Source organism: Chlorocebus sabaeus, chromosome 24 (genome assembly GCF_047675955.1).
Source record: "Chlorocebus sabaeus isolate Y175 chromosome 24, mChlSab1.0.hap1, whole genome shotgun sequence".
NCBI classification, from domain to species: domain Eukaryota; kingdom Metazoa; phylum Chordata; class Mammalia; order Primates; family Cercopithecidae; genus Chlorocebus; species Chlorocebus sabaeus.
In genome coordinates, this window is record NC_132927.1 from 30,943,307 (window position 1) to 31,015,395 (window position 72,089).

General features: G+C 40.9%; 1 protein-coding gene across 1 annotated transcript; it reads left to right on the forward strand.

Moving 5' to 3' along the window:
* Positions 1–23,839: 23,839 nt before the first annotated feature.
* CGRRF1 (cell growth regulator with ring finger domain 1) lies at positions 23,840–51,552 on the forward strand. The gene is made up of 6 exons (XM_007986730.3): positions 23,840–24,079; positions 36,342–36,481; positions 43,189–43,366; positions 43,506–43,653; positions 50,496–50,603; positions 50,833–51,552. The coding sequence occupies exons 1-6, from the start codon at positions 23,976–23,978 to the stop codon at positions 51,151–51,153; spliced, it is 999 nt and encodes a 332-aa protein (XP_007984921.1). The 5' UTR covers positions 23,840–23,975; the 3' UTR covers positions 51,154–51,552.
* Positions 51,553–72,089: the final 20,537 nt, after the last annotated feature.

Consider the following 72,089-nt stretch of genomic DNA (forward strand, 5'->3'; position numbering starts at 1 on the left):
GGACATTTTCTGAAGCTGCTGGACAACCAAATGCCTATCAGCCAGCTCTGCAATCAGCCCATGTCACATTCCATACCTTCCAGGTGCACAAGAGCCTGTTTCTCTCATCGAAATGTGCAAAGAAAGGAGTATTACCTTGTAATAATAACTGTTCACTGTAAGCAACTGTCATTAGCCATCCCTAAAAGTGTATTTCCTATTACATACAAAAGTTTTCTCATAAAGCAAAATAATTTTTGATGCCCCCAACAGTAAAACAGATCAGGTAACACAATGCAAAACAGAGCAAAGCCTTCGATATTAAGAGGAACCTGTCTGTTTACAATTCTTGAGGTTCCACGAAGACAAAAAATTTTCTCCCGAAACAGGGTCTGTGGCACCTCCCATGTTTTTCCCAAGGAGTCCCAGGCTGTCAGAAATTACCTTAGGTCCTCTCATGTGGATATACAGGGTGGCAGGAAGACAGAAGTAAATGGAGAAACGATTCAGTCAACTGAGAAGAAAAAATACAGTTTTTTCCAAAAAACAAGACCCAAGAAGAGAAAAAAGCCTAAAAGCCTTATAAAATTAAGCTGACTTTTAACCATAGAACTCTTAAGAACAAAACAAAACAAAAAACTTGGGAGGTGTGGTGGCTGACGACTGTAATCCCAGCACTTTGGGAAGCCCAGACGGGCAGATCACTTGAGCCCAGGAGTTGGAGACCAGCCTGGCCAATGTGGCAACACCCTGTCTCTACTAAAAATACAAAAATTATCTGGACATGGTGGCGTGCACCTTTAGTCCCAGCTACTCAGGAAAATAAGGCAGAAGAATCACTTGAACCCGGGAGACTTAGGTTACAGTGAGCCGAGATCATGCCATTGCATTCCAGCCTGGGTGACAGAGTGAGACTCTGTCTTAAAAAAACAAAACAAAACAAAACAAAAAACGCCAGAGGTGTCAGCTGTTTGTCCTAGATAACAAAAGATTTAAAAATATACTTATATTTTTTGAGAAGGAGTCTCACTCTGTCACCCAGGCTGGAGTGCAGTGGTGTGATCTTGGCCCACTGCAATCTCTGCCGCCTGGGTTCAAGCGATTCTCCTGCCTCAGCCTCCTGAGTAGCTGAGATTACAGGTGCACATCACCACACCCGGCTAAGTTTTTGTATTTTTGTAGAGATGGGGTTTTGCCATGTTGGTCAGGCTGGTCTGGAACTCCTGGCCTCAAGTGATCTACCCGCCTTGGCCTCCCAAAGTGCTGGGATTACAGGCGTGAGCCACTGTGCCCGCTCACCTCTGTCTTTTAAACCTTTTACATATATGTATATGTCTCCCAGCCCCTACTCCCACTTCTCCAGTCCCTGCAAAGGTATTTTCCCTAGTGAAACCAATAAGCCTTAACTAAAGCTATGACTTAACCATGAGTGTATGAGGTGTCTTCAAAGAGATGTCAAGTGGTTTTTTACATGATCTAGAATCACCCCAAAGGTGGCTTAGAGAAAGGAAAATTCAAGACAGAAAGTGAGAAGTTGTTTATGGAGGGGAAAAGAATCAATAAATAGCAAAGATCAGACAAATAACAAACCAGAAAGGACTCATTCTTTGGAATTGAACCCAAGCAGCCCCTGTGAAGGGGGAAAGCCTTAGCTACTGAGCTAACGCATGGGGTAGTTACCATGCTCTTCTCTGAAGGAGCCTAGAGCAGTCATTTTCAAGCCTACATAGGATTTTAACTGCTTGACATGATTTTTTTTTTTTTTTTTTTGAACAGAGTCTTGCTCTGTCCCCCAGGCTGGAGTGCAGTGGCACGATCTCGGCTCACTGCAAGCTCCGCCTCCCTGGTTCATGCCATTCTTCTGCCTCAGCCTCCCCAGTAGCTGGGACTACAGGCACCCGCCACCACGCCCAGCTAATATTTTTGTATTTTTTAGTAGAGATAGGGTTTCACCATGTTAGCCAGGATGGTCTCGATCGCCTGACCTCGCGATCCGTCCCCCTCAGCCTCCCAAAGTGCTGGGATTACAGGCGTGAGTCACCGTGCCCGGCCACTGCTCGACATGATTTTTAAGGTTAATCATGACATTATTATGTATTCTTCTTTTAATTTAAATCTTTTTGAAAAATTGTTAAGAATACGCGATCTCTAAAGTCCTTTTTCTCTGAATGGTGTACTTAGTTCTGATAGAGACTCAATCTAAAAGCCTTTTAGAGCCCAGATGGTAATCTTTCAGTTTTTGTGTTTTTTTTTTTTTAATCATATAAGCAAAAGGTATTTCTAGAGAGATGGTAAAGGAGGCATCTTCATGGTCCCCAACAATTCACTCTCAGAAATGAGCTTAAGATAGCAAAAGATGACAAAAGTCCCATATGGATGGAACATTTTAAGACAAAATTCACCCCAGGGCTTGACACTTTTGGACCAAGAGTGTGCTGACTCATCTCAAACTCCCGATCCTTTCAGACTGGCCTCCTGACATGAACCTGAAAATTCCTGCCTTCTGGATGGAAGAGACCACAAGAGAGTACCCCCAACATGGTCACAAGGTCATGCTCCCAAGGACATAAAACGAGATGAGAGAGAAACTTCATCCACTTTTTGGTTCAGGGATCCACAGCAAAGTTTGTAACTAACCAGTTTGCCAGGGCAGCGGGCTTTTATACGTTCTAAGCTTGCATTCTATGCTGTGGTATCCTTCTCCTTGACAGAATGACATAGAAAGACAAATTCATAGCACAAAGAACACCAGATTCACTACAATCTAAATCTTGTCACACAAATCCCTGTTCCCATTAATTAAAACCTTGCAGAGAAGACAAACGGTGATTTTCACTATTCACTTAACTGGTTTGCACAGAGAGAGAGAGACCAGAGGCCTGGCTAGTCAGGAATCCTTACCCTTTTACTGGCATGCCAGAGGTTTGGGTTATCTTTCTCTGAATGGCTCAGGTGACCCTGCTCTCTGTGCCATACCTGTGGGGGCCAAAGTGCCTATGAAAGAAAATCATCTTTTCTGTTTTATGGAACCATAGGCAAAAGCCTCTTGAATTTAAATTTATGGAGTTAATTTTACTTATCTCTATAGTTGCAGGTTAACCATTTGAGCTCTGAACTTTTCCTATTATGCAGAGAACCAATACTGGCAGTCACACCCAGGCATCCCTGGTGCCTTCCTGAAGGCTAGATGGGTGTCCCCAGCACTGTTTCAGGCAGTGTCCCCAAACCAATAGGACTACACATTTGTACAGGCAGACATTCTAAAAGATAACAGGCCTAGGGAAGTGACATAATGAGGGGTTTCAAATAGTTACAGGATCAAAGTTCAGGATGCCAGAGAGGGAGAGAGGAAAACAGAGAAAGATAATTTTTTTCTTGGGATTTGAACTCACAACAACTTAGGCCAGGGGAGGGGTGTGACCTGTCCCAGTGCCTGCTGAGTTGATCAGACCTGGATAGTCAACTGTTTTCATCCTTCCTGCATGGATGTCTATTCAGGTGACCCAGACCAGTAAAATAGGGAGGCCGTTTCAACCTGTCCCTCACAGATGTTTATTCAAGCAACCCAAACCACTAAGGATTAGGAGAGGAGAAGCAAAGCACCCTGAGTGACAGAAAAGACATGAAGAGGAAAGAAGACAGAGGGAGAAAAGGTAAGGGAGAAAGGCATTGTCTGTGTAGGGAAGGCGAGGAGTTCCAGGAGGCAGGAGAAAGACTCACCTATCGTGGTGACACTGAATCAAAACTTCAGGCCGCCGCTTGTCAGCCATAAGGGGATCTTTTCCAGCAGTCCTGTCACCTCACAAGTCACCCTCTCAGATAGAGAAAGGCTCTCCACATCCTGTGATCTTGGATGAGCCCCCAAAGAATATGTTACTGACCATGAGTTTTGGGGCTCTCAATGCAATAGGAATTGACATGGGGCCAAAATAGTTTCCTCAGACAAGGCTTCATGGATTGTTATATATTCTATGGGATATATATTATGCCTGGGAGTTTATGCCCAGGCATAATAGAGGCAGCACAAGACAGAGAATTCCCTGACTCAACCTCTGAAAAGAGCTGGTAGAGTTTTTTTATTAGGCAATACTAAATATATTTATATAGCCTATCTCCAATTAATTTGCCTTTTGTCAGTTGATTTTTCAGCAAAACTTCAGAGGGCAAAGGGGAAGCTTCCCCTTGGCTCAAACACCCTTTTCCTTCAGTTTTTTGGTTGTTTTTTGTTTTTTGTTTTTTTTAATGTTTTCCAGGCCAGGTGCCGTGGCTCATGCCTGTAATCCCAATACTTTGGGAGGCCAAGGTGGGCGGATCACGAGGTCAGGAGATCAAGACCATCCTGGCTAATACAGTGAAACCCCATCTCTACTAAAAATACAAAAAATTAGCCAGGCGCAGTAGCGGGCGCCTGTAGTCCCAGCTACTCGGGAGGCTGAAGTAGGAGAATGGCATAAACCCAGGAGGTGGAGCTTGCAGTGAGCCGAGATCGCACCACTGCACCCCAGCCTGGGCAACAGAGCAAGACTCCATCTCAAAAAATAAAAAATGTTTTCCTAACAGTATAAGCTATAAAATGTCTGGTCTCATACAGACCCAAAACAGGTTGCAGAGACTGATATACTAACAAGGAGGCCAAATTGATGAAAATGTGATTTAGTGTATGAGGGGTGTGAAATGAATATAGACTATTTGAACTCAGTCTATAGAATATATTTAATCAGAAAAGCAATATTTCTACTTACAATGAAGTTAGGGAATGTCATTCTGGCTTGGGTTATTGTAGGGTAAGGAGCAAGTTCCAGAATGTTTTCCAGCACTTTTCTGCCATGGAAATAGCCCTGGGTCACCTCTGTAACAAACTCAAGAATCCAACAGTATTAAGCTATGTCGAGGTCACCGAAATGTGCTTTATCTACGAAAAGATTTGATGTAAGACAAGATCAGGGTAGAAAGAAAGGAGTATTCTCATTAAAAACTGGGGAAAGATCCGAATTAGATTAATCATTTCTGGCTTGGATTTTTCTAAGTTCTTCATTCTCTGAATTAGCAGCCTTGCTTGTATGTTTGTATTATCAACCTAAAATAATTTGAAAGATCAGGATCCAGTTAAGAGTTTATTCGAGTGCAAGGTATGAGGGTAGCAGGCTGGCCATGGGCACACAGACACCGAAGAATGGTGATTAGTGCTCCTATGTGGGGGAAAGTGAAGATTGTTTGCTTAGGCAAAAAAGGACATGCTGAACAGAATTATAACATGTTCCATAAAAAGGCTAGCATACAGACATAAGATTTGATTGCCTACTACTGATTACTCTCTAAAGGGGTTCCTTAACATTCTATTGGAAAGAGGTAACAATCACAAAGGTGTCTATCTCCAACGTCATTTAGTCTAGGTTTGAATGCAGAATAGGCATTCTGGTTAATATATAACAATCCAACACAAAGGTTAGGAAGCAACAGTCATGCACTAAAGAAGAAAAACAGCATGTTATGTGACTCAGTTTCCAGGTCTGAGTTTTTCCCTTTGGCATAATAAATTTGGAAAGTCCTGAAATTTTCTTTCCTTTTCAGTTTTCTTTACATATTCCCACACATTCATTAGTTCAACAAATAGTTTTTTTGTTTTGTTTTGTTTTTGATTTTGTTTTGTTTTGAGACAAGGTCTGACTTTGTTGCACAGGCTGGAGTGCAGTGGCGTGATCTCAGCTCACTGCAACCTTCGCCTCCTGGACTCAAGTGATCCTCCCACCTCAACCTCCTGAGTAGCTGAGATTATAGGCGTATGCCACCACTCCCGACTAATTTTTTTGTATTTTTAGTAGAGACAGGGTTTCACCATGTTGCTCAGGCTGGTCTCTAACTCGTGAGCTCAAGTGATCAACTTGCCTTGGCCTCCCAAAGTGCTGGGACTGCAGGCATGAGCCACCGCGCCTGGCCAACAAATAGTTTTTGAGGCCCATTATGTATCCATCCTGGATGCTAAGGTCCAAAGTCCTTTTCTCCTGGAAGTAACATTCTAGTGGAAATGAGGAAGTGATAGACAAGAGCATAGTAAACAATATTGTATGTTAGAAGGTGATTAGTGCTTTGGGAGAAAAAATAGGAAAAGGGAGGTTGGGAGTGCAAAGAAGGAGGGATTTGTGATTTTAAATAGGATAGTTGTAGTCCTCACCAGGGAGGTTATGTCTGAGCAAATATTTGAAACTGAGAATAAAAAAGGGGGGACTGGGTGCAATGGTTTATACCTGTAATCCCAGCACTTAGGGAGGCCAAGGCAGCAGGATCCCTTGAGTCCAGGTGTTTGAGATCAGCCTGGGCAACATTGTTAGACTCTGTCCCTACAAAAAAAGAACAAAATTATCTGAGCATGGTGGCGTGTGGCTGTAGTTCCAGCTACTCAGAAGGCTGAGGTGGGAGAACTGCTTTGCCCCAGGAGGTCGAGGCTGCTTGCAGTGAGCCAAGACTGTGCCACTGCACTCCAGCCTGAGTGACAGAGAAAGATCCTGTCTCAAAAATTTTTAAAAAAATTAAAAAAAGAGAGAGATTTTGAAACTAGGGTAATTAGCCATGTGGATATTTGGAGGAACGTCCTATGCAGAGGGAACTGCACTGCAAAGGCCATGAGGCAGAAGCATGTACGTTTTAGGGAATAAGAAGGTAGTCAAATGACTGGAGTGGAATGAGCTGGAGATGAGCTGTAGGACATGAGGTCATACTGGGATTGGAGGGCTGGATCATGTAGGGCCTCCTTAAGTGATCACAAGGACTTTGCCCATCCTACGGTTATGGGGATAGCTGAACACACCCTACCTGACACTGGACAGGTGAGATCAACAGCAGTTTATTGGTCTTATGTACTTCCAGCACAGGGTAAGAGGACACGGCATGGCCCAAGGGTGCTGCACTTGGGAACAGAATGAACAATCAGGAGCTGTGGAAGGCAGGCTTTGTAGTGTGTGGGATACTCAAGAGGGTGGGATACTCCAAAGGAGTTCAGGGAATGCCACTCCCAAATATGATGCCTTGGTATGCTGATTACTTTGAACTGAGGACACGTGGGGAACAAGGGTTGCAGGCAGAGGCTTTCTCTGAGCATCCGCCAATCTGCCTGAAGATGAATCCTCCAAAAGGAATTTGATTGTCATGAATCCCCTTTCTGGGAATCTTATTAACCATATCAATCAGGGAAGATGAACTTGGACTACAGGGGAGGAGACTAGAGGTTTACCCATGCTCAGACAGACAATCACCTATTTTTTTGAAGACTGCTTTAAGACAACTTTTATTACCCAAGGGACTTTTTATCTGTATAACAAGACAACCTTTATTCAGCAAAATTTCCTCCCCTCACTTTTCCATAACTTATATCACCATCACCCCTCAGAAGCCCCAACCCACTATTCCTTTCTGTAACTCAGGATGTTATATAAGCTTCAATCATCTGACTCTTCTTCGAGTCTCATATTTTGTGGGATTCTCATGCATACATCCATTATTAAATATGGCTTTTCTCCTGTTAATCTTTTGCATGTCAATTTAATTTGAGGTCAGCCAAAGAACCTAGAAGGGTAAAGGGAAGCTATTTTTCCCTCCCCTGCAGCTCTTTGGTTCCTGCAGTAGGATGTGATGGGCTTGTTTGAATAATCCCGTGGGCTAGCAGGGAACTGAAACCCACTACTCAGGGATAAGCAGGCACTGTGCCTGGTCCTCCTGATAAGGACGGCTGTTTGGCTAGGGACTTTATCCATGGGAGCAGAGTAGGGAAAGGAACTTGAGGTTAAGCCTTTCCCAATTTCACCAGATGTCAAGATAGCACATAATATTAGATCTTAACTTCAGGACTTGCACCACAGGAAGTCAAAACTTGCAGAATGACTAGAATGACACCCACATTTCCTAGTTATTTTTTTCTCCTTTACTGTCTGATTCTGACCTAAGCAGGCTGAATCAGAGAAGCTGACTCAGCAGAGTACAGACTGAAAACTGTGCTGCCCTTCTGTATCTTGATTGTGATTACAGTTACATGACCTCTATACATCTGTGAAAACTCATAGATCTGTACACCAAACATGGTGAACATTACTGTATATAAATGAAAAATTAAATTCTAAATAAGGTTTTTTTGTTTTTGTTTTTGTTTTTGAGACGGAGTCTTGCTCTGTCACCCAGGCTGGAGTGCAGTGGTGCGATCTCAGCTCACTGCGAGCTCCGCCTCCCAGGTTCAAGCGATTCTCTGGCCTCAGCCTCCTGAGTAGCTGGGATTACAGGCACGCACCACCATGCCCGGCTACTTTTTGTATTTTTAGTAGAGATGGGGTTTCACCATATTGTGCTGGCTGGTCTCGAACTCCTAACCTCACGATCCACCCACCTCGGCCTCCCAAAATGCTGTGATTACAGGCATAAGCCACCGTGCCCGGGCTTAAATAAGTATTTTTTAGAAAGAAAAACAATAGACTGTGGAGAGCAGAGGTGGAAGAGGGACACTATTCAGGAGGCTACTGTGGTAACCCAGGAAAAGACATGGCCTGGACCAAGGTGGAAACAGTGATTTGGTGAGAAGTGCCCAGGGTCAATAGAATTTTCTGTACCAGGGTTTCTCAACCTCAGCAACATTGACGTTGGATAATTGGATAATTTTTTGTTGTGAGTAGGCGGCACTGTGCGTTGTAGAATGTTTAGCAGCATTCCTGGCCTCTACCCACTAGAGGCCAGTAGCAACTTCTTAGTTGTGACAAACAAAAATGTCGCCAGACATTGCCAAATGTTGAAGTGGTAGGGAGGAACACTTCCAGTTGAGAACCACTGTTCTAGACTTTGGGCCATAGACTAAATACCACATTAATCATCAGTGTCAGTTCAGTTGGAGCAGGCTTCAGGTAGCCTCCTACCACTTAGTATGTATAAACAATAGAAGCCCAACATCTGAAACCATGAGAGTTTCAGGAACTTGGAAGTTCAATGGGCTATAAAGAGTTAAGCTGTTAGGTTCTGCCAAAGTACTATAAGATTTTTCACAATTCCTGTTATCTATGACCTCATATCAAAATTGCACGTTCAGTTCCATTTGCCAGTTTCTCAAGTTTGAAACTCAAAGTTAGGACACTTATTATTTGTATTCCTACCTATTTATATTTCCAAATTGAGATAAATCTGACCTTCCAGGAAAGCATGTGGACTATAGAAAGACAATATGAATGAAAGGGTTGGCAGCTCCAAGACAAAGACATAAGGGAGATTATAACTTTCAAAAACATGTTAATATTTTTGCATTTCTTGGCTGGGCATGGTGACTCACACCTGTAATCCCAGCATTTTGGGAGGCCAAGGCGGGTGGATCACCTGAGGTCAGGAGTTTGACACCAGCCTGGCCAACATGGTGAAACCCCACCTCTACAAAAAATACAAAAATTAGCCGGGCATGGTGGCTCGCACCTGTAGCCCCAGCTACTTGGGAAGCTGAGGCAGGAGAATCGCTTGAACCTGGGAGGCAGAAGTTGTGGTGAGCCAAGATCGTACCACTGTACTCCAGCCTGGGTGACAGAGAGAGACTCCATCTTAAAATATATATATATATATATTTTTGCATTTCTCTTATGAGACCTTCTCCTTGGTCAGTGATGTCAGAAATTAAAAAGAAAAAGCTAGGCTGGGCGCGGTGGTTCATGACTGTAATCCCAGCACTTTGGGAGGCTGAGGTGGGCGGATCACAAGGTTAGGAGTTCCAGACCAGCCTGGTCAATATGGTGAAACCCCGTCTCTACTAAAAATACAAAAATTAGCTGGACATGGTGGCGGGCACCTGTAGTCCCAGCTACTTGGGAGGCTGAGGGAGGAGAATCTCTTGAACCCAGGAGGCAGAGATTGCAGTGAGCTGAGATCATGCCACTGTACTCCAGCCTGGGTGACAGAGCAAGACTGTCTCAAAAAAAAAAAAAAAAGCGACTTTTGACTTCTAAAATAAGATGTTTGAATCTCGAGAAACACAGTCATCTTGAAAAAGCCCGACACTACCAAGAAGGAAAGGCTTTATAAACTTTTAAAGTTCAGTTAACATTTCAAAATCGAGACCTTGGCAACAGTAAGAGTGGTATTTAATGTATGCCATATGGCAGGGAAAGTGAGGCTATGACATAAGGAAAGTACCTGCCGGGTGGGAGGGAAGGAAAGTCTTCTGCTTGTGATCTGCTGAGTGTGGGGAGGAGAAAGGGCTAGAGCAAGTGCAGCATCATATCCACCCATTCTGGTTTCTGCCTTGTTCCGTGAAATGGCCGTATAGGTAAAGCAGCTCCCAAAAGCCGAAGGAGCAGAGAAACCAAAGGAGGCAGACAAATTGAGTTTGTTTGTTTTGTGTGATTTATTAGGGAAACTTACAGATAGAAATGTTGTCTTGGGCAGCCGCAAGACAATTAGATCTCTGCACTACAACACCCCAGACCCAGGGCTTATACCTTGGGAAAAGAGCACATGTGCTCTTGAAGGAATGTATAGGTGGCTATGGGTGTCAGAGCAGAGCCTGTGATTTCTGCAACAATGCGGGTTGTTTTGGAGGAAACTTAAAATAAATAGGTGTTCCTATTAGAGAAACCCCTGCTTTTCAGGCCTCTGGTTTAATAAAGCATGAACAGAGGGACTCCATCTTGAGTGAGTAACTAAGCACTCACAAGGCCCCTATAAGGTTAATACTTCTGGTCTGAAAATAGTCACATCCCAAGCGACCACCACTTATAAATGCAGAGTATTTATAACCATACATCTCCCACCAAACCTTCCAAATGTCCAGATGTCCTAAGAGTGCAGCCCACTTTACTTAAAGATACCATTAACTAGGAGCCTTAGGTTGAAGGATTAATGGTCATCTGTAACACCAATAGCTCCTACTTTAGTGAGCATATCTGCATGTTTCAAGTTTATTATTGATCCTTGTAGTTTGGTACAAGTATAGAGGCACTAACAAAGGATGGAATGTTCCTTCTGCTGAAGACTCCTACTTTGTAACAGAGTAGTTTCCAATAAACTTGCTTATTTCACTGTTCTCTCTGACTCACCTCAAAATCTTTCCTACACGAGATCCAAGAACTCGCTCTTGGGGTCTGGATTTTCCAGCAATGTTTCTACATAAAGAGTAATACATCAACGAGACCCATTTGGAAGGCATTCCCGACTCAGAGTTAGTCAGAAGTAACATGGCAGATTAGCATTTAAAATAAAGTCACTTGGCTGGGCGTGGTAATCACCTCTGTAATCCCAGCACTTTGAGAGGCAGTGTCAGGAGAATCACTTGAGCCCAGAAGGTTGAAGCTGCAGTGAGCCATGATCACGCCACTGTATCCAGCCTGGGTGAAAGAGTGAGACCCTGTCTCAAAAATTAAAATAAAATAAAGACAGTTTTGTCCCCACATCCCTCCAAGCTAGAATCTCAGGGAAGCAGGTGGTTGTAGTGGAAGCATCCAAATAGGTGGGGTATTGGGGCCAGGTGCAGTGGCTCACATCTGTAATCCCAGCACTTTGGGAGGCCAAGGCAGGCAGATCACTTGAGGTCAGGAGTTTGAGACTAGCCTGGCCAACGTGGTGAAACCCCGTTTCTACTAAAAATACAAAAATTAGCCGGGCATGATTGTGGGTGCCTGTAGTCCCAGCTACTTGGGAGGCTGAGGCAGGAGAATCACTTGAACCCAGGAGGTGGAGGTTGCAGTGAGCCAAGATTGCCCCACTGCACACCAGCCTGGGTGACAGAACGAGCCTCCATCTCCAAAAAAAGAAAAAAAGAAATAGGTAGGGTACTGGAGAAACTGAAGAGGTTGGAGCTGGTAGTCCACTTTCCCTCTAGGAAAGGAGGAAAGGCCTTGCATTTGGCTTCGCACCACCTTCACCATGGTGCTAGAGCAATGGCCTTCGGTAGAAGAGGTAGCCTGATTGGGCATCCTGAGATCACTGCTTCTCAGTAGCCTGCATGTGACGTATGCGAGAATCTACATGTTTACATGTTGCCCCTGTAAGTAACACTGGAGATGATGAGCAGTCTGGTGAACTAGTAGAGCTAAGGAGCCATAGCTTATGAGGGTTTTACAACCAGAGGTAAATGGCTGGAACCCTGGATCTCTGCAGCGAGAGCTAGCCTGGTACCACAAAAAGCCAGATGAAACCCGCTTCACCTTAGTGAGAACCTACAGGTGTCATGCAGAGCTGAGGTCTCATTTTCCTGACCTCCACCATCAGGTCATATGAACACCTTGTACAATCAGATATTGTCTTGGGAAGAATCATAAGAGAGAGAAGAGACTAAACATTTTCCTAAAGGAGACCAGCTCCCTAAAAGGCACAATTAAACTTGAAGAGTCTAAGATAGTTTTTTTTTTTTTTGAGCTGGAATCTCACTCTATTGGTCAGGCTGGGGAGCAGTTACATAATTTCAGCCCACTGCAATCTCCACCTCCCAGGTTCAAGCAATTCTCCTGCCTCAGCCTCCCAAGTAGCTAGGATTACAGGCGCCCGCCATCATGCTGGGCTAATTTTTGTATTTTTAGTAGAGACAGGGTTTTGCCATGTTGGCCAGGCTGGTCTCGAACTCCTGACCTCAGTTCTCTGCCCGCCTCGGCCTCCCAAAGTGCTGGGATTACAGATGTGAGCCACCATGCCTGGCCTAAGATACTTTTTATTGATAAATTTAAGCTCACATTGTCTTCTCTTTTTACCCCATCTAATAGTAGGGTGGGGTTTCTTTCTTTTACTTCTTTTTTGAGACAGGGTCTTGCTTTGCTTTTTTTTTTTTTTTCTTTTCTTTTTGAGACAGCATCTTGCTGTGTCACTCAGGCTGGAGTGTAGCAGCACAATCATGGCTCACTGCAGCTTCAACCTCCCTTGCTCAAGCAATCCTCCTGCCTCACCCAGTTAACTTTTTAATTTTTTGTAGAGACAGGGTCCCACTATGTTGTCACGCTGATCTCAATTCCTGGGCTCAAGCCATCTCCCTGCCTTGATCTCCCAAAGTGCTGGCATTACAGGCATGAGCCACCATGCTGGGTCTAGAGTGGGGTTTCAAGTTAAATTAGATCAGTTATAGAAAGCAAAGAACAGCCATTCTTCCTGTTCATCTGAGTCAAACTTTTAAAAACAACAACAACAACAAAAAAAAACCTAATATAGATACTTTGTGCTTCCAAGTAATCTCATGGAGAAAAGCTTATTTCATTTATTAATTCAGTAATGTGACTACCCAACATATGCTAGGTACCGGTGGCACAAACATCAATTAGGTGTCATTCCTGTGCTCATAGAGCTGGGTACCTAGCAGGCTAAATACACTAATGAGCAGATGCTCACCCACAAATAAGAGGGCTCCCATACAGTTACATAGTGGGTCCTTTGGGAGAGGCATCTCCCCAAGGTTTTGGAAGCATCCAGGAAGGCTTGCTGGAGAAGGGAGCTTCAGAACTGAGTCCTTAAAGGTAACTAAAAGGTAGCCAGGAGAAGGAAGGGGAGGAAAGAAGAAGGGCTTTCCAGACATGGGAAGAAATATGCATGGCCAATTCTGGGATCCGCAAATGGCTTATTTCACTAAGTTAAAGATTGGTGTCCTCTTCCCATCCCCAACCCCCAAATTTTAACTTCTCTGAAGTCAGGATGCACCTAAAAATCCATCATAAAATGTTTAATCTTGGTGATAAAGTAAAGATGCAGCTTAAAATATCCTAGTGTGAATGAAGTTTATTTAAGTTTTGGGGCCCCTCATTTGCCTGGGGCCTTTCCAAGACTTTATGCTTAATTTTGTAATTGTAATTTTATGTTCACCTTCTTGGAATGGGTCCCCCAAATGGTATGAGTTTCAGGCCTTGAAAATCTACATCTGCAATATCTCTAGTGTTTTAGAAGACTGGTAATTCAGTTGGGCTAAAGTTAGTATTTGTAATAAGGAGGAGAGGATGCAGGAAGGGGAACAAGGATGAATGGTGAGAGACTGGAGATTTAGAATCCAGTTTTAGTGAAAGATAGACATCCATTGGGACATCTTGGGAAAGAAGCCAGAAACCTCAACTCCTGCCTCTATCCCATATGCCATGTCCAATCAAGCATGAAATCTTATATACTTCTATGACGGAGACTCCTATTTCCCTTTTAAATTTTTTCCTCCATCTATCAGTAATAGGACTCTCTAGTGTAGCCAAGCACATGACCATCTTGAACAAAGACTGTGTTTTCCAGCCTCTCTTGCAGTTAAGTGCGGGCAAGATGTGGAGTTCGGATATACGGTGTGTCCCTAGAGTATCATCCTTAAATGGAAATGGTGTCTTATTTTCCCTCCCCTTCCACCTCCCTGCTAACAGGAATATGAACCTGATGGCTGGAGCTGGAGCAGCCATCTTGGATCATGAGGTGATCTTAGGAATGGGAGCTGCGCATGGTAGAGCAAAATAGAAGCCTGGGTCCCTTGCACTGTGGAGCACTATACTGGCCCTGTATTGCCTACTTATGGACTTTCACTTGAGAGAGAAACACACTTTTATCTTCATTAAGATACTATTATTGTTTTCTGTAACTCACAAATAAAACAATTTCTAATTAATAATTCACTTTGCTGCAAGTCCTGATGACTTTGCCAATCAGAGTTAGTAATATTTCTTGCCTGACCTTTTGAAAGAATCTATTAATTGATGTCCCTATATTCACTCATATCTGCCTCAGCCTCTTTCCAATTAGTTTTTTATACAATAGCCAAAGTGATTGCTACAAAATGCAAATAGATTGCCACACATGACCCCTTCAATCTTGTCACTGGATTCTCATTGTTCTTAGTATAAATTTATGTAGTTAAAATGGCATGACTCCTGTATGGTCTGGGCCCTACCTATCTCTCCATCTTCATCACATACCCTGTTCCTTCTCACTCACTATGCTTTAGCCATACTAGTCTTTCAGTTTCTCACCTCAGGACCTTTGCGTGTGCTGCAGCTGTTGCCTTAAATGCTCTTCCTCCCCTCCTGTTCCTTTGCCTCTCTCCATCAGACCTCATCTCAACTATCTGTTCTTCAGGGAAGGTTTCCTTGTTCTACATTACATCCTCCTCATTCTCCCCATTATATGCTCTCAGAGCTCCATATTTCTCTCTCTCTCTCTCTGAGACAGAGTCTCACTCCATCGCCCAGGCTGGAGTGCAGTGGTGCAGCGAGTCTCAGCTCACTCCAACCTCCACCTCCCAGGTTCAAGCAGTTCTTGAGCCTCAGCCACCCAAGTAGTTGTAACTACAGGTGTGCACCACCACACCCAGCTAATTTTTGTATTTTTAGTAGAGACAGGGTTTTGCCATGTTCCCCAGGCTGGTCTCGAACTCCGGCTTCAAGTGATCAGCCTGCCTCAGTGTCGCAAAGTGCTGGGATTACTGGTGTGAGCCATCATGCCTGGCTGCCCATGTTTCTCTTTTAAAAAACACTTGTCATAATTCTGTCTTTATATTTTGTTCACGATTCTTTGGTTAACGTTTATCTCTTCCCTCAGATACTAAGCTCCATAAAAACAGGGATATGTCATTTTCTGATTATTATTGTATCCCTAATTGTATTCTAGAGTGTCTGGCACATATCTGACACTCAAACATTTTCTGAGTAAATGAGGGAAAATTAGAAGTTGAGTCATGAAGAAGCAAGTATACCAAACAAGGACCTTGGGAACTTTGTCCTCAAGGAAATAAAACATGACAATCAGGGGTTTTGGGAATGGAGTAAAGTACATGCTGTGGAAAAATCATTTTTGTGTATCACTGTGAAGAATACATTGGAAAATCTATGCTGGCACTAGAGAGACAAATTTCAGTGGCCATAGCAGATATCCCAGTGGGAAATGATAAAGACTCTTAAGTTTGTATTAGGTCTTGTTCTTTTTGGGAATTATTCAAAGTAAATCAGTTTGGGTCTCAGTTTTCTCCACAGAGGGTTTGGGATTTGGCTTTCATGTATTGGTTAGTGAATTATCCCTATTCATCATCCCAATATGTTGCTATATTTCCTGTTCTTGTTTTTGTAGATTTATGTTTTTAATCTCTTTACTGTAGTTTTAGTGGACTTGAGGAGGAAGAAAAATTAAATGTATGTGTTTAATGCCACTTTAACTTGGAAATTCCTACATTTTCATTTCATTATAAAAACTTTGGGTTTTTTTCTTCATTGTTATCATAAAACTGCCTTTCAGATTGGCCAATATTTTTGTTAAGTGACAATATCAAATGATGGAAAAACTGTGGATGAAAATGTGGAATACAAATTGGTACATTTCTGGAGAGCAGTATCTCTACAAAGTCTTTAAAACACAATTTTTTTTTTTTAACCATAGTTCTGTGTCCAGAATTGGTTCTTTCTGGTGGGTTCTTGGTCTTACTGACTTCAAGAATGAAGCTGCGGACCCTTGTGGTGTTACAGTTCTAAAAGATGGTGTGTCCGGCGTTTGTTCCTTCAGATGTTCAGATGCATCCAGAGTTTCTTCATTCTGATGGGGGTTCATGGTCTTGCTGACTTCAGGAGTGAAGCCACAGACCTTCGCAGTTAGTGTTACAGCTCTTAAAGGTGGCGTGTCTGGAGTTGTTTGTTCCTCCCAGTGGGTTCATGGTCTCACTGACTTCAGGAATGAATCTGCAGACCCTCACTGTGAATGTTACAGCTCATAAAGGTAGTACAGACCCAAAAAGTGAGCAGCTGCAAGATTTACTGTGAGGAGCAAAAGAACAAAGCCTCCACAGTGTGGAAGGGGACAAGAGTGGGTTGTTGCTGCTGGCTTGGGTGGCCAGCTTTTATTCCCTTATTTGGCCCCGCCCACATCCTGCTGGTTGGTCCATTTTACAGAGTGCTGATTGGTATGTTTACAAACCTTTAGCTAGACACAGAGTGCTGATTGGTACGTTTACAATCCTCTAGCTAGACAGCAAAGTTCTCCAAGTCCCCACCCGACCCAGAAGTCCAGCCTGCTTCACCTCTCAATCCCGCCTCTAAACAGGACAACCCAACTGCTGTTAGGAATTGGGCGATGACTGCTCTAGCTACATCCTGCTGGATGGGGTGAAAAAGGGCCACTGCTGTTATAGTGTCCTCCAGAGGGGAACTCTTTAGGCCAGTGAAAGGGCCAGCGGGTGGGTCCAGGGGTCCTCAGTAGAAGTTGTTAGTTGAGCTCATTTGGGGTTCCATTTGTAAGACCATCTGTAGCTTGATGGCCTCGATTCTAGAATAAACAAATTTGACAAGGAGGTTAAAAATACAGGGCCCGAAGGTGAGTAATAGCAAGATGGCTGTCACGGGACTTAGAAAGGGGAGAAGCTATGTTGCCCAACTCCAGAGGTTTGTATAAGAGTTTGAAAGGCGTTGTCTGATTTCAGAAGGCTTTTCCTGTAAATGCTGGGCGGCATCTCGTACTATCCCTGACTGGTTAATGTAAAAGCAACCTTCTTCCCCTAAGAAGGTGCAAAATCCTCCTTTCTCAGCAGTGAGGAGGTCTAGGGCTAGGTGGTTTTGGAGAGTCACTCCTGCCAAAGAGTCTATGTTACTATCCTTACTGGATACATTTTGTTATTTCTTGCAAACTGAGAAACCCTTTAAGAGTCTGTGGTAGTGGGATAATATATGTTACACTGTTAACTTTTAGCAAACTTTACTTTAGTTGAAAACCTTGTAAGTTTGGGATTTTAATTTTTCTTTGCTATTAATAAAACCTCATTCAGTACATATTAACTTAGAATTGGTATAGATGGCTCCTTCCTGATTCTTAAGTACTTTAAGATTTGGCTGAGTGCAAACAACTCCCACGTTTGAGCAGACCAATTATTAGGCAATTTTCCTAACTGCTTCTATAAGTGTTCCCTTATCACTTACTGAATACCCGTTATGTCTTGTTTTTTTTTTCTCCTTAATCGCCAAGGAGGAACCATCTATCGTCCTGTCCTGAAGGGAGTTCCTCCTAGAAGTGGTCAAACTTTTATATGGTAATTAAGATTTAGATCCCCTGTTAGGAAACATGCTGGGTTAAGGATTTTTGATAAGAAGGCTATGGGTTGTCAGTGGCCTCAGTGCTTCTGGGCTATGCCCTTGTTCACACTGACAAGGGGGTATTGGAGTGTTATAGGGTCACGTAGAAGATCTTCAATTATCAATTATAGGTTTTAAATTTACCCTGGCTTTTAAGGGAATAGGGTATACTTTTTTCTTTACTACTTCCATCTCTTTCTCTGACTTCTTTGCCTCCCTCTTTCTGACTCCCTCTTTGTCTCTGTCTCTTTCCTTTCTGCTGGTCTTTCCCTGCCTCTGCTAGCCACTTATGCTGCTGTTCTCCCCTCTCCTTCCCCTTTCTGATGGCTTTGGCAGTGTAAGACTGCCACCTCCTTGGGTTTTTGCACCGAGTGCAATAACTCCATGATTTCCTTGTGGTATTTAGTGGGGGTTCCCCCAGAGGTTAGGAACTCCCTTTCTTTCCATACTGCAGCATGGGCATGTAGGACAAGATAAGCATACTTGCTATCTGTATACACATTTATTCTTTTTCCCTTTCCCAGTTCTAAGGCTTGGGTAAGCACCACTAGTTCTGGTAACTGGGCACTTGGCCCTGGGGAAAGAGGCTTACTTTCAAGTACGGTTACATCACTAACTACGGCATAACCTGCCCTTTGTATCCCATTCTCCACATATCAACTTCCATCGGTAGATAGGTTAAGGTCAGGATTAGCTAAGGGGACTTCTAAGAGATCATCTCAAGCGGCATAAGTCTGCTATAATTTGTTGGCAGACATGCTTGATTGGTTCCCCATCCTCTGGGAGAAAAGTGGCAGGGTTGAGGGCCATGCACATACGTATTTGAAGCACCGGTCCCCAAGGAGTAGTGCCTGGTATCTAAACAGATAGCCATAAACTTCCTTTGGCACCTAGTATGCCATTTACATCATGAGTAGTCCAGAGATTGAGATCATTTCCTTGTACTATTTTGATTGCCTCTGACAGTAAGACGGACACTGTCGCAACTACCCTTAAACAGTGAGGCCAGCCTTTTGCTACCATATCAGTTTCCTTGCTTATGTATGCCACTGGTTGTGGGGTTGTCCTGCGAGTCTGAGTAAGGACTCCAAGAGCTATCCCTGCTCTCTCTGTGACATACAAAGAAAAGTTTCATCCTATGGGAAGGCTTAAGGCCGGAGCTTGAGTTTGTTCCCTCCAGTGCCCAGACTTCAGGGTTGATTCCCTCTTCCAGTAGGGGACAACAAATGGGTAACTTGTTCCCCATATTCATGTAGATAATAGCTCAAGCTTTGGCTAATATGTCCCTCCCTAATAAGGGTGTGGGACTTTCAGGCATAACAAGAAAGGCATGTGGAAAGAGCAAAGTCTCCCAATTACAACTGAGGAGGTGGGAGAAATACCTGGTTACAGGCTGTCCCAGGATTCCTCAGATGGTAACAGATCTTGAGGACAAGATCTGTAACACTGAGAAGGCCGAGCCAGTGTCCAGGAGGAAGTCAATTTCCTGGCCTTCAATGGTTAAACGTACTTGGGGCTCAGTGAGGGTGATGACATGAGCTGGCGCTTGCCCCAGGCACCCTCAGTCCTGTTGTTGGATCATCTGGTTGGGGGTTTCTGACCCAGAGAACCATTGCACTGTAGGGCAGTGCACCTTCCAGTGATTGCCTCGGCATAGCAGACATGGACAAGGGGGCAGCTTGTATCTTGTCTTTTTAAAAGTGTCCTTGCAAACCACACTGATAACAAGCCCAACCCGGTGATTGGCCTGCTCCATTTTCTGTCCTCTCTGAACCACCAAGGTTTGTTCGTCTGAGCGCCATGACTAAGGCTGCGGCCTTTTCCTGATCTTGTCTTTCCTTTTGGGCCTGTTCCTCTTGGTCCCTATTATAGAACACCGAAGTTGCCAGGTTTAATAATGCCTCCAGATTTTGTTCAGGGCCAGGGCTTGCTTTTGGAGCTTTCTCCTGATATCTGCGGCTGCTTGGGTAATAAACTTATCTTTTAGGATCAATTGACCCTCTAGTGAGTTGGGTGACAGGGGAGTATGTTTTCTTAAGGCCTCCCATAGCCGCTCAAGGAAGGCAGAAGGATTTTCTTCCTTTCCCTGAGTTATGGCAGATATGATTGAATAATTCATGGGCTTTTTCCTAATTCTCCTTAGTCCTTCTAGAACACAGGTCAACAGACGTTTACGACTCCAGTCCCCATGATCTGAGTTAAGGTCCCAGTGGGTATCCATACTGGGGACGGCTTGCTGACTGGTAGGGAATTTGTCCCTTTCTTCAACTGTCATTCTATCATTTACTTAAGACACCAGGTATCTCCAAACTCTCGGGCTGCAGCTAAAACCACATTCTTTTCATTAAAGGCCAGGGTTTGACTTAACAATAGCATGACATCTCTCCAAGTGAGATCGAAGGTTTGCCCTAGACCCTGTAGGACATCTATGTACCTATCAGGATCATCTGAAAACTTCCCCAGGTCTGCCTCGATCTGCTTTAAATCAGAGAGGGAGAAAGGGACACGTACCGGGTTGGGCCAAATTCCCCTGCCCCTACAGCTTGAAGGGGACATAACCAATAGCGGGGGGGGGGGGGGGGGTGGGTGGGTTTGTGGTCCTTTGGAGATTTTTTTGCTTATTTCCTTGTGGGTGGGGGAGACTAGAGGAGGCTTATCATTAACAGGAATGAGAGCTATAGGGATGCTAGGATACGGGGGTAAGCTGAGAGGTCCTCCTGTGGGATGTAAATTGTAAGCTGTGCATAGCTGTGTTCTCCTTCAATGAAAAGAAAGTTCGGACATAAGGTATTTCACTCCATTTGCCTTCCTTCTTACAGAAAAGATCAAGCTGCAGGATAGTATTGTAATTTATATTTCCCTCATATGGCCATTTTTCCCCATCAGAGAAAGAACATTGGGGCCAAGCCGTAGTGCAGAAAAAAAAAAATGAGCCGCCTTTTTTTGGGGTTTTCGGGTCATATTGGTCCCAGTGGCTTAGGATGCATTTCAAGGGTGCACCTGTTGATGCCTGAGTGTTTCCCATCTGAAAGACAAAACCGCCTGTGGTTTTGCTTTATTTCTCCCCCTGCCCAAGAACCCTAGACCACAAGGAGGACCAAGAAAAATCGCATTTAGTGGCCCTTACCAACGCATTCTTGAAAACCTGTTAGAGTCCTAAGCATTCTCCTGTTAGTATTGGGACTTTACCCGTGTCCTATAAAGATGTTATGCCCCAAAAATGAAGTGGAGGGCCATACCTGAGGGAGGGAAGGAATCTCCGGTGTTGGAAGAGTGATGCCTTTTGTCCTCACTTATATGAATACGAAGTATACAATTTTTGAGGCTCTCCATATCCTAGCTTTAGAAATAGCTTTTGTTAGGCCTGCTTGTCTGAGGAGGGATCCTAAAATTCCAGATAGTCCCACCTACAATGGGGCTTTGGGCAAAAATTATGTCTTTCTGATTGGCAAGCCTGGGTGCCTAAAGAAGGTAACAGAGTCCTGAAGTTTATACTAGAAATCATTCTTATAGGAGAAACTAGAAAATCACCAGAGACAGGGAATGGTTTTTAGAAGCAGGACTAGCCTTGGAGAAGAGGCAACACGATGTTTGTCTGACAGGCATTAGGACCCACGAAGCAAGGGTCAGGATAGATACGATAGATGGGCCAGTCTGGATTGGGCAACATGACTTTCAGAGTTCTGCTCATGGTCACAGGGGTAGTTAGAGAGCCCTTTCCCATAAAGCCTGATACCCATGTCTTTAGTCCCAAGGCCGCGCTAGTCGCTTTTAACTGGCCGACAGGTGCCCGGTATTTAGCCCCCGAATTCTAAGGAAAAATAGGACAGAACAGCAAGCGAAAGCGGTCCGATGGTGCTCACGACTTGGTGATGGTCGATAGTCCCTTTGTGGTCACCAAAATGTGTCCAGAGTTGGTTCCTTCCAGTGGGTTCTTGGTATCACTGAATTCAAGAATGAAGCCACAGACCCTTGCCATATTACAGCTCTTAAAGATGGTGTGTTCGGTGTTTGTTCCTTCAGATGTTCAGATGTGTCCAGAGTTTCTTCCTTCCGGTGGGTTTGTGGTCTCGCTGACTTCAGGAATGAAGTGGCAGATCTTTGTCGTAAGTGTTACAGCTCTTAAAGGTGGCACATCCAGAGTTGTTTTTTCCTCCTGGTGGGTTCATGGTCTTAATAACTGAAGCCGCAGACCCTTGCGGTGAGTGTTACAGCTCATAAAGGTAATGCAGACCCAAAGACTGAGGAACAGCAAGATTCATTGTGAAGAACGAAAGAACACACCTCCCACAGCACAGAAGAGAACCTAAATGGGTTGCCACTGCTGGCGCCTGTGGCTAGCTTTTAGTCCTTTATTTGGCCCCGCCCACATCCTGCTGATTGGTCCATTTTACAGAGCGCTGATTGGTCCATTTTACAGAGTGCTGATTGGTGCATTTTTACAGAGTGCTGATTGGTGCATTTACAAACCTTTAGCTAGACAAAGAGCCCTGATTGGTGTGTTTAAATTCTCTAGCTAGACAGAAAAGTTCTCCAAGTCCCCACCTGACCTAGAGGCCCACCCTGCTTCACCTCTCAGTTCCACCTCTAGTAATTTATCCTAAGGAAATACTTTAGCTGTAAGGATGTTCACTGCAGTGTTACTTATAGCAATGAAAAAGTTGTCCAACAATTGAAGGCTGATTAAACTATACACTTTCACAAATCCGATATGTAGTAATTAAAAATTGTATTATAGAAGCAAACTTCTCAAACAGTGCTGCTCCAGAGAATACGTGGTCATTTGCCAAGGAATATGTGAGGCCATAGGACAAACTTAGTTCATCTTTCTCAAGCACGAATTTTATTGGTGATTTGGGAGTGTGACAGAGGCTACTAGTTACCTGTCCCAATGTCCATTCTCTTTCTTCCTCAGTAACAAAACTCTTTATTTGTAGCAGGGTGTGTTGCTGCTCACGAATAATAAGATTACATATCCCCATTCTCCAATGTAGCTAGATGTGGCTTTAGGATTAAATGCAAACCAATGAGGTGTCAATGAAGTGTTATGAAAGACTTTCAGGGAGGCCACCTTGATAGAGCTGACTCACAGGGTTGAGACAAGGGAGTGACCTTTTAGCTACTTTCTGTACTTTTTAAAAAGCTTCTGTGCGGTTAAAAAAGTTTTTAAAAAATTATTCTTAAAGTGGAAACAAATGTAGGTTCAAATGTTTGGCTAATTCTAATTTGAGGAGTACAAGGAGAAAAAGAGGGGGATATGGGAGGAAGCGGATGCTTTATTTCTAGGATAATTTTGGATAAGCAATGCTGATTTTCCTCTAAGATTAAGTCCAATCTGAAAAGGCTGACAAGTCTCGTATAAATTGCTTGTGGTAGAGACTCCTTCTTTTGTGTTTTCACTGTACCTATGGTTATTTCATTTTGTGGAACCCAAGATGCCCTCCCTTCTCCTTCTCCTCCTCTTCCTCCCCCACCTCCTCCCACATTTGCCTACTATATAATAGGCAGGGTTTCAGGATTTAGAAACGGCGCAGGTAGATTTCAGACTGCGCCTCTCTCTGACATCAGAAAACCTACATTGCCTAAGGCTGGGACAGAGTTGGCCCCAAAGTCTACTTAGAATTTGCTGGCGGAACAGCAATGACCGCTGGGCCCTAGGATGCCCGCTGGGTACCAATCCTGGGAGTCTGGAGCGGTGCGAGTCGGGACCCCCACCCCCGGTCTGCCTAGCCAATAGCTCGGGACGGGAGCGGGAGGGGCGTGGCGTGTCATGCAGGCGGTGCCGTGATTGGCACGCCGGCTCCCGCTGCCGGCGAGGGTGCCCTAAAGTCTAGCTTGCGAGAACCCCAGGCGAGTGCGGACCTACAAAGTTTGTCCGCTTCGGCACACCGTAGTGGCTTTTACCCTGGCCGGGCGGGCTGGGCTCAGCCGGGCTGGGCTGGGCTGGGCTGGGCTACGCGGCTTGAGCCTGGCTCTGTCCAGAGCGAGACCCTGATGGCTGCGGTGTTTCTGGTAACGCTTTATGAATACTCGCCGCTTTTCTACATCGCAGTGGTCTTTACCTGCTTCGTCGTGACCACCGGTCTGGTATTGGGATGGTAAGTGTCCCAGGGGTGAGAGACGAAGGGGCGAACACCCCGGGAGTGGGGTCGCGACGACCTGCAGGGGGCACAGGAGCCGGAGGCCACGGGCCGGAGGACGTCGGGGATTCGGTGTCCCCAGGTGCCTAGGACTCCGACTTTCTCTGGAAGGAAAACAAAGTGGACTCTGCACCTGCGTCACTGCCCTGCATCACCGTGTGGTCCGCGTCGCTGGGGCATCTTGGGGTGGTACCGCATTGGGGTGTTTTACTCAGCTTTGTTTCTAGGCGATAAAGCAGCCAGGAAGGCTTGGGCCTGGTGTTGGGAGAAAGTGCTTCTCTAGTAGGCTTCTGTCCTGGATTCGGGCCTACTGTGTGTCCAGGATGAGTCAGTCACCTGTGCTACAGTGCACAGACTGGATAGTAAGCGAGGTTAATAGTTGTGATTCTGACCTGAATGGAGCCCTTAGTCTCAGATCCTTCAGAGTAACTTCTAACTGAACTGTTACCGTTTGAGAATTTAATGGTTTCTATATACATTCCACACCTTTTGAAGTAATATTTTGTCGATAGAATTGTAAAATCATAATTTTAGAGCTGGAAGAGACCTTAGAAATAGGTTACACCGAAGGTGGACAGTTGCCTATTGGAGACAAGGAGAATGGTCTGTTAGATAACCGCTGAGCGATTCTTCTAGCCTAGAGGTTCAATTTCTGTCTTGAGGAGATGCTATTGTATCATGTTTAGACAAGCCTTGTAAATAACAGCGAGTCGAAACCGTGGAACTAGCCCACAACAGTTTTTCTAGGCCGCAGCCTCCAAAGTCCCTTTGAGAAGATAATAGTTACAAAAAGATCAAACAGCAGTTCTAAGTGGATAACAGCCATGGTCTGAGGTCAGAGAGGACTCCGTTGAAGAGAGACATGAGCTGGATTTTGGAGAATGATCATCTTGAAAAATAAATGGAGTCAAATGTGTATAGTAGGGAATAAAAGGCATTTCAGAGAAGACAGCATCAACAGAGGGGCAGAGATCATGTTAGTGAATAAAGAAGACTATGTAAAACGAGTTTTAAAATAGCCTTTGGTCACATATATGTGATTGCCTTAAAGAACACGGGCCCGTGTCAGTTTCTGAAAATATATGCCATCTTTAGGAAGTAATCAAAGTTTTAACAGGTCCACACTGCTCCTCACCCTACCAGCAATGCAGCATAGAATTCCTTGCCTTGTACGTGGGTGAGGATGGGAAATACCAGTTCCTTACATGTGGCGGTAAGATTGGAAAACAAAGACCAATCTTAACACAGTTGGTTATCTTGATCCATCAGATTTCATTGCTAATGTTCATTACACAAAAGTTTGTAATTGGAATTAGGAAGGTGTTGCCCATGTGGAAAAAGCAGTCTTAACACAAGATTTTTAAATGACTATAATGTTAGTGTTACTCTCTTAATGAAGCATAATTTTCCTCCACTAAGGAAAATAGTAACTAGTTGATAATTGCCTTATGTGCTTTAATTTTTATTTTAAATAGGCCAACTAATTAGATATCTTAGATATCAGTCTTTAGTATTGGGAAGAAGATAGTTAGGAGACTCATGTTTGTAGTGGTTAACAGACAGATTTTGGAGTCAGACAGACATAGGTTTAAATCCTGGCTCAGTCAGCTTTAAGACTTGGTTTGAACATTTAATAATTGCCAAATCACCCCATTTAGGTAAGACTTTTACGCGAGTAGAAGCCCATGTAATCATAGAACGTTTGGAAGTCTGGGCTAAGCACTGCTAAGGCCACAAGACCATGTAAATACCAGTCACTTCCATCCTCATTTAGGCCTAACCAGTCATCTTGTGCCTAACACAACCCTTTTCTCCATCTGAGTTAGCTTTGCCCATGTAGATAAACTTTTTACTATGTTTTTTTTGTGAACTTAAGCCAAGGCCACATATTTATTGACTAGAAATGATGAAAACTTGGACACCATCTAAATCTCTTAAAAACGTCTTTCTAATAGTACCCCATCAGAAGGGTAAACTAGTTAATATGCATGTTTTTCACCCTTGTCATTGTTTTGTTTTGTTTTCACCTCCCATAATACCATCCCTACTGTTCATGTGTTTTCTGTCATCTTTTTTTCCTTAGTACTGCTCTTGGGTTTTTCACTGTTTGCTTCCTTCCACTGTTTGCCATGTCCACCTGCACTGTGTGGGAGTGGAGAAAGAACAGGAGCATATGATTATTGAAATCCCAATAGCAATAGCAAAGAAGCATGCAACTAGAAATACAGTATTTTTCTTTCACCGTGTAGTGGTTTCTGTGATCTTTGATAGCTTCTGCCAGGCACTGAGCACAAAGAAGCCCAAAAGTCCATTTACATCCTTTAACAGTTTCAAATAATCAGGGACCATGACTCCAGTAGCTACTCCTGGCCTGCTCTTGACTACAGTTTATTAAGCTGTTGACCTCAACTTCATACCACCCTCTGCTTTGTGAATCTAGGGCAGAACTCTAAACTACATTTCTTCTTTGCAAGCTGACTGCCTATGGGGCTTTGCCAACAAGGGAAGGGGGCTGGAAGGCTGGAAGAGGATGAAGGGACTTGCTGCTTCCTGTTGATTCCTTTTCTTGTCTGTCACTTGCCACAATAGTGCCTCACTCTGGCATTAATACTTGGTCCCACTTGTTCCAGTTTATGCTTTGCTACTCTGCTAGAATCAGCCTTATGCACTCCCTTAAAGATACCAGTATCCTTTCCTCAGATCTGAGTCCTGAGCTCCACAGAGTCTTTCCTCCACATTTCTAAACTATAGTAAATTCTCTTTATTCTCTTTTCTCTGTTCCCTTGTCCTAGGAGTGATAGCTGCTTCCTGCTGTTACTACTTCTTATCACATAAGTAGTAACTCAGCATCCTGTTTTTGCCTTTTCAGTTCTTCGACATATGGTTAACATTTTTCATGTGAAAATTTCTCTTGATGTTGATGCTGGCAACTTTAAAAATCAAATCAAATCTCTCTGTTAAAATAATGGATGCATTTTCCGATTCTTGCCTGGACCCTGACTGATAAAGAAATTACCACTAAGAATGGGATTCTGGTGAGAAAACTTTCAAAGATAGAATTTGGGGGTTGGTTTGGTAATTTCTGTAGCTCTTTGCCAATGGGAAATAATCTAAGTAACCCACAACATGTAGTGGCATCACAATCAAATTAATACATTTGGTTGACTGTGACAAAATTATTTCTGAAGCTGTGTGCTGGAGGACCAAGTGGCTAAAGTGCTTGACTGTTATGGCAGTAAGGATGACTACAGGGACTGAGGAAGAAGTGAGATGGGTGCCTCTGTGTTCACTGGAGCACTAACAGAAAGAAAATGTCAAACTCAGGTCTTCAAAGCTTTAGATGGGTCAAATCTTAGAGAATCATAAAGTTTCTGTGGTTCTAAAGCACTTTATTTTGTGTAGCCACAGAAAGACTTGCTAAAAATTGAACACAGTTTTATTTTATTTTATTTTTGAGACAGTCTTGCTCTGTCATCTGAGCTGGACTGCAGTGGCATGATCTTGGCTCACTGCCTATAATCCCAGCACTTTGGGAGGCTGAGGCGGGAGGACTGCTTGAGCCCAGAAGTTCGAGACCAGCCTGGGAAATATGACAAAACTCGGTCTCTACAAAAAATACAAAAATTAGCCAGGCATGGTGACAGGTGCCTGAACACAGTTTTAACTGCACTAGTAATAAAATTACCTGACCTTTGTCAATGTCTCCTTTACAATATTGATTGGAAAGAAGTAGAACCCTGAGACTTGGAATGGGGACATCTAGGTAGATGTGGACAGAGCTGAGAATCTTGAAAAAAACTCCAGTCACTCTGAGCCTCCATTGTTGACAGAAGCTGCTTACTTTCCATGTGTGAGAAAATTAGCCTTCTCTTGCTTGAAGATCCTGTAATAACCTCACCTTGGGCAGTTGCTTTGCAAAGGGCTATCCATACTTAAGACGTGCCTCTATTTTCTTGTCATGAGGCCCAGATCTCTGCATGCTGCCTAGTATAGGGACAAAATCTGATCTGACTGGGAATAGTCTGTCCTTGAAAAGAATTGCAAAATTTTGCTAACTTATATCTGTGGTATCCTGGGGAATATATGTGAGGATGGATTGTAAGCCAGAGAATAGAATGTAACTCTAGATCAGATCATATTTATTGATCTGGGTATATTCTCAAGAAATTCTGCATCTAAAGCGTTAATTCATGCTTGTTTGGTTGATTGAAACTTGGACTCATTGGTGATCTGTATTTTGTAATGTTGAGATTTCTGTTGTTGTTGTTGTTTTTAAACGTTTAGGTTCAGAGGTACATGTGAAGGTTTGTTATATAGGTAAACTCGTGTCATGGGTTTGTTGTACAGATTATTTCATCACCCAGGTATTAATCCCAGTACCCAATAGTTATCTTTTCTGCTCCTCCCAACTTCCACCCTCAAGTAGATCCCAGTATCTGTTGTTCCCTTCTTTGGGCTCACGAGTTCTCATCATTTAGCTCCCACTTAAAAGTGAGAACATGCCGTATTTGGCCATCTCTTCTAGGAGATGGAACAGAAATGTTTAGTGCCTTCCAATTTCCCTGTGAGTACTGCTTTATCAGCATTCCCCACATTTTGACACATGTCTTCATTTTTATTCGGGCCATGATTTAAAGTAATTTCCCTTTTGATTTTTTTCTTGACCTCTAAGTTATTTAGAAGTTTGTTATTTAGTTTCCAAATATTTGGAAATTTTAAAAATATCTCTTATTGATTTATAATTTGATTCCATTGTGGTTAGCATACTTTTTATGATTTGACATCTTGTAGATTTATTGAGGGTTGTTTTATAATCCAAATATATTCTCTCTTTGGTAAATGTCCTAGTGCACTTAAAAATAATACATATTCTGCTATTGTTAGGTGAGTTTTTTTTTTTTTTTTTTTTTTTTTTTTTTGAGATGGAGTCTCGCTCTGTCAACAGGCTAGAGTGCAGTGGCATGATCTCGGCTCACTGCAACCTCCGCCTCCTGGATTCCAGCAATTCTTCTGCCTCAGCCTCCAGAGTAGCTGGGACTACAGGTGTGCACCACCACACCCAACTATTTTTTTTTTTTAATTTTTAGTAGAGATAAGGTTTCATCATGTTGGCCAGGATGGTCTCGATCACTTGACCTCATGATCTGCCCATGGCCTCCCAAAGTGCTGGGATTACAGGTGTGAGTCAACGTGCCCGGCTGGGTGAGATGTTTTATAAGTGTCAAGTCAAATTGGTTGATAGTGTTATTCAAGTTTTTGATGTCCTTAATGATTTTCTATATATTGGAGCTATCAGTTATTGAAGTGGTGGGGAGTATTAGAATTTCTGACTATAATTGTGGATTTATCTATTTCTCTTGGCAGTTATATCAGTTTTTGCTTCATATTTTGAAGTTCTATTAATAGGTTCATAAACATTTAGGATTATTTTGTGTGCATGATGAATTGACCCTTATATCACTCTGAAATGGACCTCTTTAATCCTGGTAATAGTCTTTGCTGAGATCTAGTTTGGTATTAATGTAGCCACTTCAGCTTTCTTTTGATTAGTGTTAGCAGATACATCTTTTTTTCATCCTTTTACTTGTAAACACTTTTTGTCTTTTTATTTAAAATGGATTTCTTGTATGCACCATATAGCTAGGTCTTATGTTTTTATCCAATCTGATAATCTTTGTCTTTTAACTAGGGAGTTTAAAACATTTACATTTAATGTGATTATTGATATTGTTAGATTTGATTCCACCATCTTGCTATTCGTTTTTTGTTTGTTTTGTTTGTTGGTTCTTTTCCCCTCTTTTATTTTGCTAGTCTGTTTTTTGTTTCTTTTTCCCCTTTGTTCAGCCCTCATTTGCATGAGTTAAATAATTTATGTGATTCCATTTTTATCTCCTTTGTTGGTTTATTAGCAATAACTTTTTTTAGTGGTTGCTTTAAAGTTTATTATGTGTCTCTAACTTATCACCATCTGCCTTCAGGTCATATTTTAAAGAGATATAAGAAAAGTGTTATAATTCCTCATGTAGTTACCATTTCACTGCTATTTATTTCTTTGTGTCAATCCAGATTTTTATTTGGTATCATTTTTCTTCCCAAGGCATACTTTAATTTTTCTTGTTGTCCAAGTCTGTTGGTGATGAATTCTTTTAGCTTTTGTTATGTTTGACAAAGTCTTTATTTTGCTTTGGAAAAATATAGGTATAGAATTCTAGATTGACAAGATTTTTTTCCTTTTAGTTCTTTAAAGATATTCTGCCTTCCATTACTTCTTATTAATATTAAAAAGCTGTCATTCTTATCTTTGTTCCTCTATGTGTAGTATATCTTTTTTCCTTTTCTTTGGCTACTGTAGTGTATCTTCTTTCTTTTTCTTAGGATTTTCTCTTTATTACTGGTTTTAAGCAATTTGATTATTATGTGCCTTATGTAATTTTCTTTGTTTCTTTTGCTTGGAGCTCATTGAGATTCTTGGGTCTGTAGGTTTTCATAGTTTTCAACATGTTGGGGAAGGTTTTGGCCATAATGTGTTCAAATACTTTATCTGTCCTCTGCAAACTTCAGTGATATGTTAAGACTTCAGTTACGTGGCTGCCTAAAAGTTGGCTTACTGATGCTTTTTGTTGTTGTTGTTCAGTCTTTTTCCTTTCTGTGTTTCAATTTCAGTACTTTTTATTATGTTGTCTTCAAGATTACTAATCTTTTATTGTGCATTATCTAATCTGCTGTTAATCTCATCCACTATATTTTTAATCTAAAACATTATCTTTTTCATCTCTAAATATTGATTTAGGCCTTTTAAATATCTTCCATGCCTCTATATCGTATGTGCAGTCATTACTTTTATTCTGAAACATATGGAATATAGTTCTAGGAGCTATTTTTATATCCTTGTCTACTAATTCAAGTATCTGTATGATTTCTGGATCTATTTCTATAGAGTTTTGCTCCTCATTGTGGGTAATATTTTCCTGCTTCTTTGCATGCCTGGTAATTTTTTTTTATCAGATGCTATACATTGTGAATTTTACCTTACTAGGTGCTGGATATTTTTGTATTCCTCTAAATATTCTTGAGCTTTATTCTGGGTCACTGTTAAGTTACTCAGAAATAGTTTAGTCTGTTAGAGGCTTGCTTTTCAGCTTTGTTAGGCAGGACAGAGCAGTCTTACCCAACTCTTTTATAAAATCAGAGTGATCGAAAGTGAACTTTTATTCCATTTGTTAATTTTATTGGTTGTCTCTCAGTGTTAGACTTGTGTGTTTTGAAACTTTAGTTTTCAACCTAAATTTTAGTGGAAGATTTGTTTTGTTTTGTTTTTTTTCTCCCTTTGTTATCACCCTCACTGTTTATCCACTTTACAATTATTATTATTTTTTTTAGTTGAGCATTTTATTTTATTTTATTTTTTCCTTCAACTTTTAAGTTCTGGGGTACATGTGCAGGGTGTGCAGGTTTGTTACATAGGTAAATGTGTGCCATGGTGGTTTGCTGCACAGATCAAACAGTCACCTTGATATTAAGCCCAGCATCCATTAGCTATTCTTGATGCTCTCCCTCCCCCAACTCCCACCCTGACGGGCCCCAGTCTGTGTTGTTTCCCCTCCATACGTCCACGTGTTCTCACTGTTCAGCTCCTACTTATAAGTGAGAACATGCAATGTTTGGTTTTCTGTTCTTGCGTTAGTTTGCTGAGGATAACGACTTCCAGCTTCATCCATTTTCCTGCAAAGGACATGACCTTGTTCCTTTTTATGGCTGCATAGTATTCCGTGGTGTTTATGTACCACATTTTCTTTATCCAGTCTATCACTGATGGGCATTTGGATTGATTCCATGTCTTTGCTATTGTGAATAGTGCTGCAATAAATATATGCATGCATGTATCTTTATAATAGAATGATTTATATTTCTTTGGGTATATACTCAGTAATGGGATTGCTGGGTCAAATGGTATTTCTGCCTCTAGATCTTTGAGGAATCGCCATACTGTCTTCCACAATAGTTGAACTAATTTATATTCCCACCAACAATGCAAAAGTGTTTCTTTTAGGCCAGGTGCAGTGGCTCACCCTTGTAATCCCAGCACTTTGGGAGGCCAAGGCAGGCAGATCACCTGAGGTCGGGAGTTTGAGACCAGCCTGACCAACATGGAGAAACCCAGTCTCTACTAAAAATACAAAAAATAAATTAGCCAGGCATGGTGGTGCATGCCTGGAATCCCAGCTACTTGGGAGGCTGAGGCAGGAGAATCGCTTGAACCTGAGAGGTGGAGGTTGCGGTGAACTGAGATTGTGCCATCGCACTCCATCCTGGGCAACAAGAGCGAAACTTGGTCTCAAAAAAAAAAAAAAAAGTGTTTATTTTTCTCCACAACTTTGCCCGGATCTGTTGTTTCTGGATTTTTGAAAAATAATCGTCATTCTGACTGGCATGAAATGGTATCTCATTGTGGATTTGATTTGCATTTCTCTAATGATCAGAGTGATGTTGAGCTGTTTTTCATATGTTTGTTGACTGCATGAATGTCTTCTTTTGAGAAGTGTCTGTTCATGTCCTTTGCCCACTTTTTAATGGGGTTTTTTTTTCTTGTAAATTTGTTTAAGTTCCTTATAGACTCTGGATATTAGACCTTTGTCAGATGGATAGATTGCACAAACATTTTATAGTTATTTATACCCAGATTCCTAGACCTCCAGATCAGGACTAGGTTTTTGTTTTTTGTTTTGTTTTGTTTTGTTTTTGAGACAGAGTTTCACTCTTGTTGCCCAGGCTGGAGTACAATGGCGTGATCTTGGCTCACTGCAACCTCTGCCTCCTGGGTTCAAGTGATTCTCCTGCCTCAGCCTCCCAAGTGGCTGGGATTACAGGCATGCACCACCATGCCTGGCTAATTTTTTTGTATTTTTAGTAGAGATGGGGTTTCTCCATGTTGTTCATGCTGGTCTTGAACTCCCGACCTCAGGTGATCGGCCCACCTCGGCTTCCCAAAGTGTTGGGATTACAGGCGTGAGCTATTGTGCCTGGCCTTTTTTCTTTTTTTGAGACAGAATCTCTCTGTGTAGCCCAGGCTGGAGTGCAGTGGCACAATCTCTGCTTACTGCAGTCTTGACCTCCCAGGCTCAAGCAATCCTTCCATCTCAGCCTCTTACGTAGCTGGGACCACAGGTGTATACCACCATGCCTGGTTAATTTTCTTTTCTTTTTTTTTTTTTTTTGTAGAGATGGGGTCTCACTATTGTTGCCCAGGCTGGTGTCAAACTCCTGGGCTCAAGCATTCCTCCCTCCTCAGCCTCCGAAAATTCTGGGATTATAGGCAGGAGCCAGTGCACCCAGCCTAGGACCAAGTCTTATAACGACAGTTCTGCCTATATTGGTATCGACCTAATCCAGCTCCTGGTTCCAAGTTATAAACCTGGCTCTGGCCCTTGTCTGGAGTAGACAGCCTATGCTGGTCTCCTTAATACATGAAGGCTTTGTTGCCACTGTCTGCTGCCGGACTGAGAACCATGAAACCATGGCATAGCTTTACTCATTACTTTGTTTCTTTGCTTTTTTTGGATCCATAAAGGTATTTGTTCCCAGCATTTTATTATAAAAATTTTCAAACATACAGAATACTAGAAAGAATTGTACAGTGAACACACATGTGCCCATCACTTAGATTCTACCATCAGCATTTTATTGTAATTTCTCCATTACATGTCTGTCCACATTAATCCACTTGTGTATCCACATACTGGTCTATCTTCTTTCATGATGCCCTTCAAAGTAAGTTGTACTCTTCACCTGTAAGTTCTAAAACATTACATATTACTGACTAGAGTTCAGTGTTTGTTTTTATTTATAGTTTCTTGAAGTAACATTTACATATAAGATATACAAATCTTATTTATTTATTTTTTTTTTGAGATGGAGTCTCACTCTGTCGCTCAGGCTGGAGTGCAATAGTGTGATCTCGGCTCACTGCAAGCTCTGCCTCCCAGGTTCACGCCATTCTCCTGCCTCAGCCTCCCGAGTAGCTGGGACTGCAGGCACCCGCCACCACATCCGGCTAATTTTTGTATGTATGTGTATTTTAGAGGTGGGGTTTCAGCATGTAAGCCAGGACGGTCTCGATCTCCTGACCTTGTGATCTGTCCGCCTCGGCCTCCCAAAGTGCTCGCATTACAGGTGTGAGCCACCGCACCTGGCCAAGATGTACAAATCTTAAGTGTACCATTTACCAAGTGTTACCAAACACATCATCTATACAACTTAAGCCTCTGTCAAAATACTGAACATTACCATCAATTTTCTTATACTCTTTCCCAGTCAGTCCTACTCCTGTACTTCCAGAAGCAACCATTGTTCTTATTTGTATTTCTACCATAAATTTGTTGTGCCTGATCTAGAATTTTATATTAGAGAAGCATACAGCATTTATTCTTTTGTGTAAAGCTTCTTTATGCATAGCACGATGTTTCTGAAATTTATCCATTTGGTTGTAGCAATAAGTGGTTCCTTTTCAGTGCTGAATACTTCTATTCTTTTGTTTAAATATACCACAGTTTGTTTACTCATTTCAGCGGGGTCTTTTTTTTCTTAAAGCATATGAGACTTAGGTATCTGTGGGGTCTCTTTAGTTTTTCTTTTTATTTTTTATCTATCACTGATACGTGTTTGGAGAGAAGGGAGTGCATCAAATAGGCCCCTAACTGTGCTGTCTTAAACTAAAGTTTCTTAGTTTAACTGGTGTATATTAATTTTAGATTATTTTATGTAAATTGAGTAAACTAGCTGTTTTTTCATTTTTTTAGGAATTGAATTCAGCCCCTTTCATTTTCCTTTGAATTCTGTTCCATGTGCATTGTCAGAGTTTACATTTTTACATGAAATTTAAAAGTAGAAGATATATAAATGAAGAGCTATAGTTGGTGTTTTAAAAGTTCCATTATCCTGGCTGGGTGTGGTGGCTCATGCCTGTAATCCCAGCACTTTGGGAGGCTGAGGCGGGCAGATCACCTGAGGTCAGAAGTTCAAGACCAGCCTGGTCAATATGGCGAAACCCCGTCTCTACTAAAAATACAAAAATTAGCCAGGCTTGATGATGGGCGCCTGTAATCCCAGTTACTTGAGAGGCTGAGGCAGGAGAATCATTTGAATCCGGGAGACAGAGGTTGTAGTTAGCCAAGATCGTGCCATTGCACTCCAGCCTAGGCAATAAGAGTCAAACTCCATCTCAAAAAAAAAAAAAAAAGTTCTGTTGTCCCATAAGTCATATTAGTCTGCGTTTTTTTTATTTTTATTTTTTAACAGACGAAATCTTGCTCTGTTGCCCAGGCTGGAGTCCAGTAGCACGATCTTGGCTCACTGCAACCTCTGCCTCCCAGGTTCAAGCGAGTCTCCTGCCTCAGCTTCCCAAGTAGCTGGGTCTACAGGTCCACGCCACCATGCCCAGCTAATTTTTGTATTTTTATTAATGATGGAGTTTCACTATGTTTTGGCCAGGCTGGTCTCGAACTCTTGACCTCAAGTGATCCTCCTGCCTTGGCCTCCCAAAGTGCTGAGATTACAGGCATGAGCCACCACACCCGGCCAATAGTCTGCCTCTTGAGTATATATTTCTTTTTCACATTTAAAAAAATTCAGTAAGTTCATGTGTTTGCTGTTATATTAAGTATAATTTATCTATAATCTCCATTCTCCTTTGTTGTTATCAACAGTATTAACAATAGAACTCTTTGTTTTCAAGAATATGTTGATTCAGCCAGCTGAACAATACATAGTCCGTCCTTGATATCCAAGGGGGATTGATTCTAGGGTCCCCACCCCCATATTCTAGGATGCCTAAGTCCCTTATATAACATTACATAGTATTTACATATAACCTACACACATCCTTCTGTATACTTTAAATTATCTCTAGATTACTTATACCTAATAAAATGTAATGCTGTGTAAATAGTGGTTATACTGTATTGCTTTTGAATTTGTATTATTTTTTATTGTTATTTTTTATTCTTCCCCCCGTCCCCAAATATTTTTGATGTGCAGTTGGTTGATACAGAGGGCCAACTGTTTTGCAGTTCTGTGGGATCTCTAAAATAACATAAATTGAGAAATTTAACCTCTTTTTCTGACACTTAATGCTAAAAGGAATAGCCAATGAAGAACAACAGATTTTACACATAACGAAGTTTCAACATTTGTTAAAATAATTTTATTTTTTACCTTTTTTTAGGTTTGGTTGGGATGTTCCAGTAATTCTGAGAAATTCAGAAGAGACCCAGTTCAGCACAAGAGTTTTCAAAAAGCAAATGAGACAAGTCAAGAATCCTTTTGGCTTAGAGATCACTAATCCATCTTCAGCTTCAATTACAAGTTGGTGGCCATTTTCCAAAGATTTTCTCTCATTGTTTGCCCTCTTTTTTTAGCCCTTTTATTTTCTTTCTCTATTTCTTTCCCTTCATTAGACTTTTAACAAACATTTGTTGGGCAACTATTTTGTTTCGGGTGCTGTACTGTATATGACAGATATAAAGATAAGATTAGGAAGTTACAAACTTTACTCCTGAAGAATTTATCACCTAGTAAACAGAGGTAGAGGTGTATACAAAGGAGCAGAATGAAGTATTACAGGTGTTAATAGTGAAGTCTGTTAGGATACTATGTCGTTTTTATTGGTGTGTAGTAAAGTGAGAAATGATGTGTTATGTCTAAATACAGCTAATGTAAGGTTGCTAACCTTTTGAAGAACAATTGCCTTTTTTTTTTTTTTTTGAGACGGAGTCTTGGTCTGTCGCCCAGTCTGGAGTGCAGTGGCTGGATCTCAGCTCACTGCAAGCTCCGCCTCCCGGGTTCATGCCATTCTCCCGCCTCAGCCTCCTGAGTAGCTGGGACTACAGGCGCCCGCTACCTCGCCCGGCTAGTTTTTTGTAATTTTTAGTAGAGACGGGGTTTCACCGGGTTAGCCAGGATGGTCTCGATCTCCTGACCTTGTGATCCACCCGTCTCGGCCTCCCAAAGTGCTGGGATTACAGGCTTGAGCCACCGCGCCCGGCCCTTTTTTTTTTTTTTTTTTTGAGACAGTCTTACTCTGTCATCCAGGCTGGAGTGCAATGGCACAATCTTGGTTCACTATAGCTTCCGCCTCCCAGGTTCAAGCGTTTCTCCTGCCTCAGCCTCCCAAGTTGCTGAGATTACAGGCGTGTGCCACCATGCCTGGCTAATTTTTGTTTTTTTAGTAGAGACTGGGTTTTACCATGTTGACCAGGCTGGTTTCAAACTGCTGACCTCAGATGATCCACCCACCTCAGCCTCCCAAAGTGCTGGGTTTACAGGTGTAAGCCACTGCACATGGCCAGAATGATTGTCATTTAATCTGAAACTATGGTATTTTGGTATAAATTATTTTGCTATAACATGTTATTTTGTAGATGGTAGGTAATAGATGGCAGTTGTTTGCTTTTGTACTTGCTTGGAAAAATAAGTTGTCTGCAGGACCATATAGGAACCATTAGAATTGTAAAGAAAGATATGGTTGAATTTGTTAAGGTGAAGAGGCATATTCAGGAAAGCCTTCATAAAAAAGAATATGCTGGGTCTGTCTTATTTTTTTTTCTTCATTCCTCCTTTTTTTTTTTTGAGTAGAATCTTGAAAGATAAGCGTTTACCTCTTGGGTGAGAAGTGGAGTGATACATTAAAGAAACAGTCAGTAGTTATGGCTAAAGCATAGGATGGGACAGGTAAGAGAGGAGTCTAAGAAGACTCAGGTTCTTCCTGTGGGTACTCCATAGCCAGATCCTTTTACAAAATGAAGAGTACAGAAAGAATAGCAAGTTTCAGAAGAAAGGCAATGAATTCAGTTTTGAACTTTTGGACTTTGAAATTCTTTTGTGACAGTTCAATAGAAATAAAGAGTTGGCAGTTCTAGATACAGTTCTGTAGCTTTTTTTCTGGACCGATACCCTGTCCCTTCTATACTTGCTTACATTTCAGGTTTCTTGAAAACAAATAAACTAGATCTTTCTCTGCTTTTCATCCTATTCTAGCTACTGCCGTATTTCTCTTCTTCCCCTCACAGCCAGCTTCGTAGAAGCTGTTTACATTTGCCTTCTCTTAGCCTGGTTCTTTCTTACTCTTCAGTGCAGTGCAGTGCAGTGCCTTTACTGAAATGGTTTTCTATGACTTCTGCCCTGCACTATCAACCCCCAGCAGTCATAAAATCCAGTGAGAGTCTTTCAGGGCTGAATTAATGCTCTCTCTCTAGTATTTTACAGAGTTGACCTTCCTTTGCAATATCCTGCTCCCTTGCGTCTATGGACCATTCTTGTCTATTCATCCTTCCTGCCTTTAACTCTCAGAATCTAATAACTGGTCAGAAGTCAGTTTACTTAGTCAATATAGATCATCAGGCTGAAGTAAATCTTGATTTGTAAGGAAAAATATATGTTGGTTTTTTTGTTTGTTTGTTTTTTGAGACAGGATCTTGCTCTTCCACCCAGGCTGGAATGCAGTAGTCTGATCATAGTTCACTGCAGCCCCAACACCATGGGCTCAAGTGGTCCTCCTGCCTCAGCCTCCCGAGTAGCTGGGACTACAGGTGTGCATGACCATACCTGGCTAAATTAAAAAAAAAAAAAAATTTTTTTTTTGAGGGGGAATGGGGTCTTGCTGTGTTACCCAGGCTGGTCTCAAACTCCTGGCCTCAAGCAGTCCTTCTGCCCCAGGCTCACAAAGTGCTGGGATTACAGGCGTGACCCACCATTCTTGGCCTCAAAAATTACAGAATTTCTTATTCATCCTCTTTAGCTGTAAATACTATTACCCTGTGAATTGATGGAAACTAGGATCTTGGCCACTCCTCTCCCCACTCCATCCCTGTAATAGATAACAGTTCATTCTGACATTTTTCATGTGGGAAAACCAAATTTTAAGATATGACACATAGAAAACTAATTTGTTTAAAAGATAGTTGGTTGTGCATGCCTGATTACTGATTGAAGTGTACACCCAGCTACCAGCTACTCAAGAGGATGAGGTGGGAGGATCACTTGAGTCCACAAGGTCGAGGTTGTAGTAAGCCATGATCACACTACTTCACTTCAGCCTGGGTGACAGAGTGAGACTCTGTCTCAAAAAATAAAATAAAAAATAAAGTGTACAGAATAGTGGCGATTCGATAACCTCCCACCTCTGTGACCATAGGCTAGAAACTGCTACAGTGTCACATCTGGCTCTTGAGCAGGACCCACAATGAAACACCTACCCACTGCAAGGCCTTTCTTCCTGCAGTACAGTTCCACAGGTCTGAAACTACACTGAAAAACTAAGAAGAGCTGATACATTATGAGCAAAACACAGGGCACTTGTGAGGCAGAAAGTGTGAGGAAATCCATCAATCTGCTTTTCAGGCAGAAATAGTCACAAATAGAGCCAGCCCTGCAAATGTTTGAGGCAAATGAAAAGTTAGCCAGTAAGTAGCCCTCTTAGCTATGCCTGCACACTAGGTGCTAACCAACAGTAGCATTACTGAAGTCATGAAAAATTCTTTAAATGTGCGGACGTACAGCATGAATACTGAAATATTTTAATTTTTAAAATACCAATGCGTATCATTTATTATCTTTCTTGTATGGGGAAATAAAGAGAAGGATTTTGGTAGGAATTATACTTAGCAGAGTAAAATTCATTTGTTTAATGAATTTTAAACAAATGGAAAAGTGGGTATCATTAAAGATGTCTACACAGAACATTAAAATAATATTGTAACAATATTTGTGACATTTAAAAAAGTTATTTCATTTGGTGTGTAGATAGTTTAATAATCTTTTTTTCACCACTGTACCCAAACTGCCTGACATATAGCAGAGAAGACTGAATAATCTAGAGACCTGATTTAACTTGAAAATAAACCAGAGGCGACACGTGGTGGCTCATGCTTGTAATCCTAGTACTCTGGGAGGCTGAGACAGGTGGATCCTCGAGTCCAGGAGTTCAAGACCAGCCTGGCCAACATGACAAAACCTCATCTCTACTAAAAATACAAAAATTAGCTGGGTATGGTGGCACATGCCTGTTAGTGCCAGCTACTCGGGAGGCTTAGGCTGGGGGATTGCTTAAGTCTGGGAGGTTAAGGCTGCAGTGAGCTAATGCCACTGTACTCCAGCCTGGGCAACAGAGTGAGACCCTGTCTCAAAAAACAAAAACAACACACATGCTTTTTATTTATATTTAAGATTTTTGTTTGTATTTATTTATTTGTTTTTGAGACGGAGTCTCGCTCTGTTGCCCAGGCTGGAGTGCAGTGGTGCATTCTTGGCTCACTGCAATGTCTGCCTCCCAGGTTCAAGCAATTCTCCTGCTTCAGCCTCCTGAGTAGCTGGGACTACAGGTGCATGCCACCATGCCCGGCTAATTTTTTGTATTTTTAGTAGAGACAGCATTTCACTGTGTTACCCAGGATGGTCTCAATCTCTTGACCTCATGATCTGCCCACCTCGGCCTCCCAAAGTGCTGCGATTACAGGCGTGAGCCACTGCGCCCTAGCCATACTTTAAAATTTATAATTTAAAAAAAAAGAAAACCAGAGAATCCATTTTAATCTTAGTCATTTAGTTCTGTTTACTTAGGGGTGGGTTGTTGGGATTTTGTTGTTGTTGTTGTTATGTAATGATATATTTGGATTTGTGTTTCCATGTCTGCAATATAGAGTCTTTAATGAAATCGTAAATTAGGTACTCAATATATATTAGTTGAGTTGAATTAATTTGATTCAGAAATTCTGCTATCTTTTTGTAAATAGCTTCCTTATATTTTAGCTTATTCACCCTGGTAAGAGCTAACATTAAAGCAAAAGGGTTAGGAAAAAAACACAACGTACATGGCATGTTTGGAGGCGTTTGTGAACCTCCATTCCCTACAACCTAACACTTTCTTTTTTTTTTTTTTTTTTTTTGAGATGGAGTCTCGCGCTGTGGCCCAGGCTGGAGTGCAGTGGCACGATCTCACTGCAAGCTCCGCCTCCCGAGTTCATGCCGTTCTCCTGCCTCAGCCTCCCGAGGAGCTGGGACTACAGGCGCCCGCCAACTCGCCCGGCTAGTTTTTTTGTATTTTTTAGTAGAGACGGGTTTCACCGTGTTAGCCAGGATGGTCTCGATCTCCTGACCTCGTGATCCGCCTGTCTCGGCCTCCCAAAGTGCTGGGATTACAGGCTTGAGCCACCGCGCCCGGCCACCAACCTAACACTTTCATCTCCCAATACTCTGGCTTTATTATCCTCATGAATGGTCTCCTTGTTTTTATTACTTCTTCTCTCACAGGGATCCTTCCTCAAGAAGGTTTGTGGCTTTTCTGCCCCATCATTTCTCCCTTTTTAGTGGCGTAGCACATTTTCTACAGTCCTTATTTTTTCACTTTTTTGCAAGGCTGTCTCTTAAACCCCGCTTTATTTGCTTGTTATAGATAGTCTGGGTGAGGACAGTTTGAGAGATGCCACACCCATGTGCTTCACTTATTTTGATTCTGAATTTTCTGGTTTACAGCTGTGTCCCAATTTTGTTAAGGCTATTCATCTGTTGATCTCAAATGATGTTGTGTGGGTACTGAGTTTTAGAAGGCAAAAAAAAATACATAAAAATGGAAACTCCTTGCAAAAAAAAAAAAAAGTGGAAAAAGTAAAGGGAGAATAGTTTTGATGGGGTACTGACACTATCTTCTGATAGTGGAAATCATTACATTCTTCCCTCAGTTTATGTAATGGACAAGTTTGTAAAAGATTATGGAGAGTATAATTTTATAGATTCTGTAGTTTTTTAAAATTAATTTCAGAGATATTTTAAAATCTGATTAATCTCCAATTGTCAAAGGTCTCTGACACTCTTCCCACTTTAATTAAGTATACAAAGTCTATAAACAAATCTTTTAAGTAACTCTGGCTTTTTTTTCTTTTTACAAAGCAGGTAAACAGGGTAGTTTTATATGTTCTGTAAGCTGTAAGTTGAGTTTTAAAAGGCTTATCCTTCCATTGTTCTTTTTTTTTTTGAAGCAGGGTCTCACTCTGTCATCCGGGTGGGAGTGTAGTGGCCTGATCCTGGCTTACTGCAGCCGTGATCCTCCTACGTCAACCTCCCAAGAAGCTAGGACCACAGGTGCATGCCACCATGGCCAGCTAATTTTTGTATGTTTTGTAGAGACATGGTTTTGCCATGTTGGCCCAGGCTGGTCTCAAACTCCTGGGTCAAGCGATCCACCCATCTTGGCCTCCCAAAGTGCTGGAATTACTGGCATGAAACACCACACCCAGCCTGTTCTTTTTTAATGTAAACAAACACATACATGGGTATCCATTCTTGTGAGATAAACAGTAGCATATATATTTAATTTTCTGTACCTTGCTTTTTTTTCATTTACTAATATATTTTGAAGATCATTTCATAATAGTATGTGCAGATATTCTGATATGCCTCAGTTCTTTTTTTTTTTTAAAAGAGACAGAGTCTCGCCCTGTGGCACGATCTCGGCTCACTGCAACCTCTGCCTCCCTATTCACTTTTAATAGCTCCTTAGTACTTTATTGTAGAGCACTAAAAAAGCTGGAGGTAGACAGGAAAGGAAAAAACAGAAAATGCATATTTTAAAACGTTGAAAAAGAAAAAAACAAGAAACACAAAATGATTATTTATTATTGTATTACCAGCAAAAATGTGAAAAGATGTATGTATAAGGCTATTCATTGTAGCACTATTAGTTATCATAGCAAAATGCTGGAATAAATCCAAATGTTCATCAATGAGGATTAAATGAATAAAATATAGTACTCTACTATAATTTGAAATTACAACCTGCTCCAATTACCTACGCAAAGTTCCTACCAATTAAAATTTTTGCTTAAGTATGATTAGAAATGGTCATGTATCAATGCTACTGAGACTCTCAGACATTTATAGGAGGCATACCCTTTAACAGGTTCTTTTAACTGCCATCATCCTGGCCAGCATCGAAAAGGAAGCTTTTGTTACTCACCCTGTATGATTGTATTAGAAGTTACATTAAATCACTTTCATTCTTTCTCCTTTGTATTTTACAGCTGGCATAACCTTGACAACAGATTGCCTTGAAGATAGTCTCCTTACATGCTACTGGGGGTGCAGTGTTCAAAAATTATATGAAGCTCTGCAGAAGCATGTTTATTGCTTCAGAATAAGCACTCCCCAAGCATTAGAAGATGCTCTGTATAGTGAATATCTCTATCAGGAACAGTATTTGTATCCTTTTATCTGATATACCGATCAGCACTGAAACTTAGACTTCTTATGGATAAAGTGTTGCTAACTTACTGATCGTTTTTGGTATATTTTTGTTCTTATGGTTATAGTGGCAATTTGCCTTTACATTTTCAAAAAGTATTAAAAAGGATAGCAAAGAAGAACTATATTGCCAGTTACCAAGAGATACTAAAATTGAAGACTTTGGCACAGTGCCCAGATCTCGCTATCCATTGGTAGCGCTATTGACCTTAGCTGATGAGGATGACCGGGAAATTTATGATATTGTAAGTAACTGAAAAATTTGGAAGCATTACCTTTAAGTGATTTGAATGGTGGTTCTTCATTATTTGATAATAGAAAAAGTTTTGTTTTAATTTCTGAGGATGTGCATTTGGCTTACAAACTATATACCTATTTAGTTTTTATATGTGTAACAGTACCTTCAGAGTATGACTCATTTTTTTGCCTTATGGATCACAGTAATATGACTTTATTTGGAAAATAAAAGATATATAATGGTTGAATTAAGTTAATTTCATCATTCTGTATTCTGTCATATTTGCTGTGTAGAAATAGTCTGCTGGGAAGCATGTTTATTCTGAACATGTTTAGCACTGAATAAATAAGCATAATAATGATCTAAAGTGCTCAATTTTAAGATAGTATCCACTCTTTTTTTTTTTTTTGCCTGCTTGCAGTCACCTTGTTTCCATCAAAGTCCCTGCTGCACATATATCTTATATGTCTGGTGCCTGTATTTTCAGTAATTATAGTAATCTTCTTTTCTCATTATGTGCTAAGTATTTTTTCAGTCTGGTAGTTGATTCCTATTAGGAAGTTAAAAGTATCTTAGAGATCTAAGAGGACTGAAACTTCGACAATCATCCGAGTATAATAGAAACTTAGACATGAAATAAACTTTTTTTTTTTTTTTTTTTTTGAGACGGAGTCTCGATCTGTCGCCCAGGCTGGAGTGCTGTGGCCGGATCTCAGCTCACTGCAAGCTCCGCCTCCCGGGTTTACACCATTCTTCTACCTCAGCCTCCCGAGTAGCTGGGACTACAGGCGCCCGCCACCTCGCCCGGCTAGGTTTTTTTTTTTTTTTTTTAGTAGACATGGGTTTCACCGTGTTAGCCAGGATTGTCTCGATCTCCTGACCTCATGATCCGCCCGTCTCAGCCTCCCAAAGTGCTGGGATTACAGGCTTGAGCCACCGTGGCCAGCCGGCATGAAATAAACTTTTAATGAAATTGTATTATGGTAAAAATGTCCTTACACACAATTGACTACTTTTTTAAAGTGTTTAATATAGATTATTCATTAATAAACATATGGTAACATTGTTTTGTGATACTTCGTAATATGCAAAGTACGTTCACAAACATTAACTTATTTTTTTCTTCCAACAACCTGGTTTCTTAGGACAAGGCAAATATTCTCCTTTTACAGACTGAAACAGAGTCAAGAAAAATCCCAGTCATTCAGGCAGTAAGATATGGAACAAGGGCTTGACTCCGAGCATTTTTTGTTTATTTGTTTGTTTGTTTTTGTTTTTTGAGTGTATTTTTTTTTAGCAGGAATATCTTCCTGCAACAAGTGTACATTGAGCTTTGGAAGGTGCAGACTCTTTGGGAAATCTGGACTCTCCTTACTCGTTTGCAGTTAAGCATCTAGGTTTTTGGTTTTTAATATTTTCAAACTGAAGTTCCATTTTTTTCCAAGTCATGGGGAGCAGAGGGGAAGGAAATGGAGATATGTAGGTCACTAGAGACAAAGTTGCAGATATATAAAATGAACTGGTCTAGAGAGCTAATGTACAGCATAAGGACTATAATTAATATGGTATTGCTTTTGGGATTTTTGGTGCTCTTGCCACATGCAAAAAAATGGAAGTAACTATGTAAGATGATGCATATGTTAATTTGCATTATTATAGTAACCATTTCACTAGGTATATATATATTATAACATCCTGTTGTACACCTTAAATATATACAATAAAAATACAGAAGTCATACCAGCAGTAGTGTATTTCCAGAACCTAGTACAGTGCCTAGGACACAATAGGGGTTCAATAAATATTTGATAAGTAAAAGAAAAAAAAAAAAAGTCATACTAGGCAGTGTTAGTGAACCTCACGGAGCTTGACAGCAAAACCCCTTAGCTGTACCTTGCATGCACCTTAGTGTGCATGACAGGCCTTCTGGCTTCCTCCCTCCTTTCTCTCCGTTTCAGATAGAGATAAATAAAACATATTAAGTTGGTGTCTCCTATTTCCAGCTTCTTTGTTCTTGACCCTGTGTGCTTGGGTAAGGAAGCCCTTCTGCCCCCACTGTGTGTGCCCTCTCTTCTAAGTTTCTTGGGTTCTGTTCTCGTTTTTCCTTTGGTTCAACACAAAAGGATCATATCGCAGTCATTTTCCCTCCCAGCTTCCACCTTGCATTCCTTTTCCCTTCACCGATAGTGCTGTCTACTCTAGGTGCTCAGGGTCTTTTTTTTTTCTAACTTTTTCCCCCTGTCCAAACAGGGAGTGATTGTGCATCTGTGTGGTAAAATATATATAACATAAAGTTTGCCATTTTAACCATTTGTATGTGTGTGTGTTTTCAGTTCAGTGGCCTTGTAGGCCAGAGAAGGGTTTGTTATCAGGTCCCTGATCACACTGGATGAAGGCTGTGTGGCCCAGCTGTAATTATGGGAGGCTTATTCCCATAGGGGAGCCTGAGTATCTCCCAAGGGTTAACAGCCGTCTTCTCTTGTACTTTGTGTATGTCTCTGTGTCTGGGTCCTTTTGAGTATCTTTTATTGTCATCTGTGGGCTCCCTCCTTTTTTTCTGTTATTCCTTGCTTCTCTTGTCTCTTATTTCTCAGATTGGGGGTAATATTGGCACTCAAATACATTTATTAGTGTATTTTGTATTAATGTTCTCTGTTTATAATTTTAAAAACAAATGGACCATTTCCTATTTCTTTTTCATATGTGTTTTTTGAGTATTTTATCTATGGGTCAGGGACTATATATTTTTTAAAAAACTTATTACTAAAATATCATTTTTATTTTAACAGCAAAGAATTATATTTAGGTAGTACAATTAGGAACCAGTTTGTTGTTTTAGGTTAAAAAAAGGAAAGCAGGAATTGTTACTACAAAATTTTGACTTTAACATTTTTTCATTTTTACTTAATTACATTGGCTTTTATTCTGTATTATTCAGATAATACATTTGTGTCAGGAAAAAAAATTAGAAAGTATAGATAAGCCAAAAGGAGAGAAGTATAATAATCTGTATTCTATCATCCAAAAATTATAACTGTGAATATTTTTATCTTTCCAAATCTTTATATATGTAATTTTAAAAAAACAGGCTAAAGTGATACATTTTATACTATTTTGTGACCTGCTTTCACTTAATAGTATATTCGAACATTTTTTTCATATTAAATATTTACCCACAGCTACATATATAACTAGTATGATAATAGCTTCAGAGGCTTTTAATATTAAATCAAATGACAAAATTGGTTTGTTTTTTGTTTGTTTTTTGTTTTTGTTTTTTTGTTTTGAGACAGAATCTTGCTCTTTCGCCCAGGCTGGTGTGCAGTGGCGCGATCTCAGCTCACTGCAACCTCTGCCTCCTGGGTTCAAGCAATTCTCCTGCCTCAGCCTCCCGAGTAGCTGGGATTACAGGCACACACCACCATGCCCGGCTAATTTGTGTATATTTAGTAGAGATGGGGTTTCACCACGTTGGCAGGTTAGTCTTGAACCCCTGACCTCGTGATCCACCCAACTCGGCCTCCCAAAGTGCTGGGATTACAGGTGTGAGCCACTGCTCCTAGCCAACAAAATTGTCAGTATGAAGTGGTAACTACTATTTTCTACTAACCCTGTCATTTTGATTTAGTATTAAAAGCCTCTGATGCCATTACTAAATTAATAGATCTTGTAAAGAATATTGTGTTTTTGCAACTAATGTAGGGTTTTAAAACTTTTTATTTGTACATAATTTCAAAAAGTTGCAAAAATAAAAAAGTAAAAGAACACCCATGTACCCTGTACCTGAATCTCCTGTTGTTAACATTTCTGTCCTTTGCATTATTGTTTGCCCATTTATGTATGTATGTATGTATGTATGTGTTGATTAGATTGATTGAGAGAGAGAGGGTCTTGCTCTGTCACCAGGCTGGAATGTAGTGGCACAGTCATGGCTCACTGCAGCCTCAACCTCTTGAGCTCAAGTGATCATCCTGCCTCAGCCTCCTAAGCAACTGGGATTACAGGAATGCGCCACTGTGCTAGGCTAAATTAAAAAAAAATTTTTTTTTAAAGATTGGGTCTTACTGTGTTGCCCCGGCTGGTCTCAAACTCCTGAGCTCAAGCAGTCCTCCCACCGTGATCTCCCAAAGGGCTGAGATGACAGGCGTGAGCCACCACACCCAGCCTGCTCATATGTTTATACATACACATATATATGATTGTATATATATTTTAAATCAATGATTTGAGAATAAGTTGCATACATGATGATTCTTTACACCTAAATACTTCAGTGTGTATTTCCTAAAAATAAGGATGCTTTCTTATATAACCACAGTATAGTCATCTTCTTTATAAATTTAACATTGATACAGTATTTTATCCAATTCACAAGCAATTTTCTTCTCCAGTTCAGGTTCTAGTCTAGAGCCAGACTTTGTATTTGTCATGGATCTTTAGCTTCCTTTAGCCTGGAACATTTCCATACTCTGTCTTTTATGACATGAGCAGTTTTTAAGGATATAGTCACACACACACACCCACACACCCTTTTTGTAAATTAAAAGATTCTCATTTTGTTTGTCTGATTTTTCTTACGATCAGATCAAAGTTATGCAGCTGCAGCCAGTGAGCTTCCCGGGTAATGTGTCGTTTTCAGAGTGCCACCTCTAGAAGCATGCAATGTTCTTTTCTCTAATTGGTCATGTTAATTTTGATCTCTTAGTCAAGGTGTTATCTGATTTCTCCACTCTTCTGTTTTTTTCTCCCCCTTGGTCTGTGAGGAGGCACTGTAAGATCATGTAAATATCCTGCTTTTTATTTAAAAAAATTTTTTTGTCCTAGATTTAACATCCATTGATGATTCTTGCCAGATTTCATCTTTACTGTGATGGTTGCAAAATAATTATTTTCCAACTCCAGCCCTCCCTCCAGTCAGTTCTTGGCATTCTACAACAAGCAAGAGACTTCCTGTCTCTCCCATTTGTTTGTTTGCTTATCTGTTGTCTCTATGGCCTCATGAATTTTTCCCCCAGTGTTTTATAACTCATGACTGAATTTAATTATTTTGGTGTTCAAACTGCCATTTCCCTGTGCTTCCTGCCAAAACTGAGGGTTTGTAGTCAAACTGTGTCCATAGATTACTTGGATTCTCTCAAAAGTCAGAAAACCTTACAAATAAATATATTCATGTTGTTTTCTTCCGTATCCCTTCCTCTCCATTCCCACACACCCCAGTCCTTAGAGATAATTGTTGTTTTCCGATTTATCTGCCGTTTTTTATTTTCTCTTTTTTTCTTACACAAAAGATAGCACATTCTCTATGCTATGTATGCTGTTTTGTACTTTACTTTTTGTCACTTCAGAAAATCTGGAAATCACTGCACACCAGTTTGCAGAGATTATCTTCACTTTTTTTTTTTTTTGCTAGCTGCGTAACACCTCACTGTGTGTATGCTGTGCATATTCCATAGTTATTCTGCCAGTCTCCTGTGCTTGGACATTCAGGTGGTTTCTAATATTCTGCAGTAACAAATAATCTTATGCTGAATAATCCGTATATACATATCTTAATATTGTTGGAATTGTATGGTTGAAGTGTAAATGCATGTTGTTTTGTTAGATATTGTCATTGGAATTGTACCTTTTTGTAAAAAAACATTTCCACCAGCAGTATATGAGAGTGTATTTCCACAGAGTTCATTGACAAGCTTTTGAATTTTTGTCACTCTGATGAGTGAACAGTGGTGCAGTATTAATTTTAATTAAACATCTTTTAGTATGGTCATAGTTCATGTTTATATCTTTTTATGAATTGTCCCTGTCTTTTGCCCATTTTTCTATAGGATTTTTGGCCATTTTTCTTCAGTTTTTAAAAGTTCTTCATAAATTAGGAATATTAACCTTTAATCTGTGACACACCTTGTGAATATTCTAGTTCATCATGTGTTTTGACTTTGTTTATGGTGCTTTTTATCATGTATATTTTTAATTCTTATATAGTCAAGTGTATTTACTCTGGGTTTTGAGTCATAGTTAATGTCTTTCCTTACACTGAGACTAAAATGGAGTTTATTCATTTTCTTCTAGTACTTGTACAGTTTTATTTTTTACATTTAGATCTCTTATGTGTCTGGAGTTTATTCTTATGTATGGTATGAGGAATGCATCTAATTATATATTTTTCCCATAGCTATCCGGTTGTCCCAATACTGTTTATTAAAAAAACTCTGGCGATTTGATATGACACCTTTATTATATTTTTATACATAACTAGGTCTGTTTCTGGACTGTTTATCCTGTTTCATCCATCTGTCTATTCATGTGCCAGTACCATACTGTTTTAATTTTAAAGACTTCGTAGTCTGTTTTATTATCTGACGGGGCTAGTCGCCCTCATGGCTGTCTCTTTTCAGTATTTTTCTAGCTCTTCTTTTGTGTTCATTTTTCTATATGAGAATTTTAGAGTCAATGCATGTAGCTCTCTAAACAAAAGTGTTTTCTCTGGTCCCCGTACGTCCAAGCTTCTTAAAAGACTGTTTAATACTGACTTTAATTCCTCTCCTTCATTTCGTTTTTCAGTCCCCTCAAAGATTCCTTTGTCCATTGTGATCACATTAAATTTGTAAATTTGAGTACAATTAAAATAACTCTGCCAAAAATATGTCAGTAACTGATTCCTCTGTAGTGATTATGATTTAATCAGATCGATGCAAGTTTTCTAATTTATCAGCCTTTTATTTTTGAGAAGCATTTTTTTTTTTTTGGCAGAAGACAAAGTGTCTAGAAGCAGTTGAAAATCATTTTTCACATATTTGTGAAACAATGTAAAGATTTTAAGTACTGACCAGTGTTCAATTTTTATTTTAGATTTCCATGGTGTCAGTGATTCATATTCCTGATAGGACTTATAAACTATCCTGCAGAATATTGTATCAATATTTACTCTTGGCTCAAGGTCAATTTCATGATCTTAAGGTAAGTCGTACCCTGTAGTCTTATCTCTGTCTCTTTTGTTTACAGAGTTTCAAAGAATGGCCGTTTATGAAAAGATGATTGTATTTTTCAGTTAATAATTATAGAAGATAACTATTCTTTACAATTGGATTTGCTAGCTCATAAATTTTGAGCATCTTCTTATGACCCCCAGTTTTAAAGAGTAATTGTTATTTATAATAATCTTTAAACTTATGTCTTTGATTTTCAGCAACTTTTCATGTCTGCAAATAATAATTTCACTCCCTCCAACAATTCCTCATCAGAAGAAAAAAACACAGACAGAAGTTTGTTGGAAAAGGTGGGACTTTCTGAAAGTGAAGTTGAGCCATCGGAGGAGAACAGCAAGGACTGTGTTGTTTGCCAGAATGGGACTGTGAACTGGGTGCTCTTACCATGCAGACACACCTGCCTGTGTGATGGCTGCGTGAAGTATTTTCAGCAGTGCCCGATGTGCAGGCAGTTTGTTCAGGAATCTTTTGCACTTTGCAGTCAAAAAGAGCAAGATAAAGACAAACCGAAGACTCTTTGAAGACATTGTAACACTGAAAAGTACACTTTCTACTAAAGATGCAGAAATTGATGATCTTGGAATTCATTATAACATGGAATCTACAGTATTGGCCATCAATGAAAATTCTATTTTAACTTCATATTTGTATGGTACATGGATGATAAAAATTGATTATTCCTTTCTGCTTAGTGAATGAATACTGAAATTCATCTGTATTGATACATAAAAATTCATTCAACTCTTGAAAAGAATCTATGAGTTTGGCCTTTTATTAGCTAGATTTCCTCTCACGTTAATTAGAAAAATCATTCTGAAAGGCAATCCATTGAAAATTTGAGGAGGTTAAAGTCTTAAGATCACTAAATGTTTTACCTTTGATGTAATCTGGAGAGCAATTAAGAAAAAACTTAATTCTGCTTAAAGTAATTGTGTCTTCTCTAGTTTATATAAAGGAGTTGGAATGAGCTTCTTTAAATCTTTTCCTGAAATACCAGTTTTTATAAATATCCATCTGTTTGGTTTCTAATGTCCCTTATAGTTACATAAATACAGGTCATAGTTTTTAAATACTCGTTCTTAAATCATAAATACAAGACATAATTCTTGACTGTTCTCATTGAATTATAAAATGGTACTCATCTATAGGAGGCAGATATATAAAATTTGGATAATAAGATTTTTTGGATAATTAAATTTATTAAGTTGATAGTCAAGTGTGATTAGATTAGCAGAATGTGATCTACCAGGGAAGACCTGCGAGACCGTTCATGCCTTACCTTAGGTTTCTGCCTGCACAGCAAATCCATCCAGAACTGAGGTGGGAGGGGGAAGGTTAGAGAGCTAGAAAAATCACTTAAAACAAACAAATAACTATTTTTTCTAGTGTATTTTTATTCCAAGTAAACCCTGTATCCTTCTGAATAGTAAATTACTTTGTTCATCCATTGTTCTGTCTTTGTAAGAATTGAAAAACTTGGTAGGCAGAAAGACCCCACCCTCTTCTCTTTCCAAGATGACTAAAAGAAAAAGGTAAATCAGAGCCTTCCATGTTTTCAGTGAGAATTATCCTAACTCACCAAGAAAGCAGATCATGGCAAATAAACTGTGATCTTCAGAGAGATTTTTCAAGCCTCTTTTTGTCCTGTTTGTATTAAGAATAATGCCTTGCCTTTGTATCTGTATTTTTATATAGTTCTATTCCAACCAGGTATAGCACTCTGAAGAAGACATTATCTATTCTCCATTTTATAAACCAAATCAAACTTTCATCTACATTCACTAGCTATGTAATAAATATCTTGTAGGAGCCAGATACTTGTTGAAAGTCTGGGCTACAAAGAATCAGTCAAGACTCCTGATGTCAAGTATTTGAGCATAAAAAGAGCATTGATGGCTAATTAGAACCCCCCCTCCACCCCGCCTTGCGGCCTCCCCTGCCCCCAACCCAGAAGTTCCTAAGACTGTTCCAACCCTGCCACTGGAAGCAGGGTAGTCCAAAGCTGCAGTCCCTGCTACTCTTAACTAGCAGTATAACAATCTTGAAAACTCTCTTTGTCACGTAAATTGGGGGAGTATTCAGACTCCATCCTAGCTCTGCTGCCTCTCTATAGATCTCTTTGTACCTTAACTGTCCTAGACACATAGTTGGTTTCTCATCAGAAGTAGATTCCACTAAGCCTGCATTCTTATTGCATGTTTCATAACTACTTTTGTAGTAAAATATACATATATAAAACTTTCCTTTTCAACCATTTTTAAGTGTAAAATTAGTTGACATTAATTACATTCACATTGTTTCACAACATTCACCAGTATCCATCTCCAGAAACTTTTCATCATCCCAAACTGAAACCCATGCCCATTAAATAATAACTACCCATTCTCCCTCCGCGCCAGCCTCTGGTAACCACCATTCTATTTTCTGTCCCTATGAATTTGACTATTCTAGGTACTTCATGTAAGTGGAATCATACAATATCCTTTTGTGTCTGTCTAGACTTAGCATTTCTTAAACATTCATCCACGTCATAGCTTACGTCAGAATTTCATTGCTTTTAAGGCTGAAAAATATTCTACTGGATGTGAATGCCACATTTTGTTTATCGATTTATCCATCATTTTCATAACTTAAAGATAACTTGCCTTTAGTTCTTGTTGCAGCTGAAGTAATTGTAAATACAAAGGATTTGGTAGGTCGTCAAGTAAAAACAAGTACACTGATTCCTAGGGGCTTGTGTCAAAATTTGTCAGATGTGAGTAGTGACATTTTGTGAGAACAACTATATATTTATTTCAATGGATTATTAGATAAAATATTTGCTTTATATAGCTGCTATTTTTCAAAAGTAGCAGCTTTTGGAACCAGGACAACATCTAAGCAGACTTGACAGGTGAGTAGCCACCTCCTCTTTCTGTGGCCCTTTCTTCTCAACTTAATGGAGTCCATTGCAAAACCGTATAGTTTAATTGCACCAGGTCTTCAATGCTTCTCAACAATTCTTTAGTTTAATGGACTCCCTACTGAACTCCCAAATAATTATTTCAGACCTCTTCTACTTTTTTCAAGTTCTGTATCCCACCACTATTATACCACCCTCAGTAAAGGACCTTCAAGATGTAGTATGGTGTGGAGGTTATGATGGACCCTGAAGTCAGATAACTTGATTTTTATTCCAGCTCTGTCACTTAATGGCTAGTCACCTTGGAGAAGTTACTTAACCTCACTCTGCCTCAGTTTCCTTATCTATAAAATGATAAAAGAACCTGCCTACAGGCAGTTGAGAGGATTACACCCATGAATATGTATAAAGTGTTTACACTTGTGACCTCCATAGTAGCCCCATGTAAGGTTGGTTCTACTGTCATTTCTTTGCTTAGATGTTCAAAATCAGTAGACATTTTTTTTTCTCTTCCCCAAGAGAAGAGATGTATTATATCTCCTTTTGAGGCTAACACTTTACTTATGGTCTTGATTTCATCCCTGCTTGCCCCTGAACTCATCTGATTACTCAGTCAATGACTAAACAAATAATTATTGAGTGCCAAAGATACTACACATCTTTGGTCATTGGGGATAAAGGAATGAATAAAATAGGCAAAACTTGCCTTCATGGAACTTACATTCTAGTAGAGAGAGAAAGAGACCAATTAGTAGAGGATCAGGTGGAAGTGAGTGCTTTGGAGGAGATCAAATCTGGGATGGGTAGGTAGGGAATGTGAGGGACACAGACTGGGTTACTCTGTATTTGAAGGCCTCTTTAGGAATTTTGGTGGAGACCTGAAGGGGGCCAGGGAGTAAGCCAGTTTGCAGTGAAGAGGTCTTATAATGACTGCAAGGCTGGGAGTTGGAGTTGACTGAGATGGGGATGATTGGAAAAAGCAAGTTTGGAGGAAAAGAACAACTGTGTTTCTGTTAAGTTTTAGATGCCAGTTAGAAATCCAGTAGAAATGTCTAATAAGCAGGTGAATATACTAATCTAGAGTTCAGAAAAGGGGTCCAGGCTGAAGATATAAATTTGAGGGTCATTAGCATGGTACTTAAAGGCAAAAGACCACGTGAGAGCGCCAAGGGAGTGAGCATAGGAATAGAAGTGGCCCATGGATTGACACGGGATACTCCAACATTCAGGGAGATTAGGGAAGAACCAATAGACTGAGGAGCAGACAGTGAGATAGGAGAAAAACAAAGAGTGGTCTTTACAGTGATGTATTTCCTCTTAACAGAATTGAATGGGAAAAACAACCACCATTTTATCGCGCTCAGATATTCTGTGGTCAGGTATTGGGACAGGCTTTGGTGCAGATCGGCTTGTCTGGAACCTTATTTGGGAAGACTTGAATGGCTAGTGCAGTAACCCAAAGGCCTGAAGGCTAGAATTATCTGAAGGTTTCTTTACTCAGGTATTTGGTGCCTGGGCTGTGACGATGAAAAAGCTGGGCTGAGCTAGGACAACACATGGCCTTTACATGTGGCTTGGGTTTTGTGACAGTCTGGTGGCTTTAGGGTAGTCAGGCTTCTTTAATGGAGGCTCGGGGCTCTAAGATCAAGTGTTTGCAGTGAACAAAACAAAAGCTGCATGGCCATTTTTGTGTGTCTTTTTTAAAAACAGCTTTGTGGAGATCTAATTTACATACCATACAATTCCCCCACTCAAAGTGTACCATTCAATAGTTTTAATGTGCTCGCAGAATTTTATAATCATCACTGCAATCAATTTTGAACATTTTTGTTACCCCCAAAAGCAACCCTGTGCCTATTAGCAATCATCTCCAATCCCTCCATCCTCCCAGCCCTAGGCAAGCACTAATCTACTTTGTCTTTATAGATTTGTCTATTCTGGACAGTTCATGGAATGGAATCAAATGTAGAATCATAAATTGAATCACACAATATAAGATTTTTGTGACTGGTTTCTTTCACTTAGCATGTTTTCAAGGTTCATCCATGTTGTCGTGTGAATCAGTATTTTATTCCTTTTAATTGCTGGATGAGACTTCATTGTGTAGCTGTACCATGTTGTGTTTATCCAGTCAGCATTTGATGGGCTGTTGGGGTTTTCCACTTTTGGTCTATTATGAATAATGCTATGAAGATTTAGGTACAAGTTTTGGTAGAGACATATGTTTTCATTTCTCTGGGTATATATTGTGGGGAAGGAAAAACTTTTAATCTGTTTTTTAGATTTAGTCATTGGAGGCCTGCAAATTAAATTGACAAATGAAAGATTAGCAAAAGAAAAGACATTTTAATCACATACAGACAGGAGTTCACAATGGAATGGGACTCAAAGGGGTGATTATTTGGGGCTTATATACAGTCATAATAGGGGAAGGCAAAAGGGAGAAGGGCACTTGTGGGAAAACAGTGACTTTCAGGAAAGATAAATGGGCCCTTGGGAGATTACATGGAAGATATGATAGTTTTCATGACAAACGTCTATTTAGGTGTGATATGGAGACATCTTATCTCTAGTGATAATAGTTAATCTTCCCTGGTTGTTCCTGAGATGGGGATTTATGACGTTTCGGTTATTTTGACTTCTTTTGGGAGACTGTTAGGCAGAAAAGAGACTTCAGGAACTCAAATACCTTCTGCTTAAAATAATTTTTATGTCACAGCGGTTTATTCCAGACCTATTCAATACCTACAAGTGGAATTATGGCTCATATGGAAACTCTATGTTGAAGCTTTTGAGGAAATTCCCAATTGTTTTCCAAAGCAGCTGTACCATTTTACATTCTTACTAGCAATGCATGAGGGTTCCAGTTTCTCCACATCCTCCCCAACACTTGTTATTATCTTTTAATTATAGCTATCCTATCCTAGTGGGATAGGATACCTATACCACCTCACTTCACACTTGAATACCCTTGAAGTGGTATAACTGTGGTGTATTTTTTAAATTGTGGTTAAGAAAAAACACATAACAGAAGTTACCATCTCACTTTTAAGTATACAGTTCAGTATGTATTTACATTCTCGTGCAATAGATCTTCAGAACTTTTTCATCTTGCCAAACTAAAATCTATATCTATTAAACAACTCCCCATTTCTCCCCCAGCCCCTGACAACCACCATATTATGGTATAACTGATTTTGACTTGCGTTTCCCTAATGGTTAATGATATTGAACATCTTTTCATGTTTTTATTAACCGTTTGTAGATCTACTTAGTTCTTTAACCCTTTTGTTTTTCAGACGGAGTCTCGCTCTTTCACCCAGGCTGGAGTGCAGTGGCGCGATCTGGACTCACTGCAAGCTCCGCCTCCCGGGTTTACGCCATTCTCCTGCCTCAGCCTCCCGAGTAGCTGGGACTACAGGCACCCGCCACCACGCCCGGCTAATTTTTTGTATTTTTTAGTAGAGACGGGTTTCACCGTGTTAGCCAGGATGGTCTCGATCTCCTGACCTCGTGATCCGCCCGCCTCGGCCTCCCAAAGTTCTGGGATTACAGGCGTGAGCCACCGTGCCCAGCCAATCTTAAATTAGGTTGTAACAGTTCTCTATTATTGAACTGTAAGAGTTCTTTATATATTCTAGACACAAGTCCCTTTTGGTACATGATCTACAAGTATTTTTCTCCCATTCTGTAAGCTATCTTTTCACTTTCTTGATAGTGTCCTTTGAAGCACAAAAGTTTTCAATTTTGATGAAATCCAACTTATCTATTATTTCTTTTGTTACTTGTGTTTTGGGTGTCATATCTAAGAAGGCTTTGCCTAACTCAAGGTCACAAAATTTACACCTATATTTTTTATAAGGGTTTTATAGTCTTAGCTTTTACATTTTGACCGGTTTTGAGTTAATTTTTAAATTTGGCCAAGAAAGTGAATTCCACTTCATTCTTTAACATGTGGATATCTAATTATCCCAGTACTGTTTGTTGAAAAGACTACTATTTCTTCATTGAATTGTCTTGGTACCCTTGTTGAATTGACTGTAAATTTGAAGGTTTATTTCTGGACTCTCAATTCTATTCTATTGATCTATATGGCTATGTTTATGCTTGTACTGTAGTTTCTCACTTATAGAAGCTTTGTGGTTTCAAAATGGGTAAGCAAAAATCCTCCTACTTCGTTCTTTTTTAAGATTGTTTTGGCTATGCTGGGTCCTTTGAATTTTAGTATGAATTTTAGGATCAGCTTGTCAATGTCTGCAAAAAAAAAAAAAAAAAAAAGCCAACTGGGATTTTGATAGCAATTACATTGAACCTTTAGATCAATTTGGGGAATATTGCCATATTAACAATATTAAGTCTTCCAATCTATGAATATGGGATATCTTTTGTTTATTTAGCTCTTCTTTAATTTTTTAAAATAATGTTTTAAAGTTTTCAGAGTATAAGTTGTACTCGTTTTATTAAATTTATTTCAAAGCATTTTGTTCTTTTTGATGCTATTGTAAATCGAATTATTTTAATTTCATTTTCGAATTATTCGTTACTGGCATATAAAAATTTGATTTTTGATTATTGATTTTTGGATATTGATATTGTACTCTTCAAATTTTAGAACTTGTTTATTAGTTTTAATACTTTTTTAGTGGATTCCTTAGACTTATATACAAGATCATGTCATACGCAAGCAGAAGTAAATTTTACTTTTTCCTTTCCAGTTTGAATACCTTTTATTTGTTTTTCTTGCCTAATTTGCCTGGCTAGAACTTCCTGTCTAACTCTTTCCTCCTAGTCTCCATTATCCTTATATGTCATTTATACATGTCAATGTTGAATAGACATAGGCAGAGTAGACATCCTTGTCTTGTGCCTGATCTTAAGGGGGCATGGCCCTTTAATAACCCACCTTTGGAAGTCACACAGTATCATTTCTATTGTACCCTGTTAGTCAAACAGTCACAAGCCCATGCAGATTCAAGGAAAGCAGATACAGACTCCATCTCTTGATCAAAGAAGTACAAATGAATCTCCACCCATATTTTAAAACCAGCACTATTTAGTTTCTTAGACACCAAGTGAATAATGTATTTCAGAGAGGAGAGAGTGATCTATGTCAAATGATACCATTAGATTATGTGAAATATGAGAATTAGCCATTGGATTCAGCAATGCAGAGGTCACGTGTGGCCTGGATAAGCCCAGTTCTGGTTATGTCTGTGGTGAAAACCCATTTGGAATGAAGTCAAGTGAGTATGGGCAGAGAGGAATGGGAAGCAGAAGATAGAATCAACTCTTTTGAGAATTTTGTTATAAGGAGAAACATGGAAATAGTGTGGTAACTGTCAATATGGGTTTACCAGTGTTTAGTTTTAAGATGAGAGAAAATAGCAGCATGTTTGAATGCCCATGAGAACAAATCAGTGGAGAGGGAAAAAATGATAATGCTGGGATACTAGGAGCAATTGCAGGAGTAATGTCTTTGAGAGAACAAAAGAATACTAGCATATCTCCTTTCTCTTGTATCTTCAGTCTAACTTATTTCCTTCTGCCTCAAATTATGCTAGATATTACCAGTACTAAAGAACTCCCCCACCCCAACCCTGTTTCTTATTCCACCCTATAACTCCTATTTAGCTTCCATCCTATTACTGTTTCTCTTAGTTCCAGACATCTTGAGAAATTCTGCAACAATGATTCCCCAGTGCTGGTAATTAGCAGAATCACAACTCAAATCTTAGACATATTGAGTCAGAAGTTCCCCAGGTAATTCTAATACTACTGAGTCTGGGACCCTCTGAATCCTACACTATGGTCATTTTTGTTTTCTTGTTTCTTATTCACAATTATGCCCCCTGTTTTATATTCTGATTATTTGACTTAAAGTGATTTCCCAAGGGTGCCCCAGTAAGCTCCTGTTTACCCCATGCCATGACCTTTCCTTGCTTCTCATTCTTCATGGCCCCTCTTTGAAAGATTCTACACATAACAATTTTTCTCCTCCTAGAAAGTTAGTCTTCCTGGCTTCTGAGTCACCATGTTCCACTGCATTTCAATGGTACTTAAGAACTGCTTTTAGGGGAGAGGTAAAAGTGCAGATCCCCAGATCTATCTGTCTTAAAATTCTGATTTAATAGGTCTAGGATCTTGCCCAGGAATCACCCCTCTAATAAGCCTTCAGATGATTTTTTTTTTTTTTTTTTTGTACATGGAGTTTCACTCTTGTTGCCCAGGCTAGAGTGCAACGACGCGATCTTGGCTCACTGCAACCACCACCTCCCGGGTTCAAGCGATTCTCCTGCCTCAGCCTCCTGAGTAGAGTAGCTGGGATTACAGGCATGCACTACCATGCCAGCTAATTTTGTATTTTTAGTAGAGACAGGGTTTCTCCATGTTGGTCAGGCTGGTCTCGAACTCCCAACCTCAGGTGATCTACCTGCCTTGGCCTCCCAAAGTGCTGGGATTACAAGTGTGAGCCACCACCCGAAGCAGGTGGTCCACAGATATCACTGCCATGAATTGAATCTTTCCCTAGGTCTCTACAGGCCTCCCCTCATGCATCATTCATGGGGCCAATGCCTCGTTAAGGACCATTTCCACAGAGTGGCAGTGCATGGAATAGACACTGAGGAGTCAAGCAAAAACCTGCTATTCTCAAAGAGTGCACTGTCTATGCTGTCTCTTATTTATTGCAATCAGCCCTTACTTCTAGACTGATTCTTCTCAAATCAATTTATCTATTTTTGGTCTTTCTGCTGAGTTTGAAACTTTCATTGCTAAGTGGCTAGTGGATGTTTCCACTTATGTTTCCCACAGGCCCCTCCACCATGTCCAAAGTAGAACACATCTTCCTACAAAACCTGTGTATCTCTCACTTTCCCCTCCTGAGTTAATGATATTGCTATCTTCCCAAAATCCCACATTCCCCTTCTTCTGGCCTCTCGTCTCTCCCTCAATATTCGATCAGTCAGCAACTCTTGATTCCACTCCTGTATTATTAGTTTCTTTGTCTGTCCCCTTTCCCTGCCTGCTAAACCTGACTTACCCCATGCTCCTAGACTCCATTATACCTTCCTCAGCCTGGTTCTTTAAAGGTAGGTGTACCTCAATGCTCAGGCCTCAGCAATATCTTTTTACCAGCTATCCTTTGGCTGATTCCATCCATTCCCATGTTGGCAATTCCTAAACTCTCTATCTTCAGGCTAGAACTTTCTTTTGAACCCTAGGCCCATGTATCTCCACTCTGTCTTACAGGTTCCTCAACCCTCAACATGTCCAAAGCTCAACTCAGCACGTTCCCCATAGCTCTGTTTTGCTTCCTGAGTTCTTCATCTTGATGAATGATACCATCCCCAACCCTGTTGGCCAAACCAGAAGCATGGCCATCATTTCTTATCACTCCTCTTTCATACCCTCTTCTAAATATCTTTCAAGTCTTATCTTCACCCCTGCCTCTCTCCCCACCTCCATGCTAGGCTTCTCACTACCACCATTAGATGACTTTGTAGCCATCTCCTAGCAGTCTCTTGGCCTCCTGTTTGAGTCTTCCCATCATACCCATTCATTCTCCACATCCAACCAGGTAGCTCTTTTTAAAAAAACTAATCAAGTTACTTCTGATTAAAACCCTTCAGTGACTCCCATTTACTGTCAGGATAAAAGTTTAAATCTTATCAAGCCCTTTTCTGATTTTGCCTCAGTCTATGTTTGCAGCCTCTGTACCTTTGTTTTCCCCTTTCACACTCCACACTCCAGCTAGTCTGTACCATTTCCATGTGCCATAACATACCATGGTTTTTATTTGTTTTTTTCTTTTTTTTAGAGACAGGGTCTTGCTCTATCACCCAGGCTGGAGTGCAGTGTCATAGTCATGGCTCACTGCAGCCTCGAATTCCTGGCCTTAGGTGATCATTCTGCCTCAGCCTCCCAAGTGGCTAGGACTACAGGCATGTGCTACCATGCCTGGCTTTTTTTTTTTTTTTTTTTTTGAGACAGAGTCTCACTTTGTTGCCTAGGCTGGAGTGGAATGGCGCAATCTTGGTTCACTGCAAGCTCCGCCTCCCAGGTTCAAGTGATTCTCCCGCCTCAGCCTCCCGAGTAGCTGGAATTACAGGCACATGCTACCATGCCCGGCTCATTTTTGTATTTGTAGTAGAGACGGGGTTTCACCATGTTGGCCAGGCTGGTCTTGAACTCCTGACCTCAGGTGATCCACCTGCCTTGGCCTCCCAAAGTGCTGGGATTACAGGTGTGAGCTACCATGCCTGGTCACCTGGCTATTTTAATTTTTTTTTTTTTTTTTTTTTTTTTTTTAGTAGAGACAGAATCTCGCTGTGTTGCTCAGGATGGTCTTAGACTCCTGGCCTCAAGTGATCCTCCTGCCTTGGCCTCCCTAAGTGCTGGGATTATAGGCGTGAGCTGGCCAATATAACATGCTTAAACCCATCTTAGCACTTATCACATTGTGTGTTATTTGCTTGTTTAATTCTCTCTGTCTCTCAGTAGACTAGAAACTACTTAGGTTAGGAGTTGACTTGTTTCTCCATGTATTCCCATTGCTTTGTACAGAGTTTACCATTTAACAAATATTTGTGAAATGAATAAATGAATCTTAAAAGTATTGAGGAATCACTGTGGTAATTTTAAATACAACAATATAATCAGATTTGTATTTTTAAAATATCAGTATGGGAAGTGGTTTGAAGTGTAACAGTCTACAAAGTTATGTGTGGGAAAAGTATTGGAACTCATTTATTTTTAGCTACATAGAAAATTAAATTTTACTAATATTCAATTAGCTTTAGGACATGTCAATCATTTATCAATAAACGTACAAATTTGGAGGATTGTTTAGTATTTGAATTGGGGGACCCTAGAGGTAGGAAACTTAGGATCAAGATGCCACTATAGTAATACAGTTGAGGAACAGTAGGGCCAGAAGACTTGATTTTTGATAATGGAGAGGAGTGACTTAGGATAATTCTTATGCTTCTGACTTGGGTAAGGTGAATGGTAACAGTCAGTGAACCTTGGAGCACATGTACACTTTTTCCATTAGAGTGTTGCTCCCTGGAGGCAAGACTGTCTTAGTCATATTTGTGCCTCTCTCCTGAGAACACCCTTCATTCATTCATTCATTCAAGCACTCATTCATTCATTCAGAAAATACTTTGAAGGTCTACTTTGAATGAGCTGCTGTCCTTGGTGCTAGAGAGAGGATGAACAAGATACCAGAGGTCCCGGACCTCAAGCAACTCACATGGATGGGTAAGGGTAAGGGGAGACTAGCAATAAACAGTAAGCAAAAAATATCATGAAGACACCATGAAGGAAACAGACAAGTCAGGGAGTAGTTGTAGATAGGAGAGTGTCAGGGAAAGTATCTCTGAAAAGCCTTCAGTTGAGCTCAGCCCTCAGGATTAACAGAAACCTAGCTTTGTCAAGAGCCTGTCTGTAGCATTTTGGGTGGAAGGAACATAAAGTACAGTGGTGCAAAGTGGAAAAGAGCTTGAGGTGTTAGAGTAACAGAAAAGAGGCCTGTGTGACTGGAACTGAATAAACAAGGAGGATTAGCATGGATGGAGTTGAAGAGAGGACAGGTCTTACTGGCTGTGGGTAGGAGTCGACATTGTCTTCTATACAGTGGGAAGACATCGGAGAGTTGAAGCTGGGAAGTGACCTTTTCTGAATTCCACTTTTAAAAGACTGAGAAAGAAATGTATTTGGAGGAATCAAGTGTTCAGTTTCAGACATGTTAAATGTGAGATGCAATGTCGAGGCTACCTCATTTATTTAACTAGTTGAACCTCCAGGCATTTAATTTCTTCTGTCTTTATCATAGCTAGGTCCTCTACAATTCTGCAGATACGTACGTGAGATTGAGTTAATGAGTCAGATTAGGAGGAGGAGGGGGAACAGCCATCATATGTTTTCTCTGCTCTAAGCACTTTGTGTTTGTGCCAGTGGTGCAGCTCCAAACCCACCTGTCAGCCCCAAACCCACCCTTCTATACTTTGCTTAGTGATGCTGGGACTAGGACTCTGCAAACCACGTTTATGCTTTCCCAGCTGCTCCTATGAAGCTTTACAAATCAGAGCAATGGAGGGAGACTGGAAGATAGATAGGAGGAAGGAGGGATTTGCTCTTTCCTGTTTGTTTCCCACGAGCTTCCTGTTTGCTTCTCATTCCTGTGAGCATCACCCACCAGCCTCACTTCTGTACCTTGGCAGTTGTGGTTGATTCCAGGAGCAGCAGTTGAATCCAGGTTGCAGTTTTTCCAACATTTGCCAAACCTGCCTCCTCACCCCCTCCCAGGACCCAGCCCCAGGGCCAGCAGCACCCCTTCTTCAGAGGTTTCAGTGTTTCAGATCTGTCGGGCTCCTCCAAACTTCTACATTTTTGTAATTCCAACTTCACTTTGTTTCCCCAGCTCTGTGGATGGTAGCCGCTTCCTGCAATTGCTACTAGTGTTATACCTTAGTGTTTTCCTTTTGATTTTTCAGTTAACAACTCTTTGTGTTAATCTCTGATAAAATAATTGGTGTGTTTTTTGTCTCCTGGCTGGATTTCAATCGATATAACTAGATATTATCTCCTATAATTCTGGCACAATTTCCTAAAGTAGACAGAAAATTGAAACCAAATTAGGTTAAATAATTAGCTCATATTACAAAGCTACAAGGTGGCAGAGTTGGGATTTGAATCCAGTTTTGTTTTGCCTGAAGCTTGTGCTCTAAAAACTAGTCACCTTCCTACATTGCCTGAAAAATACATGGTTTTTAAACATCAAACTGTAGGTATAATTTCCAAATTCTTTCATCATTTGTATTGCTTTTCTATAACCTGTTATCAGACTCAGCATTTCCCAAAATATATCCCAAGCGACAATAGCACTACAAGAAGACCTGTGAAATGTAGATTCTGGACTCAAGTCAGCTTAAGAATGATCACATGGTGTACTCTTCGGAAGAGTCACAATGAACATTAGCATAAGAAAGCCTCCGAGAAATCTTGGAATAAAATTTAAATTAGCTCTCGGTTTCTTATAAATGTCCTGACTGGGAACATCTCAAGGATGTGGAAATGGGAGTTAAACAATATCAAATCTCATGTGTCCCATCCAATAGTAGTGCCTGGTTAGGAGAAACCTGACGGTGCCAGCTATTGTGGGATGCTCTCATCATACAGAAGTTGCTTTTAAAAAAATCTCAGGGAAGGGGATTCTGGTCTTTGTTTAGGTCACAAAAACATGATGTTGGATTGGTACTTTTCGCATTTAAATTATTTCAACCTGTGGATACATTTCCATTTCACCTTCAGTTGAAAAAGATACAAGCAATTCTTGGATCAATAACCAAGGTAAGAATAGGTATTTGATGACTTCCAGTCTAAGCAACTTTTATTTCATTTCTCTCATGTCAGCCTGGGAGCAGGTTATCTCTGCACAAGATCTGAAGTCCCACTTTTGTAATCCTGACCTGTATAAATCCTCTAAATAGGAGTGGTTTTGCAATGCTTATATTTAACTTTCTGAATGTATTTACTTGAAAATTTATCTATGATACTTTATGAGACATTCTACTGTAAAAAAAAAAAAACCCTATAATTAATACTTCACACATTTGCTTATTTTTAAAAGGTGAGAACCCATCTGCATTTCTGTTTGAAATTGTGGTTCATTTTATATTTACATTGTATTTGAATAACTGTGTCAGTTAATTGGTTTGAGTTATTTTGATTATTTAAATTTTGATTTAAAAATCAGTCAAAAATACAGTGTCCCTGACTAAAGCAAGTCCAAAAAATTAGTTAGCCCCTGTCATCTGACTCCATTCCAGAGAAAGCTGCCTTGAAAGTTTTCTTCATGGAATATTACTCTGCCTTAAAAAGGACTGAAGTACTCCCTGCAGCCAGACACTGCTTATTACTGCATGGGGGGTGAGCACATCTTCATTTATTTAATTGAGTTTATTGAGTATCTTCTATGTGCCACTCACTGGGCCAAGTGCTACAGACAACAACAATAACAACAACAAAAGGAACCATGTGTGGTGGCTCACACCTGTAATCTCAGTTACTTAGGAGGCTGAGGTGGGAGAATAACTTGAGTCCAGGAGTTGAGTCCAGTCTGGGCAACACAATGAGAATCCATCTCTTTAAAAAAGGGGGGAAAAAAAAAGATGGCCAGGCACAGTGGCTCACGCCTGTCATCCCAGAACTTTGGGAGGCTAAGGTAGGAGGATTTCTTGAGGCCAGGAGTTTGAGACAGACTGGGCAACATAGTGAGACCCTGTCTCTACAAAAAATAAAAATAAAAATAATTAGCTGAGTGTAGTAGTATGCACCTGTAGTCGCAGTTACTTGGGAGGCTGAGGTGGGAGGATTGCTTGAGCCAGGGAGGTCGAGGCTGCAGTGAACCATGATTGTACCACTGCACTCCAGTCTGGGTGACAGAGCAAGACCTTGCCTCAAAAAAACAAGAAAAAGAAATGAGGTACTGATACATGTTACAACGTAGATGAACCTTGAAGACTTTATGAGAAGTGAAATAAGAAGCCAGTCACGAAAGAACAAATATTATATTTCACTTACATGAGGTACCTAGAGTATTCAAATTAATAGAGATGGAAAGTAGAATGGTGGTTGTCAGGGGCTGGGAGGAGGGAGAATGAGGAGGTACTGCTTAACGGATACAGAGTTGCAGTTTGGGATGATGAAAAAGTTCTGGAAGTGAATTGCGGTGATGATTGTACAACATTGTGAATGTACTTAATGCCACTGGAATGTATACTTAAGAATGGTGAAAAGGGTAAGTTTCATGTTATGTGTATTTGAACACAATGAAACATGTATTTTTCTTCATGGATTCAGCATGCTTGTCTGATTCACATTCCAATGTGACTCCTAAAGAATAAGAATCACAATTGCTCAGGGCTGGGCAGGGTGGCTCATACTTGTAATCCCAGCACTTTGGGAGGCCGAGGCAGATGGATTACCTGAGGTCAGGAGCTCAAGACCAGACTAACCAACACAGTGAAACCCCATCTCTACTAAAAATATAAAATTAGATGGGCCTGGTGGTGCGCACCTGTAATCCCAGCTACACAGGAGGCTGAGGCAGGAGAATTGCTTGAATCCAGGAGGCAGAGATTGCAGTGAACTGAGATCATGCCATTGCACTCCAGCCTGGGCAAAAAGAGCAAAACTCTGTCTCAAAAAAACAAACCAAAATTGCTCATGACCTTTGGGTAGTGGCATTCTATTTACTTAAAACTGGGTTTAAGGAGTCTGTTTTTCTGGAAAAAATTCTCTAAATTGAGAAACTGAAGACAATTTGAAAACTATCCTCAGAATAGTAAGAACTTTAGTGAAAAATGAAAACAGATTCCCCAAGGGTCCCAAAGCTTCACCTGAGGCTCACTCTGGCCTGGCTTTTCCTGTGCTGGCCAGCAGCTGTGGTTTGGGTTTGGATTATTAGGCCATGACCCCACTAGTGTAAAAAGGTGATAGAGAATCAGAAAATTGGTGCAGGCAATTACTGTTCTGCCCTGGGCTAACAGAATACTGGCTTGCTGTTCAAATGTGTGCCCCTGCCAACACCAAGATATTTCTGATCTCCTTATAATGAGATCTGAACTCAAGTTTAGTCCCCCTAAGCCACAGTCCTAGGCCTTCCCAGCTTGCCTTTCACTGTTGCTATCTTAGCAGACCTGACTCCTGATTTAGCCTTCCCACATGCCATCTGTCACCAGTTCTGCAGTTCCTTCCTCCCCTCTCTCTCTTCATCCCCTTGAATCCTGATTCAAGCCCTGGCAATCTTCTCATAGGCCTTATGACATGGCTTTGAGAGACCATGTCTTGGAAGACTGAATAAAGCATCTCTCTGTGTGAGGCAGAGCCACACTGCACATTAGCCAAATCAACACACTTAAATTTGTATCAAACAAGAAGGAAAATTAATGCTTATTAAGTACCTACTATGTTCCAAGTAATGTGCCAGTTACTTTCAAACTTCTTAACAAGCTTAAGAGAGCAGGCATTACAATTATTTAATATTTTAAATATAGACACTATGTTCCCACAGCTGGGCCCACTTTTCAGGAAACACACTAGATCTTAGTGGCAAATATAGAGAAAGAGGTCTAGCTGATGCAGATGCCACCTGGGCCTGCTTCCAATTGGTCTTCTTCTTTCCTCAACTCTGGGCACTTCTGTTCCGTCACCCAAGTCCAACCTTTTACTAGTCAATTCCTTCTCCACATCCAGATCCGAATAACATGTGCTCACTTGCAAACTCTCATTTGTCAGTGGTTCTGCACCTGTCCTGAATTGAGTCCAGAGAATCACCTGTGCTGGTCTCCTTCTAGGAAGGAAATGGTCTCCCTGCCTGCTGGCCATGATTCTAGCTCCCCTGAATCCCATTCCTCCCAGATTACTGCCTAGTCATCTGCTCCTTGGAAGGTAGACTTTGTGCTAAAATTCATCTTACATTAGACTGTCTGATATCACACCCTGATAACCCTAAGAATCCTCTAGGTCCTTTAAAATAGGCAATTAAAAATAAAATCTACACTTTTGGTCACTTTTTATTTGAACATTTAAAATGCACTTTTGTAGCTCAGCCTTTAAACAGTGTGGTTTTCTCATAATGGCAGCCAGCGGGGGACAGGCCTTTACCATTTAAAGAGCACCAGGCACCGTTAGGCACTTCACATGTTATTCCCTTCAAGTATCCCAGCAACCCTACAGGTGAGTAGTAATATCCCCATCTTACAGATGGTGAAATAGATTAACTGTCCATAGTTGCACAGCTGATCAGATCACATTTGAAATACCTTGTCTAGTTCCTAGAGTCCCTGTAAGCCAAGGGATAAGTTAGTTCATGAAGGTCCTTGAACTAGCAGATGCCAAAAAGAGATAGACATGCAAGCCATTTATTGGGGGAAATACCTGTGAATGTTGAACAAGAGAGAGCAAAAACAGGTGGGAAGAGCCGTCAGACAAGGACGCAGGTATAGTACATGTGAAAGGAGAGGGGGAGAATGATTGGGTAGCACTACAGCACCATACTGAGAAAGTCTCTGCTAAGTGGATGGAGAGTCCTTCCTTTGATGCCCTTGGAGGAATTTCACGTTGGTCAGGGATGGCCAAGCCCTAGTACCCATGCTGTGCTCCGTCACTGGCTAGAGGCAGCCCCAGGGAGGCATGGCCTTGACATGAAAACTATGGTTAACCCAAAGGGCAGCAGCTGGAGCTGGCTACCACACAGTGGCAGACTCTCTGGGAGGAGAGCTGAGCAGTGCACCTCCATGCACCACAGATGGAAGTCACAGGGAGAACAAAAATTTAAAGAAAGCATAGGCTGGGCACAGTGACTCATGCCTGTAATCCCAGAACTTTGGGAGGCCGAGGTGGGCAGATCGCTTGAGCTCAGCGGTTTGAGACCAGCTGGACAACATGGCAAAACCCTTCTCTCCAAAAAAAAAAAAAAAAAAAAAAATTTAGGCAGACATGGTGGTGTATGTGTCTGTGGTTCCAGCTGCTCTGGCTGAGGTGGGAAGATAGTATTGAGCCTGGGAGGATGAGAAACAGTGAGCTGTGATTGCACTACTGCATTCCAACCTGAGTGATAGTGAGACTCTGTCTTCTCAAAAAAAAAAAAAAAAAAAAAAAAAAAAAAAAGCATGCTTTAATAATCAAAGGCAACCGGGGAGGCAATGGCCACTTCAGCATCATCGAAATAGTCATACAGAGGATATGAGACCAGTGGCTTCAACATCATCTAAATAGTCACACAGATGGATGGATGTGAGACCAGTGGCTTCCAGTACTCTGAATGTCACAAGTCAGAGAGAGACCAGAAGACCAGTTAAAGTCACCAAGGTTTTATTTTTAGTTTTCCAAGTAAGGACGTTAAACAGTTAAATACCACTTATTATCACTGCAATGTAATAGAAGATACTTTAATACCTCCCCAAAACAGGAAGAGCATAATCTTAGCATAAAGTCCTTTAAGTTGAATGAAGTTAGAACAATGAAAAAGTATTGTTCTTACTAGTCTTGTTTTGCTGCAGTTTAGGTAAAAACACCCTCATGAGCTGGGTACCAGTCCATGAAGTGGGTCTCAAAACCGCTCAAGGACATTTCATTATAGGATGGGGTAGACCCGGGCTCTTCTAAGATATTTTCCAGCCCTGAGACTCATTCATTCCATTCACAAGTATATACCGTGCACTTCTACGTGGCAGATCCTATGAACATATTGAGGATCCTAGGAATAAATAAGGTGCTTGTAATAAGGGCGTAAAATCTGGTAAGGGAAGAGAAATAATAAAGAGATAAGCGAATGAATAAGCAACATCATTTCTGTTTGTGGTAAGTGCTCCCATAAGGAAGGGGCCACTACTTTAGATAGTGTGGTCTAAAAAGTCTTCTTTAAGCAGGTGGCATTTGAGCTAAAACCTGAGGGAGTCGCTTTTTGAGGCTCTGGGTGAGGAGTAGGAGAGACACGATTCTCCAGGCACATCAGCGGAAAGACCTGGAGAAGGGAAGGAGCTGAATGCGCCTGAGGAACTGAATGCAGGCCAGGGTGGGGACTGGGGGCCCTGTAGCCGGCTAGGGAGGCAAGGCATGTTTCTAGCATGTCCAGCTAAAAACCCACTCTACTGCTCCAAAAACCTGACTTCGCCAACAGACACTTCTCTTCGTCTAAATATGCTGTAGAAGTCCAGAGGATAGTAGAGTGTGAAATTGCTTGGAAAGAAAGGGATGTCTGGGTGTTTTCCCAGAAATCTCCAAAGGGACACATTTACCTTAGCAAATTCGCCAGGGCCCTCCTTTGTGCAGGGAAAAAAATAAAAGGAGCAGGCCAATTAGGCCGTCTTTCAGGAGCTGACGTACATTCAGCAAGATTGTGAGACTGTTGCATGCATCTGACATAAAAGAGAATTAATTTACAGTGAGAACTCTACTACTGAGGGCACCCAAATCCTGCACACTCCTGCCAGCACATTTTCTTCCTGTAGCTACTCCATATGGGACGACATCTTCTAATCAGGCTTTTGGGATTGGAATATGGGGACTAGAATGCCTTAAAGATGGGCCCAATGTGGTGGCTGGCGCCTGTAATCCCTGGGCGACAAAGCGAGACTCCATCTCAAAAAAACAACAAAAAAAAAGACGGGCCCGAGTGGCAGCGAGATGGCTGGGATGCTGTCTTTCATCTAGAGAGGGCTTGTGTGGACACTGCATGGGCATCCCCTTTTCATTCCATCTGCTTGTAGCTGCCCCTATTGCCTCTTTGGGCCATTCTTTCAGATGGCTTTGCATAACTATGCTCTGATGTTTCCCAAGTTGTCTGATGTCAAGAATCACCAGAGTCTCTTGATAAAAATACAGACTTCCAGGCCCACTCCCAGAAGATTCTGTTTAGAAAGATTTTGTGAGGTCCGCAAATATGGGTGACTTCCATGAGCAGCCCAGGTGATTCTTATCAAGTGTGTTTAGAAAACTGCATTCAGTTTTCATTTATTAACTTCATTTATTTATTTAATTATTTTATTTTTCGAGACAGAATCTGGCTCTGTCGCTCAGGCTGGAGTGCGATGGCGCAATCTCGGCTCACTGCCACCTCTGCCCCACGGGTTCACAAGATTCTCCCACCTAAGCCTCCCAAGTAGCTGGGATTACAGGCGTGTGCCACCATGCCCGGCTAATTTTTGCATTTTCAATAGAGACAAGGTTTTGCTATGTTGGCCAGGCTGGTCTTGGACTCCTGGCCTCAAGTGATCCACCCACTTTGGCCTCCCAAGGGGTTGGGATTACAGGCATGAACCGCCACACTAGGCCTGCATTCAGTTTTTAAACAGTGTTTTCTAAACTTGCTGAATCATACAGTTGCCTAGAGCATTTGCTGCATATGCAGATGCTCAGCCCCAGCCCAAGTGAATCAAAATTACCAAGCCAGGGGCCTGGGAATCTGTATGTTTAGTGAATGCTCGAGGTGCATCTTGTAACAAGGAGGTTTGGTAAACACTGTAATTGAGACTCACCTGGAACCTTTAGAAAAACCCATTCACTGTAACTGCAGAGGAACTCAGGCATCTGCTTTTTTTCATTTGTTTGTTTTGAGTCAGAGTCTCACTCTGTCACCCAGGCTGGAGTGCAGTGGCATGCTCAGAGCTCACTGCAGCCTTGACTTCCCACGCTCAAGCCATTCTTCTGCCTCATCCCCCAAAGTGGCTGGGACTACAGTCATGCACCACCATGCCCAGCTAAATTTTTTTTTTGAATTTTAATAAAGACGAGAGCTCACTGTTGCCCAGGCTGGTCTGGAACTCCTGAGCTCAAGCAATCCTCCCTCCTCCGCCTCCCAAAGTGTGGGGATTGCAGGTGTGAGCCACCGTGCCCAGCAGGGACCTACATTTTTCATAAGAGCCCAGGTGATTGTGATGCTCAAGGTTTGTGAACCCCTTTGAGGAACACTGCATTAAATTCTGATGTTGCTACAACTCATGTCTTTGTTCTTAATGCCAAAGCATTGACAGTGACAGTATTTATTAA

What these genes read in the sequence shown, in the direction of transcription:
- CGRRF1 (XM_007986730.3), top strand. Translation starts at nt 23,976, where the DNA reads ATGGCTGCGGTGTTTCTGGTAACGCTTTATGAATACTCGCCGCTTTTC. An exon ending in ACCGGTCTGGTATTGGGATG is followed by an intron (nt 24,080 to 36,341) that starts GTAAGTGTCCCA and finishes ACCTTTTTTTAG; the next exon opens with GTTTGGTTGGGATGTTCCAG. An exon ending in ACCGGGAAATTTATGATATT is followed by an intron (nt 43,654 to 50,495) that starts GTAAGTAACTGA and finishes TTTTTATTTTAG; the next exon opens with ATTTCCATGGTGTCAGTGAT.